Genomic DNA, 72,089 nt, shown 5'->3' with positions numbered 1-72,089 from the left:
CATTAGGAGTTTGCTATATAAATAAATAAAAAAAATTATGAACATTTTACCACTATTCATAAATACTACCTCATTCATATATTACACGGAATGACTAACTGGCATATTTGATATATGTATTAATTTTTGTGGTGAATTTTAGCGGATTGGTTAGCTCCACCTGCTAATATGGTACGCCAGCCAGAGCTGTGCGACCCCTGCCTCTTCCCACAGCAGTGCGCCTTTCCAAAACTTAAGCCATCTATTATCCCGCGGTCTCTCTGGTGATAAAACTATTTATCTTATCTCGCCAAAGTAAGTTCAATTACGAATTCCGTATTAAGTGGGACGTACTCATAGCGAATCTTCGCAGTCAGGGGCGCACAACCCACACGTCACTTCGGTCTATTACGATGCGCGAAACTGCTTCAATAGACGAGATTGGTCCATATGTATACCATTGGCATCGTCAAATTTATGTGGACCCACCAATCAATCAATGAACCACCTCAAATCGTTGTTGTTTGTCACTATTGTACGTACTGTTATATGTTATTGGAACCCCACTGTCGTGGGAATTGGAAGATACTGTTACGTACGCCGCGGATTGAGCGAATTGCACTTAGACCAACGGATATCTGTTATCGGATTAACTAAGTGCATGCACTTACTTCCAAGGATTATATCTGGACTCTAAGTGCATTTAGGCTAAACAATGACCGTTATTAGTTATTTCTCAGAATCGGTACGGGGAGACCCAATGTCGTGGAAATACATATCCGAATACGTGACTATACAACAGGTAAACAGATTAGGCGTCCTGAGAGATCTACCCTTTATAAGGCGGTACGTAGGCGATATCATGTCATTCTGGACTGAGCAGTGACAGAGCGTGTATCTCCTTAATCATCAATAAATGCTGTGAAACGACTGTTGGCCTTTTACTTGGATCCTCCACCCACCCCTACGCAACAATACCATTGGAAGCATATCTTATGAAAAATTTAAAATTGAATTATTTACAGTTTGCTTTTATTTTTTGGATGTGGCTATTTGTACATACAGTATCGACAAATTATTGGCTATTTGTACATACAGCATCGACGAATTATTGGCTATTTGTACTTACAGTACATAGTACATAAGAAGGTTATAAGAATTAGGATTTAAGATTAATAAATTATAAGATTAGAAATTTAAAGTCGGTTAAGAAATTTTTCCTTCGGCTGTTGCACATAACCTAAAAGCGCAACATTTGACAGCGAAAGTGGCGTTTGGTTTAAACTTCAACAAAAATGTTCAAAAACCGTATTCAAGACTAAGATTCGATTCAATCTCACTTATTTGATGCTTCTTTGCATTGCTGCCAGATTAATACAGTGAAATTTTAGATGAATTAGTGACTATTTGTAGGTACAGTAGTAATGAAACTTTTTCTTGACTTGATATTTTGGGAGTTTATATGCTTAGAAGTAAATTTATAAATCAAATATTACAATGACAAATCAAGTTTATTTGTTTCATAACAAACTTGCCGCCGTTATAATTGGTTTTCAAGGATTATCTCCAGGCTTAAGTGCTGTTGGCTAACAAAGGACACCCCCGAATGTACCAGCCACTTCCCGCTAGAATTCTCAGAACTGACAGCGCGAGACCGTGGGACTGCATATCTGGTACGTGTCTATAACAATAGGTAAACAAACGTATCGAGGAAGATGCACTGAGTGATTTGGCCTTTATAAGCAGGTACTTAGGCCATATCAAGACATTCTGGACGGAGCACGGGCAGTGCGTGTATTAATCACCAATAAATGCTGAGAAGCGACTTTGGTCTTTTATTTGGATCCTCCACCCACCCCTACGCAACAATATAAATCGTTGTATTTGGTGGGCTGCAGAACACGCAATAAACAATTATTTAATTAATTAATTAATCCATAAAGACATCTATGGATTTAGACTTGCACATAAATTTTACAAACTGTACATAAATCAAATTCAGATATTTGTAACATAGCGGGTAGGATTGTTTTTGCCAATTTGATGGAAGAACCGTTTCCACAATAAAATCAAATAAATTGGCAAACTCTGAAGGGAACCGATTGACTTGGAGTAACAAATATCCAAGTCTGACCAGCAGTATTAAATATTAGCACGGGATCAAACCTGGTAACCTCTGTGTGCTAAATATAAACGTAACTAAAGAGCCATACTGCTGGCTAGGTGATTACGTATATGTTGTGCAAAGAAAAATCATGTTTTTGGAGATGTCGAAAAATTCGTCCATTAGTTAAAACCACGCCCAGTTTGCTCTGGCCGATTCCAGAAACTTGTCACTGTGAAATTAATGATTCTTCATTTAAATATTCTGAGGTGGCTTTTATTTAAAAATTCAAGTTAAGATTTTTGCGACTTCTTCTCCGTCGTCGTGCTTATTTTTCCCATTCCTAGATTGCTTTATGCGTCCCGTTGCGACATAGCTGAAAAAAAAGGGGAAACTAAAGACAAAGCCTCCAATAAATTTCATCAATACGTAATGAAACACTTCTTGGAATTCCCTTTCCTTTCATCTCGGCCCGGTGTCTATTATATTTATGTATTGTCTTCTTTGTGTAAATTTGGAGCCTGCATTATACTCCTTCCCTGCCCATTCCCCCTCCGCCTCGTCTCCAATTTTTTCCACGGCTCCGGTTAATATTTATTTATACAAAGAACCTATTGCGAAAAAATAATTTTATTTTTCCAGAGGAAATGCTTTAAAGGCTTTCATCACCGCGAAAAAAATACAACCTTAGGGCTGATTTAAAAAAATCGTAACGACTCCCTTTGCATCACTCCGTGCGCCTCGCCAAATGTAATTAATTAAAAAGAATTATACACGTATACATTTATATATCTGCAATCATTTTAAATTACATAAATATTATCAAAAAATTATTACCAAATTCAATTCACTCTTCTGTGATCATCATTATAAATATTGATCATTTTTATTATATACTTACGTGTATGCACGTACATACATACATACATATGTTCATTATAATGCTATTACCTGGTTCATACCTATGTATGTATGTAATGTAGCAATGTAGCCTGATATTCATTTTTTATTCCAATAGAATGACTCAAATTTGTAGTAGTATGTATAACCACGCATTCGTCATCATCACCTACATTGCTGGATGAAAGCCTCTCCAACACGCTTCCACTCGTCTCTGATCCATCTCACCCCACACATTTTTCTAATTTCGTCTACCCATCTTGCCTGCAGTCCTCCCTTTACCCTTTTGCATTCTCTCGAGTACCATTCTAGCATTTCTTTTCTCCACCTTTCGTCCATTCTTCTAGCCACGTGGCCCACCCATTGCCATTTAAATATTTTTACTCTATCCACTATATATATCCACTGGTTATATCTACTATATAACCAGTAGCGTGGTCTAGTGGTGAACGTTGAATTATCTCGTACTTGATGTTACGAGTTCGATTCCCGCTAAGTCTCGCTATTGGCCAGACCTTGGTTTGTCAAGGTCGATCGTTTCTTATCAGAATTTGCCAATTTTTCTGATTTTCATTGAAAAGATTTCTCGAAAATTGGCGTTTCCTTCCCAATTTTCTGTTGCGAACCTTTAGTTATTGTTATATCTTAGGTTTCGCCATATTAAAATTAAATAAAAAAAAAAATACCAATTATTTACCACGATGAGGATAAATCTCTTATAAAAATTGTATTTTTTGTTGATAAAAATAAAATAGATGCGTAATTATTATGCTTATGTATGTACATGTAATACATACATACATTCATGCATACGTACATGATACTTTTAATTTGGTATTGTAATGTTTTACTGACCGAAATAAACAAATTATTCAACTTTTTATTCACATAATTGTAGTTTTCAAGAATTACTCATGAAATTGATGTTGAAATTCATTCAATACACAAAATATATAAAACGTTGAAATTAAACTGCATATTTATTGCATTGCTCAAAGTCTTTGTGATAAGCGAATCTTGACATCAGAATAAGAAGTCAACAACAAAAAAAATGAAAAATAAGTTACAAAGTCTAGAATCCGTACGTGAAATATATTTTATGAAAATAAGAGAATGCCGAGCGGGATTACGGTTTGCGAGTTGAAAATGAAATATATACTGAACGATGCGGAGAGAAAACTATTTTCTAAGGAAATCCGTGACTGGGAAATCGGATAGTAGTCGCTGTTTATTTTTTCATACACATTTTCATTCGCGTTGTTACGCCGACGTTATGTATGTATCTTTTATGCGCATATTTATATAAAAGTGCAACATAGCATATATGTATGTATGTAAGTGACACATATGTAAAAAATAACATACATGCATACGTATATGTACATATGTATCTTATTATTATATTTTCCATTGAAACAATAACACACTAAAAAGTCCATTAAATCAGACCAATTCAAATTGATTTAAATAAATATCATCTAAGCACTTTTTAAAATTGATGATCATATATTTTTTGTGGAAATTTCATTTTTTATGATAACTTGTGAGTAAATTCCACATATATATGTATGTATATATACATATACATATATATGTATATATAATATAATTCTATATCGTGTATTACCCTACAAGAAGCTGCACGCCAAATTTGAAATTTATATATACATATGAGAGTTAAAACTATAAATATTTATATATTAGAGATAACGAGAACCAATAGAGCAAATTTCATAAAATATAGAGTGAATTATAGGCGTTTAAACAATTAAAATCTTATATCGCCATATCAAGGCGAACAGGTTGGAAGATACGGAACGAACGCTTATTAAACGTCAGGGAGATTTACTTTCCGCGTGTTTAAAATGCGTTGTATACGATATTTTATCTCCAACGTAATGGCAGACGATACATTAACGTGTATTGATGACCAAAATGAGCAATATGGCAAAGTATGAAAACGATCGGATAAAAGATAAAAATTACCACTGACACGAAAGCCATGTGAAACGTAAAGGAGGTATGTAAAAATGATAAATGGTCAGAATAAATTAATAATTGGTCAGAACCAAAAATAATAAATGGTCAGAATGTGAAAATTAATAAATGGTCAGAACGACGAAATATATGGTCAGAATATTTAAAAATAACAAGTAGTCAGTCAGCAGAAAATAAAACTTTATAGACAATATTGCAATTAATTAGGGAGATGTTTTGTTGAAGAGGGTAGTAGATTGTGCGTGAGCGCGTGCGAACTGTCAATGTCGAGATGCGCGCGCATCGAATGACACTCGTTTGACGTTTGTTTGGCTGATGTCGTCTTGACCACTTGTACTAATCTTCAATGTTACACGCACTAGTAATGAGACTAGTGCTAACTGACAAAAATGAATCTGACCATCTGTCAACATAATTCTGACCATTTAATACAAATTATGACCAATACAGTTAAAATTCTGACCATTCAATATAAATTCTGACCATTTAATATTTATTCTAGTTCTAGTATTCTGAACGTTTAATATTAATTCTGACCAATGTTATATAAATTCTTACTAATGTAATATAAATTCTGACCAAAAACGGATTAAAATTCTGACCCGAAAAATACGAGCCTTAATAAAACTGTAAATTTTCCTAACAAAATAAATAAATGAAGTCAATAAGAGATAAAAATGACCACTGACACGAAAGCCATGTGAAACGTAAAGGAGTTATGTAAAAATGAATGTCTGTTTGTCTGTCTGTCTCGTATAGGCTCGTAAACCACTCAACCGGTTACGATGGAACTTTCAGGATTTGTTGCATGCATGTCCGGGAAGCTTGCTGTTAAAAATATCGCCCAAAAACGGGAACGGAAACGGGAAAAACGGGAAAGAGTGGCATTGGAACGCAATAATTTCAAATGTTTTCGCGTCGTGACCTGCGTTGTTAGGGTGAAATAAACAAACAATTGAATAATTTCAAATGTGCTCGCTGCCTGCATTTTTCCGACAAATGGGAACGGGAACGAGAAAGGGAACGGCAACCCTCCCGGTTGACGAGGAATACAGATAACAGGGAACAGTGAACGATCACAGCGAAACTCAAAGAATAATATCGCAGTCTGAAATTGAAACAGCCATAGATTTCTCTCCGAATATGGTCATTTTAAATACCCACCGTATTTTCACCGTTGCACCTACCAAGAACTTGCACCGGATGATGCATGGACCTATACCTGATACCTCCTGGCGTTTTGGCGCCCTGAGACTTGAATAAATTGTGACCGATTGCCATAGTCTGACCCACCCACCCACAGCCACAGTCGGTACATTTCGGAACGGCTTTCCGATGCATTATTCACGGCCCGCTGAAGTCGGCCCTATTTTCGAAACAAGTCTCGTTTGGACCCTGAAAATATCGCGTCGGGACGCATCAAACATTCACCCGTACAAATAGGACGGACGGGCTCAGACGAGGGACAGACGGGTGTGAGAAAGTGGGGTAGGTATTTCCTCCCGATCCTCCCCTCCCACGTTCCTCCCAAAACGTCGAAAAGGAATCCCTAATGCGAGGGAGAGTTGCGAATTCCGAGCACTCAGTACTTGAATGCTCGAGTCTCTGGCTTGTGAGCGATCGTTAACACTTGTCGCGCCTTTGAAGTTGCCCGTTCCTATGAAATCCGACGTGTGACCAACACGACACTTTTCGACCTTGTCGCTTTCCTCCAGTCAATTCATTGCAAGCTTTTACGTTTAAATGTCTATAAAATTGACGACCCGTTCTGAAACCCGAATCTCCCGTTCTGGTTTGTAAATGTATACGTAAATGAATAGATAATAGGCCATATATGTATTATATGTATGTAAATTTACTTCATTATTCTAGTCTAGTATTTGTGAAGATACCTTACTAGTGTTGTACCCGATGAAATATTAAAATTATTATATGTTTAAAAAAAATTATAAAATCCGAATTCATAATTCGAAATCGGAATCGGGAATCGGATAATAGTGAAAAAAAAATGTTCAAAACCTCATAAGTAAAAAGGTGTATGAGTTTAGGCTTTTCATCGATTCATTCATTATGTTCGGCTAGCGTTAGGACACACACACAGATTACCGTCTTTATATACATATATAATATGATGATATTATAAAGTTAAATAAGAAATAGTTAAAGAAACTATTTTACGTCCCTTCAATGTTTCAACACATTGCATGAATGCTACAGCATGCTCGCTTCTAATAAGTCCTTTAATACCTTTTTAATATTTAATTGTTTAATACGAAAACGAAATTGTAAAAACTACCTACCTACCTACATACATATGAACAATATAAAACACCAATAGAAAAATATAATTAATTAATTAAATACATTTTCAAAAGATGACGCTAAATACTCAGAGACTTTCCAAGAGGAAACATTGGTTGCAAACAGTATACATATATACATATGTAAATGTATTTTTCTTTCGATATTATATTCGTACATTTTTTTGGCAGTGTTTTAGCTGTGATGTATGTACATATGTATGTCGAATCGAAACGACTATTATAATATTATTGCATTAGGAATTCCTGTAATGCTACAACGGTCCAAACTTTAAATAAATAAATAAATAAACAAATAAATATGGCGAGCGTTATCGCAGATACACACCTGTACACACAAAATAGCGATATTATATAAACATGATACGATATATATTATTATATTAAACGCGACATCTATGGTGAAAAATTGTAAGCAATTTACAATGCAACTATGTACGATCAACATCCACAGAGATATCTATGGAGAAATTCGTGACATGTATACAAACCAGCGAAAAATCGAGATGCTGAATAATTCAACTCAGTTCCGATTCCCAATATCTGGTTCAATTCCGATTCCCAATTCCTATTTCAGTTCCGATTCCCGATCCTAGCTTCGTTTCCGATTTCCTATCCCTGTTCCAATTCCGATTCCCAATTGTTGTTTTAGTTCTGATTCCCGATTCCTGCTTCAATTCCGATTCCCGATCCCTGTTTCAGTTCCGATTCCGATTAATTATTATTGTATAATATGTATTGGAACTTTATTTTAAATTATGTATCAATTTGGGCATAACACTAGTATATGTATATTAAGTTTAATTAAACCAATAACGAAGTTTCCGTCATAAAAAAACTCAAGTTTAAGATACCATTTCTATTTTTTTATAAATCCATAATAATCCGATAGAGACTTAAACATAAATTTAAACAACAATAAATAAATAAAACTGTTGACAAAACGAGGACCATTCCAACGCACCTACACAGTACGTAAACTACGTACATTAATACAATACATTAAACATTTGATTTTTAAATGCTTTTTATTATTATTAAATTATGTTCACAATACATCTTATATCTATTTTAATAGCTACTGATATACTGATCATTTTATATTTTACAATTTTAATTTAATTTTGTTGTAGTCATAGTATTATATTATTCAAATGTTAACGTACAGCATAATAGGAAAAAGAGCTCAAGAACCTATTTACAATTCTTATATATACATTATACATAAATATGTCCGTATGTAGGTGAGATTAAATTTATTTTGATTTTCAAATATCACATCTCGGTTCGATTGGTTCAAAATTAAAACGAACAAGCGTACCAATCGTTTCCAATTATAAACAAGAACTGACGGAATCTGCGGGATTGGCACATAACGATTCACCTTCCGGGGGATTTGGGATAATTGGATGGCTGAAAGATTGATTGGCAGACAGACTATCCCAAAAGTTTCAAAATAGCAATACCCCGAACCTCGAAAATTATTTACTTGTGTGCGTACACATGTGATATTTATGTACTACATACATATATTTACTCGCACGCGCGCACAAATACACATTTATGATATTACATCTAAGATTGGATCCTATTCAATATTTTAAATTGTTTATCAAAGTCGTCTCGAGACACGTATGAAATATTCACAGCGTTCAAACTGTTACAACGTAACGTACATACATACATATTTTCACCGCATATGAAAACGCTTAATCTCTCAATCTAAATTAATTAACCTCTCCCTCATCGAAGTGGGGTATGCAAGTTCCCCAATGTTTACGTTTTTGTGGTTTTCAAAGCTATACACCCTCTATTTCTTGTATTCTTAGAATGAACTACAAGAAATTTATTTTAATAGATTTTTTATGATTTAGAAAAGGGGTACATCGTAAAAAATACATTTATACATTTCAACGTTCCAAAGTATGATTTAAAGGCGGTAGCGATTAGTAATGTTTTTTACTGTTCGCATGCATATTCTTGTTTATCGATGAATCAATACAAGAGAAAGAGACAGCTTTATTTTCGTAAACTATTGTTTTCGTCGCTTTTTGCGCGTGGCTATTGAGTCATGTAGTCGCCTGTTGGTCTTACCTATCTGCGTTTGCATGTTGATGCTTGTCGTTATTTTTTAATACAAAAATAGTCAAAAACATGCTATAGGACTAAAACTTTTTTATGTTGATGTATAAAATGATTATAAAGATATGTATTGAAAAAAGCTGTATTTTGATTAAAAAATACTGTTGCTCGAAAAAATACTCGACCCCGGTTCGGGACAGTCCTTCAAAGGTTGATCTATCTTTACCACATATGTACATAATTATAAATTGAGAGCGTGGATTTTTTCCGTTAAATCAAATGATTTACTTTTACAATTATTACTTGCTGAAAATCCAGGTACACTTGTATAAAAAAAATATATTTTTTTACAAACCTCCTTTATGTTTCTCTTTTTATTTATTTAGCTTGCGCTCCGTTCTTAAGCCCACAATATCTTGAGACTCGTTTTCTCAACTTTTCGTCTGCTTAAACAGGAGTGGTTTGTATATTATAAACAGAAATGTTTTTGTACATATGTATGTCACAGTGAAATTATATTTCAAGTGAAAATATATTTTCACTGACGTTTAAATCATAACCAGTTACATTTTCAGGGTTGGTTTTATTAATTAAATATTAGGTTTTTAGGGTTGGTATTATTTAAGGGTTAGGATAGGTTAGGTTAAGTAAGGGTTGGCCCTATTCATTTAAGATTGGGTTGTTAGGGTTAAATTTAGAGAGTTTAGCGTTAAAATTCATTGTTTGATACATTTTCACTGCTTGAATTGGTGAAAATATATTTTCACTAGTGAAAATATACTTTCATATGAAATATGCTTAATATATATTACATACATGTACAAATATGTAACATATTTGTACATGTAGGTAATATATTTAACATACGAAACATATTGTGATCAATCATAGATTTTTAAGCTATCACACCTTTAAAATATAAAAAAAAACGTTGAAAAATCAATTCTTACTATATTTGTTTAATAGTTAATGTTCATCTCATAAAATAAGTATTTCTCTTCGTAAAAAAATCTTATACACATATCTTACATATGTGCTTTGTGTATATGTTACAGTGAAACTGTCATTGTCAGTGACATTATAATTTCTCTAGTGAGATTATAATTTAACTGAATCAAGCAGTGAATGGGGATATAACAATAGAATTGCAAATTCACTTCTCAATGTCAGTGTAATTCTAATTATAATGAATGTACTACCAACCCAAACAACCTAATCTTAAATAAATAAAACCATCCCTAACTTAAGATAACCTAACCTAACCTTGAATATAAAAAAAACTAACTTAACTTAGCCTTAACTAACATTAAATAAATAAGTGTTGGCTGCTAAAATATTCACAACACAATATATGTACATATGTATATAATCAGTGTAGTGATCGGGGTGAAATATACCCAAGATTATATACTCTCTTTCAACATCCCAAAATATAATTAAATAATGAACCAACCGTTTCAGCTTTTTATAAACACCTTTTTGATACCAAATTTAAATTTGAATGAAATAGAGAGATATGTCTTGCTTTTAAAATCTGACATAGTGTCCATCGCTATCGCCGATGATTTATCCGTAAACATGATTTATGCAGATATCCGTAAATATGTATGTTTTAATTACAATTTTCGAATCAGAAGCAAAACTTTAGACCTTGCAATTAATTATCAAAATCGTCCTTTTGGTGGGATGCGTCCTATAATCGATAAGATCCTCACTTAACAAAAAAAAAAAACATCTTACTCTCTCAAATGACCGATTTAATTCAACAGTTAGCCGACAAACGCGTGTCGGTGATTCAAAATCAATTAATTTTCCGCACAATTACGTATACCCAAATCGGCCTCCTTACCCACCCAAACCCTTCCTCATCCTCTTCAACCCTATTCTTACCAACGACAGGTTTCGCCTTCGGCGCATAAATCTTCTCGATTCATCCCAATTTATCCACCGCGTCCAATTTGTTACGCTTTATCGTCATCTGCGCTCGTTATTTTCAACACTTAACAATTAGTCATACATTCACTTTGTTTGCCTTCGAAGCTGAGCCACACGTTCGACACAATAAATCTTTTCGTATACATATACATATGTATGTATACCTAACTACACAACACATATATAATTTATTATAAGACCAACTGTATCCAAACTTTTACGGTCGCGCACCCCGTATATTGAACATAGTCAAACTTTTTTGACGATCGGCAACATTGAGCGGCGAAAATCATATATGTGTGTACATATGTATGAAAAAAGAGTGAATATGTATTTTTCCGAAAAAGATCACAACCACGTGAATGATGTTATGAGTTACATAAATACACTTATTTTGTACATTGAAAAAGTAATCAACCGATATTTGCAAGTTGTGTATTCATATGTTTTGAAACTTTTTGCGCAACTATTATACATATTTTTTTATATTATACCAGGAAGGCCTGAAAGGTTAACTCCAATGCGCCTTCCTGGCCAACTACTTTCATATGTAAATCGAAACAATACCTGACTTATATGGTCAGATATTACAAACATCGTATAACTACGTTCATGTAACAATACGAATTTTTACATTCAATAAACAACCACAGAGACATATATGGTGAGTAATCAGGCGAAACCTGAGATATAACAATAACTCAAGGTTTGCAACGGAAAATTGGGAAGGAAAAGCCAATTTAACAATTTACATGGAAATTTATATTTTATAGACGATAAAAGTAATTGTCAATGTCATGTTACGGACAGCAAAACTTACAGTTATATTATTAAAGACCTTAAATTGAAATATATTGTAATAAGATTATATATCTACAAAGTTAAATAAGAAATAATTAAAAAAAATAAGGAAACTATTTTACGTCCTTTCAATATTACAACACATTGCACGAATGTGACAGCATGCTTGGTTCTCGTAAGTCTCACGCTATATCGGACCGACAATAATATTAAATTAAAATAAATAGTATATATATATATATATATATATATATATATATATATATATATATATATATATATATATATATATATATATATATGCACATATATATATATATATATATATATATATATATATATATATATATATATATATATATATATATATATATATATGTATATATATATATATATATATATATATATATATATATATATATATATGTATATATATATATATATATATATATATATATATATATATATATATATATATATTTATATATATATATATATATATATATATATATATATATATATATATATATATATATATATATATATATATATATATATATATATATATGTGTACTATGCGTGTGTGTGGGTACTTTCGAGTGAGGCTGTGTTCGCAACTGGGTCACATCCGTCCCCGTAAAAATGAAGCTCACAGGCGAAATCTTTAATAAACGCAAACGCAAGACGACGATATTAATAAAATAACAGTGGGAGACATATTAAGTAATAAACATGTTGATGTGGATGTGTGTATGGGTGTCTATTATGGCAAAATTTTATAAGGTCATTAAATTTTGATGCGCAAATGTAACACTCTCATGTGAAAAATAACGTGTAATTAACAATATGGAATAAAAAGTAAAAGGCTTGAGGGATTCCGAATTGGTAAATGTATACTTTGCATGCATATATATGTACATATACATAGTATGTACATACATACATATTTTATTATATTATGCTGCCATAATATATGATTAATCAAGACATTTTCCTGATCCACATCTACAGAAAACATACGCGTCCTGACTGTTGGATTTATTTTTGGTTAATATTTTGTTTAAATGTACATAAATATATATATGTATATATGCATATACATACAATGTAGGTATATAAAATTTCAGTTCAATAAATTAAGTGGTTGAAAAACTTCGAAACTATAAAGCATTTTGTCTTTGCAATAGGAAAAATTATATACAAAATTTGATATAATTTAATTATCCATACACACTTTGAGTACAAAGAAAATTTCAATAGTTTTGGAAAAAATCCAAAAATGAAAAAGTTCAAATTGACTAAAATTGAAAGCATTATTATTGAATAAAAATGATTTTAAAACTTTGCCGCACTGTGAAGGATAGCGAGTGACCAGGACTTATATTTTATTTTATTTCTCCAAATACACTGAATGCAGGGGCTTCATATTTTATGTATTCCTCGTCAAAGCCTCCATGATTCGGATTATATCATTGCGAAATAAAAACATTGATCAATATCAACAGGAATAATTATTTTCACGAGAAGCCCCTTGTAAACGTGCCTCACAAATGCGATAGATAAGGGAATTCAGTACGTGGCGCGCTCAACGGTTATGAGAAAGATATCCGCCTTAGAAAAACAGCTCTTCTTCAGCCGTTACTTATTTTATATTATTCGACGTTTAATGAATTATACATCAAATGATTTTTATACCTATCTAATTACAAATTTTGAATTATTTTAACCTAAAACATACATTTTTGAGTTGACGCTTGGTGTCCAGCACAGTGGCTAGAGGATATTTTTAGCATGGTAAGGCAAGCGTTAATGTTACATTAATTTATCAGCTTAATTAACCACATGGATTAATTTAAAGTTATCCACAAAATACACGAACACACTTCGGATTAAATAAATACATATATAAAACGTAAATGAAACCTTACACATAATGATGTTCTGCTAAATCTTTTGCATGAATTGTTTTTCAATAAATAAAATATCAAACTATCAAATCAAAATGTAAGCAGTAAAGCCACAGCGAAGTTGAAAAACGATTTAAATTTTTTATGTCAATAAAAAAAAAAAAAAATGCTTACAGGTAAATTTTCACCGTGAGATAAAATAAATCTCCCACCTACACTGCAATCTAAAAAGTTAAATATAATATTAAAAATTAACATAGTGTTATTATTAAATTAAATTGAACAGCAATTTAAAACAACGTGAAAAATCACCAGCTATATACAGTCTTCATAGCAATAGTTTAAGCGCCTTTGCCAATCATCTTCTTCAATACATTCTTGAATTGCACTCAATTTAACAAACACTGATATTTATTTTTAATTCATTACACTGTTCGACAAATGACGACTTTTTTTTGGTTCAGAGACGAGATATGACTTTTCTTATAGATCTATGCCCAGTAAACACGAATCTGGTAATAAAAAATGCTGATTGGCTCGAGATTCAGAGATATGTGTGTTTTTTAAATCGCGCGATTTTTCTATATCTTGGTGTTGTTCGGTCGATGTCTCAAAATCTGTCAATTTCACTTGGGATTTTTTCCCACTGTTATTACTATTTTATATTGAGTATTTTCTATTGAAACATGTTTATTTAGATAGTGTTCTGACCACACTATTTTTTGTTTTCGTTTAAAAGGGTTAATTGGAAGTGTGCTGGACTTTACATCGGTAAAATTGCGAGCAAAAAGCTCGTACAAGTGTTTACTCGTATTTACACGAATCTGAATTGAATTAATAGGGATAATATATTAAATTATCTTTATATGAGAATTAATTAAAATTCCACTTAGAAAAATCATATTTCTACTATTCTTGTGGATAATTAAAATGTTTGGAATTTTATTTAATTCTCATATAAAGATAATTTAATATATTATTTTTCGTGTCGAGCAGTGCTATTATTACTTCATACAAAAACAATTGAATCCGTTTTTCACTCACGAATAAAAATTTCATCACAGGTAAATTATTTACAATATTACGAAAATCTTTGTATCACAATACGTAACCGATACATAATCAATAGTAACCGATACAAATGACTTATCTGAACAAAATACGCGGATGCTGCATGCGAATTGCGGATTCTCAGAAGATAATATTAAATAAAACTATCGTCTACAATGTAATTGCGATTAATCTTTCCTGAAAATTTGCAGCTTCGATTCGCGAACGACATCTCTGCATTGATTGATATTTTTAAAAGGAATTGAATCGTTAAATACTAGCGTACAATTTTTGCCTATTGTACTAAATAAAAATAAAAAACTGAATTACATTTATTAATTTCAAGTGCATTTGAAATGATTTTCGATTTTCTTTCGTTTGATTATTATATTATTAAATTAATAAAAACATAATACTTCTCCAACAACAAGGTCTACATATATACAGTGAGACTCCTTTATTACATTCATTAAACTTTTTAAGCTATCGTTTTTTCTATTTTTTAAACCTTTAAAATTTCACTAGGCTATGTTGGAATCAATAAAATAACAACATTCAATCGTATTATTTTGAAAATTTAAAACCATCTATGTAACTTTCAAATTTTTCTTGCTTTTCTTGAGCAAGCAACGAGTCGTTGATTTTCGAAAATCTTAACAATTTTGACTCCGGATCTCTAGATACGGACCAAGACATCTTTAGCACACCTATGCTTATACAATCAATAGTCAAAATTACTATACATAGTTGATTCAATGCATATTTACGAGAACAAATCAGTGTGTGATATTTACGAGAACAAAACATGCTATCACATTCATGGAATGTGGTATATAATATTATTACAATATAATTCAATGCAAGGTCTTTAATAATATTGCTGTGAGTTTTTCTATCCATAACTAGCAGCGTGGTCAAGTGGTGAGTATTGAATTATTTCGTGCTTGATGTCACGGGTTTGATTCCCGCTAAGAGTCTCGTTGTTAGCCAGACCTTGGTTTGTCGAGGTCGATCGTTTTTGATTATTCAGAATTTTCCAATTTTTCTGATTTTCATTGAAACGGTTCCTGTAAAATTGGCTTTTCATTCCCAATTTTCCGTTGCAAGCCTTGTGTTATTGTTATATCTCAGGTTTCGCCAGATTTCTCACCATAGATGTCTCTGTGATTGTTTATCGAATGTAAAATTGGTATTGTTTCAAGAAAAAGTTTATTAATCGTATTTATACTATTGTTGCGTAGGGGTGGGTGGAGGATCCAAGTAAAAGGCCAACAGTCATCTCAAAGCATTTATTGATGATAAGGGAGATACACGCGCTGGCAGTGCTCAGTCCAGAATGACATGATATCGCCTACGTAGCGCCTTATAAAGGGTAGATCTCTCAGGACGTCTAATCTGTTTACCTGTTGTATAGTCACGTATTCGGATATGTATTTCCACGACATTGGGTCTCCCCGTAGCGATTCTGAGAAAGGACTAATAACGGTCATTGTTTAGCCTAAATGCACTTAGAGTCCAGATATAATCCTGGAAGTAAGTGCAAGCACTTAGTTAATCCGATAACAGATATCCATTGGTCTAAGTGCAAGAACTTAGTTAATCCGTTAACAGATAACCCTTGAACGGTCACGTAGTCTCTCGGATTCTATTCGCTTAATCCGCGGCGTCCGTAACACTATGTTTGTAATATCTGACCATAGATGTCGGGTATTGTTTCGGTTTGCATGTACATATATGTATGTTATAATTATGTATTTAGATGTCGCGTTAATTATGAGTTTTCAATGTCTTGTAATAAATTATCCATAGTGACGGCCTGGAGCTAATCTGTGGTGTCACTATGGTGAAATTGTAAAAAATAAATAACATGACGTTGACAATTACTTCTATCGTCTAAAAAATATAAATATCTATTAATATAAAATATATACGTATTCCACAAATAAATTAATAATTTCAACAACTTACGTATTTTATATTAAAATTTTATTAATGTAAATATTTCAAAATACGAAAAACGAACTCAAAACTAACAAAAATTGAAAGTCAAATTCTGCCAACCGCTATACGCACAAACAATGTTGTATTTCTTGACCAAAATGCAATGCAACTGAAACGTAATTGATCATCGCGGGTGGAGTGATAACATGTAAATTGTACGTAATTGTCATGCTAGATTGATTCGACATTAATAAAAATAACATTTGAGATTTGAAAGGTAATTCTGATCGCGTCTGCACTCTCAATTGAAAATAGAATTGCTTTTATTACACACATTAACATGAATCAAATGGATTGCCGCAATGAGAAGCATGGCTGATATGCGAATATGTATTTTGTTATACAGTGTGAATACATACATACATACATATGTATATATGTGTGTATATTTTTTATGTCAAACATCCACAGTTGTCAAGATTGACTCGTGAAAAAACGAGGGACCTTTGTGACAAAGTGCTGCAATCTACGATCCTTTCCACCGAATGTTGTCCATTTTACCGCAGCATCCTTCCTTTATTTACTCGTCCATTCTTCTTGTCGTTTCACTTGAATAATATCTTTGTATATACCTACCTACGTAAGCTCACGCACGGATGAAACGGGTTCATATATACAATATATAATATAAACACGCTTTTCGCGTCGCATTGCAGGTGGTCGTGAAACGGTTCAATTTTAACTTCATCACTATCTAATTGAAAATTCACCACTTTTATAAATAATCGATGAGACAATTTTGACTATAAAATTCATGTTGAAATGAGAATTTTTTTCAAATTAAAAATCCGGTTGTATTCCTGTATAGGCTAATATTTAATCGGTGTTATTTTATCGCGCGCTCATATTACCATTATTAACCTATGCTTCACCTGTATGGAATAACGCCTCGAATACTAATCTTTCCAAGCTCCAAGTAATACAAAATAAATCCCTAAAAATAATTTATAATACACCCATATATACTAACTTGAAAAAACTGCATGCCATATATAATATTCCGTTTGTTACAGACATTACTAACTAACTAACCAGTAGATTCTATGACAGAATCACTAATAACCATACTAACACACTTGGGAAGAGTCTCAGTGATTACAACAAAATGTCTATACCCTTCAGGTATAAACACAGATTACCTAAACACAATCTGCTTTAGGTCATCGACTTTAGAGAGTCTTTAATTAATATTATGTATTAGATGTATTATGAACATTTCTAAGGATTGTAAATAGGTTTTTAAGCTCTTTTTCCTATTATGTTGTAGATTAACATTAGAATTAGAATAATATAATACTATGATAACTAACCAAATTAAATTAAATTGTAAAATAGAAAATGATCAATAGATCAGTAGCTATTAAAATAGACATAAGATGTATTGTGAACATAATTTCGTAATAATAAAAGGCATTTAAAAATAAAAAAAAATCGGTGTTATTTCAATGTATTGTTAGTATAGCGTAGCTTCTACACAATTTGACATACATATGTACATATTTATTATATGTATAACATTGATTGATTTTTTTGAATAAATTTGTACCTATGTAAGGATACCTATAATGTTATATAATATATATAATAGGTGTGTATAGGTAGAAGTAATAAAAAGTATGTAATTTAAAGTATAAATCTCCTTGTGGTTTTGAGAATAGAACTCCGTGTCAGTAATTATATTTATATATTTTTATTTTCATGCTCAAGTGATTCCTTTTGTTTACAGATAATCTTGTTTTACATGAATATGAAAGAGACTCGACAGAACTCAAAATTCAAAGCGAAATTTAACGAGCTCGGGTTTTTCAAAAGACTATCCCGTCAGCTTTGATAACTATTCTTTTTTTTCTAGCTTTTACAATGGTTAGACATACATGAGATAAGAATTTTCTATACATATAAAAATATCATTAAAAAAAACCTTCTAAATCGTTTATTTCTGTAAGCTTTCAAGTTCAATAATAGCGGAAAAATTTAAACTGAAACCACTCTAAACCGAACTTTCTCAAGTTTTCTTAGCCAGTCACTATTTTTAGAATTAAAAAAATGTAGAATCTCCTCAATATGAAAACTATATGTAATTTTTTTAATACATAAATATAAGAACACATTGAAAGACTTAAACATGCACTATATAATATTAGCATACAGAATTTTAAACAATCATTTTTATTACACTTTATTGAAATTATAAATACATTTACCGACCGCATTAATACGTTTAGGTAAAAAAATGCGAAATAAGCTGATTACATCACGGAAAAAATGTGTAAAAAAACCAGATTACCAAATTATAAATATTTTAAGGCATTGAAAAATCACAATCGATATGAAGAACATTCGACTATTAATTCCAATAATCACTATTGACATATCAATACATACATACATATGTATGTATGTATTGATATGTTAATATGTACTAGAGTTATAGACTTCAATAATCGAATTCAATTGATCAAATTAGTAACGATTGATTCGTCTGCACTCCGGTAATTTTTTATTGTTGTTGTTGTTGTTGATAAAATTTATGAATTACATCTTTAAATATATCGGCGTATTAATTAATTATCGGTGTAGTAATTTCATCTTTAAATATATAATGGACAAAAGGGCATTTAAGAAAATAAAAAAATCTAAAGAACAGAGCAGTGAAATTAAGGGCTATCCTTTTAATTAAATAACGTAAATACCAACTGAAAATAAATTTAAGTAGAATATATCAAAACCATTATTCTGACATATGTATGTATATTATTTACACTCGATATCGTAGTTTTTGTTTTAATTTTGTTTTTTTTTTAAGAATTTCATCATCTAAAGCTCCACATAGATAGGTAAATAATAAATATATTATACATATATAACAGTTTAGTGCCGGTGGAAAAGTTTTCTGAATAACTTTCCCTCAGGATGCTGCTTCTCAATACATGGTGCTGTTTTCCGTACATCGCAGAGAATATGAAACCTATTCAGCAACGAGGAACTATTATATTCCTACGGGCTACACATGTACGTATTATATGTATTTGTGTATATTCAAGTTGGATTTTCCGCCGTTTGCCCCGGATGCGGATGCTGGCAATGCGGTGCCCTTATTCAAATAAAATACGTACAATCTGGACACAAAAGGGGTGCAGGGGCGGTTCTAAACTTTCACCCTAGTTGCAAGAATGCACTGAAAGGAATACTATCGAATTGCTGCCACTTCCGGTGTGAGAGCTTTCGTAGTGTTTGATTATGCACACAGCAGGGGCCAGCAACCGTGCGCCGTATATCAAATTTTCACCCGCATGCGGAAAAGCTCGCGAAAATTATATGCTATATACATATGTACATATGTGTGTGTGTGTGTGTGTGTGAACATTGTGAAATTTTGCGCATTATTAATTTTTAATTAAATTTTGCGCGTCTGTGCGAGGTAGCGCGTCGCGAAATTATTAAGTAGAGAAAAATAATTGTTACAATATTTTTGAACAAAGTTGACTAATATGGACTTAATTTAGTCTTGTTGAGCCTACTCTCTTGAATAATTTCTTCGTCATTTTATTTTTTATTAATAAACCAATTTAAGTTATGTTATACAAAATGACAATTGAGCATGTGGATATTTGATTGCTTGTTTGTGTAAGGAAGAAGAAAACATTTTTCAAGTGAGATTATTTGCTGCCTTCCGAAGTTAAGCTTTTCATTATTCTACTATAGAATTTTTTGAGTGGCTCTTTGAAATGTTCAATAAGAGCATATTTTTATCCTCTCCTTCAGCTTTTATATAGGTATGTAGGAAGAAATCGTAAGCTGAATAAATCTCGAATAAACGTGGAGAACAAACTAGCTGACGATTTCTTAAAATTATGAGAATTTTATCACCCTCAATTTCGTCATTTCCCAGAAATGTTGAACCATAATCAAACCGATTTATGTAAAATGTACACATTCACCCCCCAGTCGACCCGCGATGCCCAATTACATTTCGTTTCAGTTTCGCATTGCATTTTGGTCAAGAAATACAACATTGATCGTGTGTATAGCGGTTGGTAGTATTTGGCTTTTTTTTGTAATTTTTGAGTTCGTGTTTCTTCTTTTTTTTAAATATTAATATAAATAAAATTTAAATGCAAAATATGTACGTAAGTTGTTGATATTATTTATGTATTTATGGAATACGTATATATTTTATATTAATGGAAATTTATATTTTTTAGACGATAAAAGTAATTGTCAATGTCATGTTATGGACAGCAAAACTTTCATTAATATTATTAAAGACCTTGTATTGAATTATACTGTAATAATATTAATTAGTTATATAAAAAATAATTTAATACAAATAAATTAATTATTTTACATCCTGACAATGTTACAACACATTGCACGAATGCCACAGCATGCTTTGTTTTCGTAAGTCTCATGCTACAATATATACAATAAATATCTTCTTCCATCAGATCGACCATAGTTTCTAAATCATAGCCATGTTCTTTTCTTATTCAAGAAAAATAATCCAACTTTATATAGTAGATATGAGCTATTATAAGTGGCATAAGTCCAAATTTCATCATTTCGAGAAATATTTCGCAAAACATTAAATATAATATTTTGCGTTTAAAAATTATAAAAAAAAAATACTGGTGACTTCTGCATTCGATTCGGTATGTTTATTCTACTATTCCAAGATTTTCGACGTATCGTATTAATAAAAGTGATAACAATTTGTGAATTTGTTTGAATGTGCAAGCTGGTCCACTATGCACTCATTTCTACAAATTGTGATTTTGTATTATTTAATGTTAATACAAACCAAACTACAGTGATTGTTGCGAATTTGTTTTTTGATGTTTAACATTGTTGTTAATTGATGATTGTGATTTTGAATTTTTATTATATTGTAACGGGTCTACGTGACGAGCCAGAATGTTAAATGACAGAAAACACAAATATCGGAAGGCAAAGATCGAAAATCGAAAGATCTTAATTCGAAAGATCAAAAAAAAGGGTGCATGGTAAACGGTAAATACTCACTTAATTTGCGCGAGCAGGGTACAACAGGAACAAGAGGAACAGGCTTTTCCTCCCGTATTCTGCGCGCACACATTAATACGGGAGGCAAAGCTAAGTATGAACCGTTTACCATGCACCATTTTTTTATCTTTCGACTTGAGATCTTTCAATTTTCGATCTTTGTCTTTTTTTTTAATTTAACATTCTGGCTCGTCACGGAGACCGATTGCAACATATGTTAATAGGAGCCACCGTTATCATTAGTTTTCGAGAATAATCTCCAGGCTTAAGTGCTTTCGGATAACAATGGAGACCTCCGAATGGACTTAGTGGTCGGTAATGGCATTCGGTCACTTCCCTCTAGAGTTCTCAGAACTGACAGCGTGAAAGCGTGGGACTGCATGCCTAGACCGTGGGACTGTATATCTAGTACGTGACTATAACAATAGGGTTGAGGAAGATGCAGTGAGCGACCTGCCCTTGATAATCAGGTACTTCTGGACGGAGCAGTGGCAGTGCGTGGATCTCCTTAATCACCCAATAAATGCTGTTTTATACGACTTTAGCCTTTTATTTGGATTATCCACCCACCTCTACGCAACAATATTATTATTTTTGTGTTTTTTCTAATTATCTTACTTAATTTAGTATTTATTTGCTTAATTTGAATATATTTATTATTATTAGTTTATTGTGTATTTAAAATAGTTTATCTTATAATAATTTTTTTTTGTTATCGATTTTGTAATTAATAAAAGGCAACAAATTAAACGGTCAGAATTTAAATCATTTTTGGGTCAGAATAAAAATTTTGGTCAGATTTTTAATAACAGCACGGTCATAATTATATCATTCAGGGTCAGAATAAATAATCAATGGTAAATAAAAATTGTAAATGGTCAGAATAAAAATGATAAATGGTCAGAATAAATTAATAATTGGTCAGAACCAAAAATAATAAATGGTCAGAATGTGAAAATTAATAAATGGTCAGAATGACGAAATATATGGTCAGAATATTTGAAAATAACAAGTAGTCAGTTAGCAGAAAATAAAACTTTATAGACAATATTGCAATTAATTAGGGAGATTTTTTGTTGAAGAGGGTTGTAGATAGTGCGTGAGCGCGTGCGAACTGTCAATGTCGAAATGCCCGCGCATCGAATGACACTCGTTTGACGTTTGTTTGACTGTTGTCGTCTTGGCCACTTGTACTAATCCTCAACGTTACACGCACTAGTAATGAGACTAGTGCCAACTGACAAAAATGAATCTGACCATCTGTCAACATAATTCTGACCATTTAATACAAATTATGACCAATACAGTTTAAATTCTGACCATTCAATATAAATTCTGACCAATTATTATAAATTCTGACCATTTAATATTTATTCTAGTTCTAGTATTCTGACCGTTTAATATTAATTCTGACCAATGTTATATAAATTCTTACCAATGTAATATAAATTCTGACCAAAAACGGATTAAAATTCTGACCCGAAAAATACGAGCCGTAATAAAACTGTAAATTTTCCTAACAAAATAAATAAATGAAGTCAAAGAGAAATAATGTTTTTAGAACTGAAAATTGGACAAATATAACGGCTCATATATCGGTTTATCGATTGGTATATAAAACAATACGTATAGAGAGTGTCGTCTGGATATCTCTCATCCACTGATATCGGTGTATGAAATTTTCTTTTCGGCTGATTAATCCGGCGATACTCGCTCATTAGCTCGGTCCGAAACGTGCCGGGACACTTAATGAAACGCCACATCTATCGCGCAGACTTCCCGGAAAATTTATTGGAAAATTAATCTCGGAATAGAGGGAAGAAAGGGAGAGGACGGAGAAATCGTCCTCGGGAAACTTTCGCTTTTCGCCTTGTTCTTCTCAGGCATTCTCGCCGCGAATCGCACACGCGGCAAATGTGATTTGTCCCATCTGCGTTTCTTTCGCTTGGATAAATTGCCATCGTAATTATTGTTGTCGATGACGAACGTGAAATTTGAAACGAAACTTTAACATCGATCCGAAATTTAATATGAAAACCGATGATTCTGCTCAGTATACGTATGTATAGATATGTATGTATATGAGAACACCGCTTTCGAATCAATTGCTTCTACATTCGATTCGAGACGTCTGGAATTCGAATATTCTTCATTGATCGTCTCGAGTAAGATACTGCGTACACAATATCATAATTCAAATCAAACGTATCATATCGCTATTGAGACAGCTCTATTTAGATTTATTTTACTCTATGTACATTATGTCTGGATATTCCACTTCAGACAGTAAGCTCAACATTTCATATACATATAATACATATATTGTATATGTAGTATGCATCATCTTACGTTTTCTTTGTTTTGTATATTGGTTTTCACTTTTAACGTTGAATTTAAAATCGTTTTAACTTTGAAATTTTATTTTTCAATTCGATATATATATCGTTGAATATTACTTCAAAGTTGTGCAAAAAATGTATAACATTTTGTATGTAGAATATAAAGGTCTTTTAAATTTTAGCAAAAATTCTATTATTAACTAGTGGTTTTGGAAAGAGAATTGATACATACATGAACGAGATCGGAAATGAAATCGCAACCGAAGTCGCTACCGAAGTCGCTACCGAAGTCGCTACCGAAGTCGCTACCGAAGTCACTACCGAAGTCGCTACCGAAGTCGCTACCGAAGTCGCTACCGAAGTCGCTACCGAAGTCGCTACCGAAGTCGCTATCGAAGTCGGAACCAAAGTCAAAACTGAAGTCGGAACCAAAGTCGAAACTGAAGTTGGAACCGGAATTGGAATCGAAATCGAAACCGGAATAGAAATTTGAATCGAAATCAGAACCGGAACTGAAATTGGAACCAAAATAGGAATAGGAATCGGAATCGGAATCGGAACTGGAACGAAAATAGGAATTTGGAATCGGAATCGCTATCGGAAACGGAACTGAAATAATAATCGGAATCAAATTCGAAATTTTTCAGTCATTAATTTTAAAATTAGTTTTTTTTAATCTACATACTTATCTCTACATATGTATATAGGCTCAATGCACTCTTCGTGATGAAATAAATAAACTTTTATAAAACAAAAGTTCGAGTATTTTCATTTTGTAATAAATCTGTTTGAAAATTGGTAAAACTTTGATCTAATAGTAAATACACATATTACATATGTACATACATATATGAAACAATCGTTTTATTGATTTATTCAGTTGTCATGAAATTGGAAGTACGTTCATAATAGTCAACCTAACACGCTTTGATATTATATGTATATGTAAATGAACTTCCTGATTTTTAAAAAGCTACATATGTATGTATGTTTGTGTATGTATACCGCTCGGAAAAGCCTTTGGCGCAATTTTTTCGCTTATTAATTTGGAAAAAATAAAATAAATGAAATATAATGATTTCTGTGGAATTTATTTTTGGAGATAAACATTTTGCATGCGTGGCGCTGGCGTCTCGCGGAAAACTAATTTTTCGCGAAATGCTGGTTCAGAATGGTATGATTTGTCAAAGGGAACAAAAACAAACATTTTATTGTAAAGTCTACATACGTTGCGGCATTTTAACCCTCCCTACAACCTCATCCAGCGTCACCACTCCCCCCCCCCCTATTTCCCTTCGCCATTCCTTAAATATATTTTTCAATACGACAAAATTATTATTCCAGGCGTGACCGCGACACACATTCCGGGTTAGAGGGGGGGTTCCTTCTCGCATGTCCGATTCAGCCCTCGCAGCTGTTCTTCAACCGTTCCGGGAAAGGGAACCGCCGCGTGGTCACCCTACTCTGACTGAAATAGGGGGAGGTAGAAGGTTTGTGGGGTAGGAAATACACACACATACTTTCCTGTAGCGAAGTTACGTGACACAATCGTGACAATAAAGACTTACTTGGTCACTGAGACTCGTACTAAAGACAATATAATGCCTACATATGTATATATGTATATATATATATATATATATATATATATATATATATATATATATATATATACATATACATATGTATATATGCACATTTGGATATAATCCTCCTTAATGATTATAGTTTAAGTTAAAAATTATTTAACATTGATCTGTAATAATTATTATAGATCAATGTTATTGAATAACTGAACTGATGGTTTGGTTTTTATTACTAACCTCTTTTACGTTTCACTAACGATTATTGTTCAGGTTAGACGGATGTAGAGAGATCGAATTTTTTATTAAAAGTTTGTTTTGAAGTCATTATAAATTTTATAAATCAAATTTAGCATGTTAAATAGTAATGTATTTGGATTTGATTTTATTTTAACACTATGGTATATGAGCAGATTTTTGTTGTTTTCAAACTGACCTTGAGATTTATCTGAATAATTTGCATAATACATACATACATACATATTTAAATTATTTTTATGTGCATATGCATCTGTAAAACGAGAATTAAGAATTTTCATCGATAAACCTAGTGGAAAACTTTTGTCATATCAAAGAAACGTTGAATAAAAATTTAATTGATTTTTAACAATATCCTGTGCTACCAACCAATCGATTTTTCTATATCTCTTTTTCGAGAATAGTTTTGATTTTTTTACTATTTTTAACAAAAAATAAATATGTAATACTAACTTTTGAAGTTTATTTAGGTTGATTATGATACGTCTTGACTGTTAAACGAGAATTCAGTCACCGTTTCGGTAGAAATTCACCCGTACAAAGCGCAAAGCTCTCGCAATGGGTATTTGTATGGGGGAAGCTAATTTTCAAAATATCGTCATTTTTTCATGTGCCCGTGTTTATTTTAAAGAAAAATTGTTGAGTCCTTCCTTTGGTATACATCTTTAATTTGAACACAAAAAATTCCCAAAAAATTAACGAATTTTATTAAATATATGGAAGCAAAAATTACCTCCTGTATTTTGACGCAAAATTTTAAGTCAAAACAGGTAGTTTTTGGCCTCCTTACATTTCATGAAATTTTTTGATTTTTTTCAAAGTTTTCTGTGTTCAGATTAAAGGCATATACTTTAGGAAAGGCGACATGAAAAAAATTACGATTTTCATGTAATACTATTACACCTGCTGGAGTATTTCATAAATAAATGTATATGAATGAATTGTTGATATCCATAAAGTTTTTTGAACGATATAAAAACAACTTCATTTGAAATTAAATTGATTGGTTGTGTTTGACAAAATTACATCCTTATATTACGTCAGATCTCTTTTGAACGTTCTTTGAAACACACATTAGAATGCTCGAGCTCAGGTAACCCAATTTCCAGAATAGTTCACAATATCGGCGATAACTTATTCCCAAGTGATTTGGTCCACGTCGGATCTTTGGCCGATGTATTGCCAAGGATTTCCAAGAAATTTTGATGAAAATATTTTTCAAATCAACGTCTATTTCCGGTGTGAACGACGATGTTTCCTCTTTGCGCTGAAACGTATCTCGGAGTGACGGCCGTGAGACGCAACACGTAGTCCGGTGAATTTATTTATATGTATAAATAAATTGAAACGTCTTTCATCCGTCACTCCACGAACGGACAGACGGACAGACATTTTCCCTTCTGAGAAAAGGGGTTGTGGGTGAAAAGAAAATTGCAGGGGAGGGGGAAATCAGTGGGAGTATCAACGCAAAATAATTGTATCGGCAAATTAATTTAATCCACGATACACATGTACGTCGACAATGTTATAGCATCGTTGCGCAATGTTAATCAATAAGTTTCAACTGTCGCCATATAGTGCCTCTATATAAATATGTAGTAACTGCTTAGTTAATCTAGAGCGGTGAATCCCAAACATTTTCGCGTTATTCGCAATTTGTGAACGTGATTAGTTTCCTTGAGAAGGTTGAAAGTTTGTCGGATTGTTGGAAAATGTTGGACTGCCTTCTTGCTGGGACACATTCAATGAATTGTAACTTTTTAAAAGTATATTTTGCAAGTGGTTATAATCTTGACAGGATTTTTAAATCTGATATATCTTTTGCCGTACATTTTTATATTTAGAATTAATTACACTGTTCGACACGAAAAATGTTTTGGAGACGAGATATGACTTTTCTTATAGATCTATGCCCAGTAAACACGAATCTGGTAATAAAAAGTGTTGATTGGCTCGAGGTTCGGAGATATATGTGTTTTTTAAATCGCGCGATTTTTCTATATCTTGGTGTTGTTCGGGCGATTTCTCAAAATCTGTTATTTTTCTTTTCAAAATGAATATTGGAATCTACAGTCGGGTATTTTATCTTTCATTTGTAGTACTTTTCAGCTTTTAAATCTCTCTAAATAGTCGTCCAGTTCAAATCAAAAGTCAAAATTACCTATTTTCACTTGGGATTTTTTCCAACTGTTAATACTATATTATATTGAGTATTTTCTATTGAAACATGTTTATTAGGATAGTGTTCTGACTACACTATTTTTTGTTTTCGTTTCTTTTAAAGGAACTGGAAGTGTGCTGAACTTTAAATCGGTAAAATTGCAAGCAAAAAGGTCGTACTAGTGTTTACTCGTATTTACACGAATCTGAATTGAATTAATAGGTATAATATATTAAATTATCTTTATATGAGAATTAAATAAAATTCCACTTAGAAAAATCATATTTCGACTATTCTTGTGTATAATTAAAATGTTTGGAATTTTATTTAATTCTCATATAAAGATAATTTAATATATTATTTTTCGTGTCGAGCAGTGCTATTATTACTTCATACAAAAACAATTGAATCCGTTTTTCACTCACGAATAAAAATTTCATCACAGGTAAATTATTTACAATATTACGAAAATCTTTGTATCACAATACGTAACCGATACATAATCAATAGTAACCGATACAAATGACTTATCTGAACAAAATACGCGGATGCTGCATGCGGATTGCGGATTCTCAGAAGATAATATTAAATAAAACTATCGTCTACAATGTAATTGCGATTAATCTTTCCTGAAAATTCGTTTATTTTATCGAGGTAAGTGGAATTTTATTTAATTCTCATATAGTACTACCAATGAAAGATAAAATACCCGACTGTAGATTCCAATACTCATTTTGAACAGAAAATTAACAGATTTTGAGAAATCGACCGAACAACACCAAGATATAGAAAAAACGCGTGATTTAAAAAACACATATATCTCCGAATCTCGAGCCAATCAACATTTTTTTATTACCAGATTCGTGTTCACTAGGCATAGTTCTATAAGAAAAGTCATATCCCGTCGCTGAAACATTTTAAAAGTCGTCATTTGTCGAACAGTGATATTTATAACTAATCCCTGGGACTATTATGTATATGTAGTCACGTTCCAGGGGTTGGTTGTATTTTTAAAAATATTAGGGTGATAAATGTACAAATATCCCAATTAGGGGTCCCAAATCTGAGTATTCGAATACTTTTTATTCCGTATTTTTTATTATTTTCAATCTAGAGCACATTTGAATCTATTCATTATGCCAGATAAGGCTTATCATGACCATTCTGAAACTCCATTTAAATAATTTAATATTTTCTATTAGATAATCGGCATTCGAATATATTCGAATATTTGGTAGATTTAATCCCAACAAATATTTCTTTATTTTTGGTTAATTTATAAATTTATATTTCCGTTACAAGTTATAGTGAAAAAAATTTTTCATTAGCCACATTTTTTTATATCTCTAGTTTATTCAAAGGGTAATTTTGAACTCGATTTTGTAAGTCGGTGTATTGACTGGCTGGATTTGATGTTCTGACTATACTGTACGGTTTATCGATATGGTTTATCGAATGTACAATTGGCCGACGAACACTTGACCGAACGAACGCCGATGGACTTTTGACCGAACGGTCATTAGATTGACAGACGTTTGGCCAAACTGACATTTGGCCGATTGTGTATCAAAATTACTCAAAACTCACTGAACACATATATTATTCCGAAATCAACTGAACCGCATTAAAATTTAATATTTTCAATCAATATAAACAGTTAAAAATATCATTTGGCCAAGCGTCCTTTCGGTGAATATTCCGTCAACTATTTTGTAAATTTGCTTTATAAACATCAGAATTAATATCAGTTTCGTTTATTAAGGCTATTTACAAGACACGCAATTCTGCGAACTCAATGTAAGTCACCAGGCAAAGTAATTATTTATTTAATATACTTGGTGGAGGCGGCAAAGCCGATAGAGTTTGATTTATTTGTGTAAATTAAATGAGAAAAAAAGTACATTCAAAATGACAATATTAAATAAAAATAAGAGAGAAAAAAAGTTAACAAGAAACATAAATAAGATATTGGGAAAGAAGAATTAAAGAAACCCTTTAAGTTTAAGAAATGCCTCAAGCTTATTCTTAAAAATATTAAGGCTAACAGAAATTATAATTTCATTGGGAAGACTATTCCAAACTGAAACCACTCTTTTTGAAAAGAAGGAATCTCTGATCAATTTATTACATTTTTCATTTTGGAGTCTAAGCGAGTGACCTCTGAGGTAAGTGCTTTCGTTGAATCTAATAAGATTGGACATAAGACATGTATAATGATTATTTAGTATTTTAAGGACTTCAATTAAGTCGCTTCTTATTCTTCTCGTCTCCAGAGTAGTGAGATTCATTCTTTTCAATCTTAAGTTCAGAAGGAATCTTTGTAATTCTCCTTTGTACCCTTTCGATACATATAACATATTTTTTGAAATAAGGATTTCATATGCTAAAAGCTTATTCTAGTTTAGGTCTGATAAAAATTTTGTATATTTTTGATAATAAAGTTAAGTTCAGAAAATTGAATACATGTTTTATTACATATAAAAATGATTAACATTTATTCACAATATGGTTATTATGAGAGGACCATTTTAGGTCGCAAGTGGTGATGATACCAAGGTCTAATTGATTTTAATTATTACTTATAAATACTTGGAAATAGACATTCTTCGCCAAAAATAAACCAACTTGGGACGCATCACAAAAGTACTTGACAAACTTGATATAAATCACCTACATTGTAAAGTGGTATCATACAAACTAGACAAGAAGGACGAGAGGGGGACTTCTTAAAGATCCTCTACAGTCGTCTCTTCTCAAAATCAATATTGTTCCTCGACATTCGCGGCACTGTTGATCCACTAAATTTGTGCATATTACGTTCGAGTGACGACACACGATACCTTATTATACGCCCGTGAGCTCACACTCCCGTGAATTTTCATTTCGAGGTGTCTTACCTCACACCGACCCATCATCTCGGCTCTCCTCCTCCCGTTCATATTTAATTTGCCCCCCGCAGCCTCCTATTCACGGGAAGATGGAAGAAACGCTTATAAATTTCGGCCGTATCTGGAGACACGTGTATATTTCTGAGAAGGGGGGGGGGACAGGTGGGTTGGAAAAATGTCGTCGTAGTCTCAGCCTAGGCCCTCATCAATTATTGTAATATCATATTGTGTAAGTAGTACGATGTTGATTCACTCATTAGCTGGATTATCGGGCATTATCTAGCCGGTCCACTCAGCTTCCGAAATTACATGGTGGACAGGTCAGCGACATTTCCAATCGAATGTATTTTCCTTTATTCCGTGTCTTCGAAATAAACACCTAATCCTCCAAATGTTTATTTTTTCATTAAAAACCTTTTTTTTTGTTATTATTTATTTAAGTATAAATTTGGACCATTGTGACATTACAGAATTCCCTAATTTTTTTTATTTATATATTATCTTAGCTATCAAGCTTATTTAAGGGAGGTATTCCAGTCTAGAGGCATGAATTGTATGTAGGTATTTTTTCAGGTGCAATAAAAAAAAACAAAAAATATTTTTAGTAGCCATTATTTTACCAAATATTTATTAATTTTTGAAGAATAAATAAAAATAAAGTAAAAAATCAAAGGAAAAAATCACCCTCGCTGAGGTGTCTCTTCGCACCTCGCAAGAATGCATCCATGGTCTTAGCAGGCCTGATGCACTCAGGGAGGGCATTATAAATGAGCACACCCCTGTGAAAAACACCCCCAGCTGTCTTATTTTTTCTTACTCTACTTACAACTATTTTGTCCTTATTTCTAGTCTAAAAACCATGTTTATCTCTATTCCTTATTATATAATCATCAAAGTACTTAGGAAATAACTTATGATCTAACTTATAAACAAAAGACAATGTACTAATATTTAGACTAATATATAATACTCATCCATCCCAATTCATCTAACATACTTCCAATACTCTTAAATCTACTCACATTCAAAATACCTCTCATAGCTTTATTCTGTATGCACCACAATGTTCGAAAAAATACAAAGAGATGACAAAAATATAGATACATATATACACAGACAAAAAATACTTGTAAACATAATCATAAAAATCATAGCATTATAATAATATTTCGACAGTAGGACATTGTATACGCGAAATGCTATTGGTCGAAATGAGGTGGAAGGGAAAGTATGTGAGATTAAAAGTAAGTTTCTTCCTACAGCTATCAACTACAAGTTGAGAAGTTTACTTTAGATGATGTACTACCAAAAGATTTTTATACATCCGTATATTGCAAAAATACAAATGATTCGTCAAATTTCAGAAGAAAAAAAATGTTCCGGTTCCATGGCGCAAAACTATTTGATCAATTCTGTTCATAAAAAAAATATTTTGTTGAATATAAAAATGTGTTGAGAAATGATTACAAATAAATAACCGTGATAAATTTCAAGTGTATTATTCATTGTTTAACAGTGTTTCGAGTCCTTGAAAGACTCACTATCTACCACCTACTAGTTTTTCATACTATGGCAAGGCGAGTCGCGGGAGTATATAAAAATGCAGGAGATCGCGCCGTGACTACTGACGAAGACACATGCTCATTAGTATGGGGATGGCTGGACGAGTCACTAGAGTACATAAAAATGCAGGAGATCTCACCGTGACCACTGATGAAGTCACATGTCAGGACGGCGCGCCGTCCGCGTACAACATTTTTTACCTTTCATGAAGAAGAAACAAACCCATTTTCAGTTCATTAAATTTAGTGATTTTTTTTTTATTTTTACTATTTTTATTATATACAAAAATATCAAGAAGATTAGAATAATTTAAAAGGTCAAAATAAAATAATGAAATATTGTTTTAAAAAAAAATACTACTTCCACTTTATGAATTCTGACCAAAAACTCAGCAGCTCTAAGTTAGTACATATAAAATAAAAATATAAATTTTCAGCCTAATAAGTTTAGGGGTGTAGACAGAATCGAGGCAACAACATTTTTGACCTTTCTAAGAGGAAAAAATCCCATTTCCGGTTTATTAAATTAATTGGTTTTTTTATTTTCATTAAATTGATACGAGAATTATAATGGAATTTTTTCGTGAAGAACACACATGTATAAGGGGTCGAAAAAAATAGTGGAAGAAAAATCGAACAAAAGTAAACTGCCACTTCCGGTTAAGGGATGCTTACCAAATTTTATAAATAGCTTGCTATTACGCTCAAACTTCTAGATATGAAATTTTAGCTCAACAAACCAAAAGGTTTCTGAGAAAAACATGAAAACCTCGATTCTCTAGAGTAAAAGTACTACTTCCGGTTCAGGTAAAAATATTTAAAAAATATTAGGTTATAGAATTTATAATTTATATTACATACATGTAAAAAAAATTAAGTTCCATTTAGTTAGCGGTTTGGAAGATGATTGAATTCAAAAACTTAAAAAAAAAAGAGGACACCTATAAGGGGAGGTACCATTTCCGGTCATTTTAAAAATGTACGTCGGGTCGATAAGAATTTCAGTAAGCGATATTAAGTTTCAGTTCGATAGGACCAACGGTGTTCAAAAAATTCCCCAAAATACACAGACACACACACATTTTTTATAGATCATGAAAACCTGATCAGTAATCGATTCTGAGTTCGAATCAGTCAAAATCTCGAGTTCGAATTTTCGCATGATCACAAAACTTCATCTATTGTTACTACGTACATAGATAAAGTAAAAATACATTTATACATGTTTACGTTCCAAAGTATGATTTAAAGGCGGTAGCGATAAGTCATGTTTTTGACTATTCGCTTGCATATTCTTGTTGATCGATGAATCAATGCGAGAGAAAGAGACAACTATATATTCGTAAGGTATTGTTTTCGTCGCTTTTGGCACGTGGTTATTGAGTCATTCAGTCGCCTGTTGGCCTTACCTATGTGAGTTTGCATGTTGATGTTTTTCGTTATTTTTTAATACAAAAATAATCAAAAACATGCTATAGGACTAAAACTTTTTTATTCAAGGGCATTGAATAAACAAGGACATTGAACGTTTACTACTTTTTAGTACTACTGGAAAGTTCCCTTACGGTTTTGCCCTGAATAAATAGGACGGGAAATTTTATTCATTCGTCCTCCCATGAGAGGTCTCGATAGCTTTCCGTAATGAACGTATCTATAATATTATATAATAATAAAATAAATATTAGCCATGGTTTTCCAACCCTTCCTATACTTGTACGTAATCCCTCGAGTGCGACCACTGACCACATATTAAAGATTGTTGTTAAACTCACATTCTCACGTACACATCGTATCGTATTTTACATAGGTACATACAGTGGCGGACTGGGACTGAAATCAGTGCATGCCAGGAGTCAAAGGGGGCCCCTCCAGGGTTAAAAAAATTTGTCCCCCCCCCCCCCATATAACAAAAATTTCTTCTTTCCACCACGTCAGGGACGTCATTTCAGCTTTTTCTGGGGGGGCAGGCAAAGATTGGTCAATTTTTCAAAAAATCTTTTTTATATCGGAATAAAAATGGAAAATATTCTTTGCATACACCTTATTGAGTTATAAAATATGAAAAAAATAAGCTTATTTTTGAAAAAGTAATTATATAAAAATATTATGTAAAGAGAAAAAAGCGCCGCAGGCGAAAATTTTTTTCCACAAATCTTCACATGGTCAACATTAATCGACCATCAAACTGAGTCATCAAAAAACTATCAATTAACTTAATTTCTACCAACTGTCTATTCACTTTATGTATGTACATGTACGTAATAACAATAGATAAAGTTTTGTTTTGTTTCTCTTCAAAGCACATAGCAGCGATTATTTTATTAGTTACCCAAAAGTAACATAAGAAATAAACGTAGCATTCATAGATCCGTAGTATCTCATTAATCATTAAATTCATAATATTTTCTAAATTCACACTATTCATTAGTTTAGAGGGGCGAGTTTCCAGTCGACCAATAGTCCGCCAACCGATTCAAACATACTAATTACCTGACTAATTTCGATATTTCCGTACATTCAAATCGTACTTATTTGATTTCTGATTAGTGATTCTGATTTGATTAGTCCATAGTGTGTTTTCCAATTATCCTAAAATCCCATCATCTATCTGTTCATGTGAGTGTCTTTATTTTAATTTACTATTTAATTTAAATACCCTTTTATATATATTTCTGATTCTTTAAATTAATTACAAACCATTTAATATAATAACTGGCCAAATATACTAACCAGTGGATACAAACTATTAATAATACTTACTGACCATTTTGATATACTATCGGAAACTACTTTAATCTACTGACCGAAAAGGGTAATTAGTAACCGACCATATAAATAAGGACCTTTATTTTATTGGAAGTTAATTACCTTGTAGTACATAGTTCTATCAATTTTATACGTTCAGTTTCAAAAGGCAACGAATTAAACGGCCAGCATTTATATTATTTTAGGGTCAGAATAAAAATCAAATTTCGGTCAGAATAAATAATCAATGATTAGAATAAAAATGGTATATGGTCAGAATAAAAATGATAAATGGTAAGAATAAAAATGATAAATGGTCAAAATAAAAATGATAAATGTTCAGAAAAAAGTAATAATTGGTCAGAACCAAAAATAATAAATGGTCAGAATGTGAAAATTAATAAATGGTCAGAATTTCGAAATATACTGCAAAATATTTAAAAATAACAAATAGTCAGTCAGCAGAAAATAAAACTTTATAGATAATATTGCAATCAATTAGGTAGATGTTTTGTTGAAGAGTGATGTAGATAGTGCGTGAGCGCGTACGAACTGTCAATGTCGAGATACGCGCGTATCCGAATGATACTCGTTTGACGTTTGTTTGGCTGTTGTCGCCTTGACCATTTGTACTAATCTCCAACGTTGCACGCACTAGTAATGATACTAGTGCCAACTGACAAAAATGAATCTGACCATCTGTCAACATAATTCTGACCATTTAATACAAATTATGACCAATCCAGTTTAAATTCTGACCATTCAATATATATTCTGACCAATTATTATAAATTCTGACCATTTAATATTTATTCTAGTTTTAGTATTCTGACCGTTTAATATTTATTCTGACCAATGTAATATAAATTCTTACCAATGCAATACAAATTCTGACCAAACACGGATTAAAATTCTGACCCGAAAAATATGAGCCGTTTCAAAATTAGTAATTCTAACTTTCAATGAAAATAGATGTATGTTTTTTTGATTTTTAAGTGCTTTTTATTATTACGAAATTTTGTTCACAATACATCTTATATCTATTTTAATAGCTACTGATCTACTGATCATTTTCTATTTTACAATTTTAATTTAATTTGGTTAGTAATCATAGTACTATATTATTCTAATGTTAATGTACAGCATAGTATGAAAAAGAGCTCAAAAACCTATTTTCAATTCTTATAAATGCTCATAATACATAATTTATTAAAGACTCTCTAAAGTCGATGACATAAAGCAGATTGTGTTTAGGTAAGACATATTAAAAATAGATGTATGTAAATTTGCAGAACTCAAGTAAAACTTGTCAACATTTGGAATTCTACATATTTATTTAGCATCTTCATATAAATACATATGAAAGTTTGAGCCAAGTTCTCACTGAAGAATTTTCACACATCTCGACATACATATTATATGTATATATATACATATATCACGAAAGCTTCATAGATACGATACTCGTATAATACCTACATAGAATACAAAAGGAACTGTTTTATTAGACGGTAGCTCGCTGAAAATAAGGTTCAACCCCTTATTCACTGAGGGAGTATCTTGTTTTGTTTTAGGTTTTTTTACCTGCATTATCGATTTGATTTATGTCTCTCCAGTGCTTCGCATACTTACATATTACGTGTTCACCTTTTTTTTATGAGTTTGAGGGCAGCTAAGGCCTTCGATATGCCTCAATTTATCATTTTCTTAGCATTACTACGACCTACAACGGAAATAAAATCAAGAGTACATGTACTACATACATACATATATCATAACAGAAGAATGTATTAAGAATTGTATATAAGTTTTTGAGCTATTTTTCCTCTTGTGCCTCAAACAAGAAAAAATGTGCAAAATAGATAATAGCTATAGAACAGTCCGAAAAGCATAATTTATGAACAATACAATACTGTTTTGATACAAGGACACATACAAATCACAAAAAAGAGAGCAGTAGACGTGTTACTCACAATCTCCAGATTGACTTAAAATTTAATGGCTTTTTGCGAAATAATCCGCTTACCAAATATATATATATATATATATATATATATATATATATTATATATATATATATATATATATATATATATATATATATATATATATATATATAGGGGGGGGGGCACAAATTTTGGATTTTCACCCGGGCGCCAACTACCCTTAGAGTGACCCTGGCTATAGGTTTATTAACCTTCGTACATTGTCAACTCCATTTGTTTTTAATTGTACACGTTTTTGTTAATGAATAATTTCAACTGTAGATTGTTCCGATTAACTGAGTAAGGTTGATTTCAGGATCCCAGTTAGGTATTCTAGACACGTTGTACTCTTTTCACTTAATCCTTTCAAAACCAATTAATTCCCTAAAATTTTCCTATCTACGGCGTGCTTATCGTATGCTTAACGGGGAGCTGAATGACGTTGATCTATTCGGTATTTTCTTACATCAATTCAGTACTGCCATCAGGATAATCTTGATTGATTGATCCATTTCTATTTCTATTTCTATTTCTATTATATATTCTTTATCCAATTATATTATATCACTTTATGTTTATCCAATTATATGACATATATCACTTTATGTTTAATTATGCATTGTCCTATTTAGTCATATTTTAGTTTTTATTCTTTTCTTTTTCATTTGTTTGTCTATATGTATGTACTAGATATATTATGTATTTTGTAAAAATCTATAATTGAGCTCAGATGTTATTTTTACTTTATCTATGTACGTAGTAACAATAGATGAAGTTTTGTGATCATGCGAAAATTCATGAAGATCAACCTTATCAAAAGCTTTAGCAAAATGGGTGTAGATCACATCAACTTGATGCCCTGCATCTAGCGATTTAGTAATGAAGTTTGAGAAAGACAAAAGATTAGTAGTCGTAGGCGTGCTGAACGAAAACCATGCTGTTGGTCTATGATAAACCGATTGCAATGATTATAAAGTAATCTCTGCAAAATTATTTCGAATAATTTGGCTGGAGCCGAAACAATGGCTACTGGTCTGTAATTATTAATAAAAGATTTATCGTCATTTTTGTGAATTGTGAATTTTTTGAATTGTGAATTGAATAATTATGTTTTGAATAATTTTACTCACTTTCAGCTTGTTGTGAATTTATGTATCCTTGAATGTCTAAATTGACTGGACTATAATATAAATAAGAGGTTAGTAAAAAGTAAAATTACAAAAACATCAAGATTTAAAAAAAAGAAAGACAATGAAGGTGAAGAAGCAAATCAACCGCAGATTATTTTCTTCACCTTTGTCCTAAAGATACTAATCGAATCATTTTTTTGATGATGGCTGCACCCCATAAGGCTACGTCCCCTGCGCCCCTTGTGGCGCCCCCTGCGGAGACTGAACTTAATGTGCACGAACGGGCTACAAGAGGAACAGCCTGTTCCTCTTGTATCCCGTAATGCAACGGTTTCCAAACTTTATGCTACTGCGCCTCCCTAAAAAAAAAATTTTTTTTCCGCGCCTCCCTACCTTTTATTTTTTAATAGATATAATAATATAGACACGTTTTAAATAATAAACCTTTATTTAAAAAAAATACTGAACACTACAATAGACAGAATAATAAATAGGTTTTGCTAGGTTTTAACTAGGGTTGCCATACGTCCCGTATATACGGGACATGTCCCGTATTTCACTACTCGGTCCCGTATTACAATTTTTTCCGTTTTCTCCCTAAACTTTTCTCCAAATACAGACTGTCGATTTCTTTAACACTGCATTGATAAGTGGTCACAATCATTCAAAAAATGTAATGCTTTCGATTGGATGACTCTCAAGCAAGTTCCTGAATGGGGGGAAATAGAACGAACCGTTGAATACTTGCAAGTAAGGAACATCGATGTTGGAAACAATGAGCTTCTTTTCAACCAGTTCGTATATTTAAAAGATTATTTAAATAAAAATAATATCAACGAAAAGTGGGAGACAACGCTGAAATTGAGTATGGAAGAGAAATAGCTGAAGTTTTTTAGAGATACCAAGCATATTGAACAGAAGTCATGTTTAATAAAACTATGTGAGTATATATTTGCCATTCCAGCCCACAATGCCAATGTGGAGAGAATATTTTCCCTGATGTCGACACAATGGTCGGACGAAAGAAATAAGCTGGCAGTTGAGACAGTTGAGGCAATTTTGGTTTGCCAGTATAATTTTAAAATGACTTGCGCCCAATTTTATCATCATGTAAAAGAGGAAAACGATTTAATTAAAAAAGTTAAATCATCGTTAAAATACGATTGGTCTAAAAAAGACTAATTTTTTAAAATAAACTATTACCTACCTACTTTTCCATATTTTATTTCTGTAGCACTTAAATGTCCCGTATCAATGCTTGACAATTATGGCAACCCTAGCTATAACATAAATTTATACGAACGTGTATATTTATTTTTATATTAAATTACTAATTAAACTACATCTAAAACATCAAAATTTAATGCGAAGGATGTTGTTGTTTATCAAATCTTGGGGGCAATATGGAGAGTACCACTCGTAACTCCTTTTCGACTATTAAACTGGCTTGATATTTGGTTTTCATTGCAGCTAGTGCCGAAAAGCCCGTTTCGCATAAATAAGACGTTACAAACGGTAGAAGTACTTACATTGCTTTGCAATACAAAGATTCATACTCTCCACTAAGATTCATCCAAAATTTAATTATGGTTTCATTTTGAAACTTTTGTTTTAGTGAGCTATCGCATGATAATTCTATCAATTTTTCTTTTTCGGTGGTTGTCAGCTCGAATTCGTCTTCTTCATTGTAGTTAAATGGAATCTGTATCCACAAAAACTTTGAGAAATCAAGGTCTTTGAAATAATTGGAAAAATGCAGCACTAAACCATCCAAGTGGTCGATAAAAAGATTCTTACTTGCTTCAATATTGGCTGTGGCCCAGAAATCTTTTGAAATTGAAAACATATCCAACTCATTCTTTTGTAAATTTGATTTCCATAACTTCAACTTTTTAATGAAAGCTTTTACTTTGTCTTTTTGAACAAGTGGATGTATTTGTGATCCCTGCATTGATTTATTTAAACCGCACAATTTTCCAAAAATTTCAACCAAATAGGCAAGTTTAACAATAAAATTATCGTTCGTCCACAAATGTATCTCTTCGTGTTGGTTTTCTTCGAGAAAGGTTACTATTTCTTCTTTGAGTTCAAACACCCTTTGAATCAATTTTGCACGGGATAGCCAGCGAACTTCACAATAATACAAAAGTGAGGTATAATTAGCTTCCATAGGACATTGCTCTCAAAGGACTGTTCTTAATGTAGTTTATAATTTTTATAACTTTTGTAAAAATGCTGTTCAGTTCCTCGCTCATATTTTTTGACACTAGAGCTGCTCTGTGAAGCATACAGTGCGTCCAGATAGCATGTGGTACATTATTTTTGACCAATGCTTGAAGACCTGCTTTGTGGTCATTGAGTGAGCTCCGTCGGTACACAAACCAACGCAATTATTCCACTTTATGTCGTTTTCTTCAAAAAAAACTGTCTATTATATTGAAAATTTCGATGGATGTGCTCTTCCCAAGAATGGGTTTGCAAAATAATATATCTTTTAATATATTATTATCCGCGACATATCGAACATATGCAATTAAATGGGCATCTTTAGCTAAAACAGAGCGTTTGCAAAGGCGCAATTTTTAAAATCTTCCTCTCCGGATATTTACTTTATCTATGTACGTAGTAACAATAGATGAAGTTTTGTGATCATGCGAAAATTCGAACTCGAGATTTTGACTGATTCGAACTCAGAATCGATCACTGATCACGTTTTCATGATCTAGAAAAAATGTGTGTGTGTGTGTGTGTGTGTCTGTGTGTGTGTCTGTGTGGGTGTGTATTTTGGGGATATTTTTAACACCGTTAGTCCTATCGAACTGAAACTTAGTATCGGTTACTGAAATTCTTATCGACACGACGTAAATTTTTTTCAAATTTTTAAGTTGACCGGAAATGGTACCTCGCCTTATAGGTGTCCTCTTTTTTTAAGTTTTTCAATTCAATTATCTCCCAAACCACTAGCTGAATCGGACTGAATTTTTTTTAAATATAATAAAAATCATAATTTTTATAACCTCATATTTTTTAAATAGTTCTATCTGAACCGGAAGTAGTACTTTTACTCTAGAGAATCGAAGTTTTTTATGTTTTTTTCAGAAACCTTTTGGTTTATTGAACTGAAATTTCATATCTAGAAGTTTAAGTTTAATACCAAGTTAATTATAAAATTTAGTTAGCATCCGTCAACCGGAAGTAGCAGTTTACTCTTGTTCGATTTTTCTTCCACTATTTTTTTCGACCCCTTAAACATGTGTGTTCGTCACAAAAAAATTCAAGTATAATTCTTGTATCAATTTGATGAAAATAAGCTGAAAAACCGCTGCCGTAATGTATATAGAGCTTTCAATGGATATGACTTCAGCAATCAAAGCGACACATTTCACATAACATTTTACATAACATTTACATAAAAAATAACGTTTTGGTAAGCGAATTTTTTTTTATGAAAACTTTTAAGTTTTCTTGTTTAATTATGAACATATGCTGTTTTTCTCGGTAGCTACAATTAAAGGCACGTGTTATTAAAGGCACGTGTATAAAGGTGGGTAGAATTCGTTCACTCTTTTTAAATTTCAGTAGCTTCAAGCAACTCGATTGAGCACGTTGGCACTCGTTCGACATCATTGACTAGTGTAAATATTTTGGTGTTTTGTCATCGTGTGTGTACTGTGTTTTATGAAATATATTTATTAATGGTGTTACCCTATTGGTTTCCATGGGTTTCCGGAAACCCAAGATTTGTATAATTTTTGTCAAATTATACAAATCTTGAAAATTGTTTTCGATGTTTTCAAGTTCACAAAGGTCGCAGTCGATTACATAACAGGTAAAGAGAAAAACCTTTTATCGGACACTCAGAATCATCCTTCTTTCTAGTAAAAGTCGTAAATTTTGTTGCGTCATTTAACACCCAAAAAAAGCCGAAGATTCCATTTTTTTTAAACACGTGCAAAATTCTTTGTCTTTCAGTTTGGCACATTCTCCGATTCGAAACGGGCGTATTTTTATTACATACCTCCTTTATTTCGGTTTTACTCGAATGAATTGTTAGACTCTATTTTCATTTACAAATTAAGATTTTTAGTTTTAGATTTAAATTAATGTAAAATTTAAGACAACAAAATATTGTAATCTTCATTGTGTTGTTTTTATTATATCAATGTGTTATGGTTCGGTGATTATTGATCACAAACGCTCGCCCAGAAGTCACTAAAATCTCTATAACGGAACATCCGGCAGTCGAAAAGTCCATGATACTAACGATAACTATCATATTAACGAAAACTTGAGTGCCAAATATTCCGTATTCGCGATTTTCATGGCAAAAATGATATTTTGGGCGATCGCAATGTGACTAATAATCCAATTACCTTGTGTTATATGTATATGTTAATTGCATGATTTTATATGTATTGTCATGTTCCAATGAAAGATTAATAAATTTTAGTTTACTCATTCCACCGCTACCAGCAAAATTATCATTGCAGCGTTTCAATGAAAGATTTATTTATTTTTTAAACTACTTGGTTAACTAACCAAGTATTATTTATTAATATTAAAATGTTACACTTATCTTATTTTATAGATATATTCGAAAAACAATAGATTATGGAACGACGATGATTTAATATGAAATACGTAGAACTATTTCACTATTAACTATTAACCTTTGTTCATTTTGTTCTGCTGCTGTGCTGACCGACATTTACGAGGTCGATGTTGATGACTAACGACTGTCATCTCTCGGAGTCGATGTTGATGACTAACGACTGTCATCTGCGGAGTCGATGTTGATGACTATTGACTGTCATCTCTCGCAGTCGATGTTGATGACTAACTTTACGGAGTCGATGGTGATGACTGACTTGAATTCTATCAGTATGAGTTAATATACTTTTCTTTAAGACAATGAAGTATTGAAGACACGTGTCGTACATTTTCGGTTAATTGGGTGTGCTACAAATCAATGGTTCTATTTGTTAATTTACGTGTGTCACACATACATGGGTTAGTTGTGAAATTAGGTGTGTCTTATTCCTACTGGTTAGTCAACTAAAAAGATAAGCGAGGTATGTAACACTGGGTTGGACAAAGTCCGGCACTCCTGTCATTGATAAGGAAGGTACATAACAGTATGTATCTCCGATTTCCGTAGTCTTAATATCATTGGACAATCTTCATGTTGTTATGGTCGCTCCCCACCTAATATTTAATATAAATGTATAAACAGAGGGCTACCGACGGTGCACGGCATTCATTCAATAATTAGTATCAGTTAAACATTCAATAGGTGATGTGCCAATCACCATACACCAGCCGGCAGTCCCTCTTCTATTTCTTGTAATAAAGGAAAGTAAAACCGACAAGAAAGGAGTCATTATTACTCAATTACAAAATTTTCCAATCATACTTAATTTGAGTTTCTCACACGTTGCTCTCAGTTCAAAATTTTATTTTGTTTTCAGTTTTTATATTTTAATTAAGTAACCACCACATTTTACATTTTATTACTATTAAAAAATAATTGATTTAAAAATATTATAATTTAATACTTCTTCTTCTTCTTCATGTGCCATGTCCTCCTAGAACGTCGGCAACTAGATGTCCCATTCTTATTTTGTCCATTGCTGCTCGGAATAGTGCTCGGGTGCTGAGGCCGTACCACTGCCGAAGATTCTTTAGCCACGATGTTTTCCGCCTGCCCTGATTGCGTTGGCCTACGATTTTCCCCTGGATTATTAGGCGCAGGAGATTGTATTTTTCGTTCCGCATCACATGTCCGAAGTACTCCAATTTACGTCTTTTCACACTTTTGAGCACTTCGACATGCTTTCCCATCAGGGCAAGCACCTCGGCATTGGTACGACGCGCCATCCATGAGATTCTCAGCGTCCTTCTGTATGTCCACTTCTCAAATGCCTCTAGTTTCTTGCATGTGGCATCCATCAGGGTCCACGCCTCTGTCCCATACAGTCTCAGTCGGAGTACTATACTGAGATCACGTGTGATTAGGACTTTTTTCAATTTCAAGAATGTAGCTCTTGCTTGCTCCACTCTAACGCGAATTTCCTTTCCACTTTCACACGTTTCACCCAGATAGCACCCAAGATATCTAAAACCATCCAATCTCTCCACCACGCTGTTATTGATCTGTAAATGAGAGCTGAACCCCGCCCTAGAGCTATGCACAACAACTGCATCCAGTGTTGCCTGTAAGTCGTTGAAGTTCGTGGTCAGTAGTACTGTATCATCCGCGTACCGAATGTTATTAATTACTGTGCCATTTATTGTAATTCCGGAATCTATCTCTTCCAAGGCTTCAGCAATAATATTTTCTGAATATAAATTAAACACGCATTAAAACAAGCGGTGATAGCACACATCCTTGCCGAACTCCCTTCATTATTCTTACGCTCTCTGTTGTATCACGTTCGACGCGTACTACGGCCGTCTGATTCCAGTTGAGATTACCATTTAGCCGAATATCTCTTTTGTCTAACCCAGGGGTCGGCAACCTTTTGAGTCGGAAGAGCCAAAAATTACAATTTACAAAATTTCAAAGTTTTTAAAGAGCTACAAAATTTTTTCTTGCCAACAATAAATAGTACTCGCATAAATAAAGTTTTTTGATTAAAAAAACTAATCTATTTATTAATAAGAAAAAATATCTATTTATTCATACTTTTAAAACCAGTAGCGTACAAAATATCGAAATAAAAATTAAATTTAAAAATTGAAATTAAATATCAAAATTAAAACTATTATTGTTATATTAAAATTAAATTCAAATATCAAAATAAAATTATAATCAATATATTAAAATTAAAATAAAATATTGAAAGTTAAAACAGAACATGCCCAATTTAAATAAATTTTCGAGATTGACCTAAAATTAGATCATCAACAATCACATACAGGTAATCCTCGACTTTTGTTTGTCGAAGATGTTTTGACTTACGAAGATACGCACTAAGATTGAAAAAAAAATCAAAGAATTATTATTTTTACTTCCCCGTAATGCGCAGTTACTGAGAATATCTCATGTATAAGTATGGGTGACCGAGCGATGGTCCCAATCCGGTACGTTGTCGGTTTATCAAACGATTTTTTTTTAGTCTTCAATTGTTTCTCTCATCGAAATAAATCAATTAATTAAATAATTTCAGAGGTAAATTTTATCGGATAATGTCTTCAATTGTTTCTATCGTCGGAATAAATCAAATAATTAAATCCATCTCAGAGGTAAAATTTATCGGATAATGTGTGATTATTAATTTTATTTCGACGAAAGAAAAAAAATCCTTTGACAAATCACCGACAGTTTTTTTGTTTAATGTCTCATCGGCGGCGGAAACACAGTAGTATATCGTGACGACTTTTAATAAGAAATAACAACAAGGTTTTTTTCGCTCGTAATCAGAGAAATTATAATATTTCTCTGGTTGTAATGCGTATCGTCGTAATTCAAAACATTGTTGTAATTCAAAACATCAACGATGATCTAATTTTAGCTCAATCTCGCTCGTTAGCTTAATTTTGATATTTAATTTCAATTTTTTTATTTAATTTTTATTTCGATATTTTGTACGCTACTGGTTTTAAAAGTTGGCCCAAAATCGTCGTTGGTTTGGTGCGTAGGGACCATTAGATTAGTCATGTTTAAGCGGTTTATATTACAAATACCGAGCGAAGCCGGGTAAAGCCACTAGTGATATAATAAAAACAACAGAACTTTAAAATGAAAGCACAATATGTCAATAGGTAAATAATAATTAACAATGGAAAAATAACATGCAATACAACTTACAGATAATTCTGCTGCCCAATCGACATTACACTAACACAATTATTGAAGATTCTACGAATGGATATCCGACAACTGAAGATCCGTCAACTGATGCTACTACGACAGAAGAACCAACAACTTAAGCTGCTACGATTGAAGCTCCTACAAGTGAAGCTCCTACAACTGAAGCTCCTACAACTGAAGCTCATACAACTGAAGCTCCTACAACTGAAGATCATTAAACAATCATTCTTAAATTGTTGATATAAATTAACATTAAAAATTTTAACAATTTTTTCAACTTTTCCCAACGTCACAGATAGAATTTGCTCAAATTTAAATTTGGCGCATTTTACAGGAGTTGTTACAGTATAAAGAATTAATTATAAAAAGTAATGGCCACTAGAAATTATGTACTATCAATTATAATTGAAATGCATATAGCTTGTGGGTATAAAGGGGAAAAGAAAACCTAAAACAAAATTTCAGAACACTGCAATTGTACTGATTGTTATTGTAAAAATGATTATTGAACAGTGTGAGAGGTCCACGGCGAAAGAATTCCATGAGGCCTTTAACAGTATCAGACCTTAACTAAAGAGGACAAAGACCCTTTATATAGATAGTACATAATTTCTAGTGGCCATTACTTTTTATCATTAATTCTTTACACTGTAACAACTCCTGTGAAATGCGCAAAATTTAAATTTGAGCAAATTCTATCTGTGACGGTGGGAAAAGTTGAAAAAGTTGTTAAAATTTATAATATTAATTTATATCATGTAAAAATTATTTACTGTGTATGAACACACAGTCAGTTCTATTGTATTTTTGTGTAAAAGAAATAATAAAAGCCCAAAAAACTATTAATAGTGACTTATTGTTTAAATTTAAGGTACATTTTTGCCCATATTCAAAGACTTCAAAGAGTGTTTGTCTGTAATAGTTCCCTGTCCAAAAAATGTTTGTATTTTAAGTTAAACCAATGAGTGAGAGGTGACTACGAGCTTGTTAAAATACAAAGTGTTCTATGGCTCAGATCTTCTAAGGCTCAAAGTGTTCTATGGCTCAGGTCACGCAGGGCTGTTTTGGTCCTTCGGACAAATGCATCTCCGGACTCCGGAGAGATATATGCAGTTAGATTAACCGTTTCACACCCGGTGATTTCTTAGTCGCTCACATTTTTATACATTTGGTCTGGTCGGTGTAGCCTAGAGCTATGTTCTGGGACATGTGTAATGAAATTAAATATTTATAATAAAATACTGATTCTTCACAAAGTATAAAATTCTGACTGTTAAAATATTGATCAAAATGTATAAAAATAGCATTAATTTATGTACAAGTCATATGAGATGATCGAAACATATGTATGTAGTCATATTATACATAATAATATGTAAATTAAACTAAATTAAACATCCTCATTCAGCTGTCACTTTGACACTTGGTTATAATATTACACGCTGTCCAGTTCACGCATTCGGCAAAGAATTTGCCGAATCCGTGAACTGGGCAACGTGCTTGCATTTTTCACGCATTCGGCAATTCTCTTGCCGAATGCGTGTAATAGACAATTTCACGGATTCGGTGTAACATATATATAAAATTATTTTTATCTCAATCGGAAGTAGTACTTTTACCCTATAAGATCGAGGTATTTTTATGTTTTTCTCGAAAACTTTTCGGCGTATTGAACTGATATTTCATATCTAGAATTATAAACCTAATGCCAAGTTATATGTATATAAAATTGCGTGAACACCCGTTAACCGAAAGTGACAGTTTACTCCTGTTGGCAGTTTACCGGATTTTTCTTCCACCATTTTAATCGACCCTTTAAATATGTGTGCTCTTCACGATTTCATGTATAATTCCTTGTATCAATGTGATGAAAATATAATAAAAAACAATTATTAAATTTAATTAACCAAAAGTTGGATTTTTTCCTCTTAAAAAAGTCAAAAATGTTTTTTTACCACACCCCCGAACATATCAAGTTGAAAATTTGTATTTGTTTTCTTTGATAAGGTATGTATGTATTAAATTTGATAAGGTTTTGGTCAGAAAGCAATTTTATTAAATAACTAAAACTTTTTTTGGACCGAATTCGTTACATATGAAGTTTAAATCCATCTCATTCGTTGTTTTGTGAGATAATGGACGTCTGCAAATAAAATAAAAATACTAGAAATAAAATCATTTGTGATTCAACCGATTCAATAAAATATTAATTTAAAACCTTTCTTGAAAACAAAAAAATATACGAACTTTCGGAAAAATAAACGTTACACATCTGTTTTTGAGACAAAATAAAGTAAATGGGACCTTTCTAACGATTCGCTCCATAGGATGAACAATTTATAAGAATTTTACCCCAGGCATACCACTTAAAAAACCAAAATATACTTGCTTCGAAATAATAAAATCTTTTTTTTTCAATGCACATAGCAGCGATTATTTTATTAGTTACCCAAAAGTAAAATACATAAGAAATAAACGTAGCATTCATAGATCCATAGTATCTCATTAATCATTAAATTCATAATATTTTCTAAATTCACACTGCCCAAATGACGTCCCTGAAAACAATGCATAATATTTTCAATTAATGTTAATCGAAAATCGGGATTTTGGGGAGGGGCTCCTATCCTATATTTCTATATACATGGATGTGTCTAGATTAGGAATAGATTTTATATTCGGAAACTGTTTAAAATTGTGTATTTAAATATTACTATATCGTCGAAGTACATATAATCAAATGTTATTTTGAAAGTATGAAGTAAATTTTAAACGCTGGTTGATGATGAATCGTCCTATCAAAATTGTTTTAAGTAATTCAGTTTATATTATTCTCGGAAATTTGTTTATTCCTATTTTTATTTCAGTAGGTAGTTGTTATATAGGTATTAAATAGGAGATAATTAAATCGAAAAACTAAAAGAAAAAAAAAATGGTGATTTTATTTTTTATTTTTACTTAAAATCACTATATTTATTATACACAATAAATAGCACGACGCTTAAAATAATTTAAAAGGTCAAAATAAAAAAATGACAACATTTTTGACCTTTCTAAGAGGAGAAAATCCTACTTTCGGTTTATTAAATTTAGTGATTTTTTTTATTTTCATCACATTAATACAAAAATTATACTTGAATTTTTTCGTGAAGATCACACACGTTTAAGGGTTCGAAAAAAGTAGTGGAAGAAAAATCGAACGAGAGAAAACTGTCACTTCCGGTTGAGGGATGCTTACTAAATTTTATACATAACTTGGTATTATGCTTAAACTTCTAGATATGAAATTTAAGTTCAATAAACCAAAAGGTTTCTGAGAAAAACATAAAAAACCTCGATTAACTAGAGTAAAAGTACTACTTCCGGTTCAGATAAAAATATTTAAAAAATACAAGGTTATAAAAATTATTATTTCTATTACATGTAAAAAAATTTAATCCGATAATGTTAACGGTTTGGGAGATAATCGAATTCAAAAAAAGAGGACACCTATAAGGGGAGGTACCATTTCTGGCCAACTTAAAAATTTGAAAAAAATTTATGTCGTGTCGATAAGAATTTCAGTAACCGATACTAAGTTTCGGTTTGATAGGACTAACGGTGTTCAAAAAATCCCGAAAATACACGGACACACAGACACACACACACACTCACATTTTTTCTAGATCATGAAAACGTGATCAGTAATCGATTCTGAGTTCGAATCAGTCAAAATCCGAGTTAGAATTTTCGCATGATCACAAAACTTCATCTATTGTTACTACTTACATAGATAAAGTAAAAATAGTACATTAGTACAACTTCGGGTCAAACTAAAATTTTGAAAAAAAAAATGTATGTAGAGTCTGTTCAAGAAACGAGCGACCTGGGTGACAGTATTAGTGTATATATGTACATGCAGTGGTCATTAGTTTCGCTTCGGCGTTCGACGTATGAGGACGTATCTTCGCTTTTTTCATATACGGTGGTTACAAAGTTCCCTACACATAAGTAATATAAAAAAAAATGTTAGTTATTTTTTTCAACAATGTAAAAGTATAGGTATAATACAGTCGTGCATGATGTAGTGGTGCGGCATATGCGCTCCGGTATTTCCCTCTGCCAAAACCAGATAATAATCCAAAAAAAACCGTCAATTCCGTTTCAAAATTCCAGAAAAATTACTTATTTCAATAATTGACAAAATTACTACTTTTAAGCTTACCACTACATCACCGATTAAATTACACCGATTAACCACTACGCTCGATTGTATATCGTATCTTTATTTATGTGTATTTATGTGTTTATGTGTATATGCATGTATAATGTTTGTATGTTTATGGATGTATGTAATGTATGTGTATGTGTATATGTATATGTATATGTGTATGTATGTATATGTGAATATATATATATATATATATATATATATATATATATATATATATATATATATATGTGTAGGTGTGTATGTATGTATATGTATATATGTGTATTTTTATATTTATGTATGTATATATCTGTATTTGTGTATACGTGTAAGAATTTGTGTATATATGGATGGTGTACATATATGTTTATATAATTGTCTTTGGCCAGGAAGGTGCATTGGGTTTACCTGTTAGGCCTTCTTGGTGTAAATTAAATAAAAAAATAAAAATAAAATAAATAAATAAAATAATAAATCTAAATAAAAAATATTTTGTATTTTTTTTTGTATTTGTTTTTGTACTTTTTTATATTACGTAATATAGATATAAATAAATTTAGATAACACAAAAGTTCCATTTGTTTCATTTTTGAGAAAAACTTTAAAAAATTAATGTATATATATATATATATATATATATATATATATATATATATATATATATACGTAACGCATACTTTGCAGTCAACCGGTAGTTACGAACACTGTCAACCAGGTCGCTCGTTTCTTGAACAGACTCTACGTCATAACGATAAGCATTTTATTAACCAGATTTCAGTGTGATAGGATTATAAGTGTTCGAATCATGATATAATATAATATTTAATGACATTAATGATACAATATATTTTTTTAATTCACACAAATTTTATGAAATGTTTACGATCAATGTGTTCTAAGTGATAAATCTATATTTGTTTTATAAAATGCACATTTAAATTGTCTTCATTCTAAAAATAGCGATTGCGGAAAATTTTAGCAACGCTATATCGCATTTGCATTTTTATGAACAACCACACCGAGTATGATTCACCGCATCATATTTGACATATTTCACTATTTTGGAAAAGTTGTCAATCACTTGAAAATGTAGTTGAACTTTGGTCGAATTATTGACCCCACATATTCCCGATGGACAGTAGCCTGTAGAATTATCGCACACGTGCAATGATGTCCAGGCAGGATAGACCAATTCTGAAGTTGACAAGCTACCATCTGAAATAAAAATATGTAAGAAAATTCCAAAGGAAATTTTTTAATTTTTCAAATGAATTATTTGTTACTTAGTAGTTCTTCGGATTTGAAGGATCGTTCTTGTGGAAAGTTGCATTCGAAGCATGTGACGTCTTTCATCATACGGAAGATGGCCTGGTCTGAAGAAATTTTCGTTAGTGAAATTCGCTCTGTCGTTCTACGTTCTGTTGTTATTGATAACGATGGTGAAACACAACATTTGGCAGAATAAATTGTGTTATATAATTTTAGTAACAACGAAAGCTTTATTGAAATGAACATTTTTACAAGGTTTTTCTTAGTTTCGCTAGTTTTCAATGTAAAACTACACTGATACACTGTTGGTGAATGCGCAGTCACTGCTTGCTAAAACCAGACTGATTCTCAGAATTAACGAGTTTATTCGCATTATTTCGACTTTACCTACAAGGAAAAGTGAGTTTATTAAAGACGGGAAGTTCATGATGTCATTTTTGCGACGGATATTTACCATGTGTGTAGTTTTTCTTGTCATTTGCATGTAAACACAAGAACAGGGTTTGTTAAATCGGGGTTCACTGAATTATGACTATTTTTACTTTATCTATGTACGTAGTAACAATAGATGAAGTTTCGTGATCTTGCGAAAATTAGAACTCGAGATTTTGACTGATTCCAACTCAGAATCGATTACTGATCACGTTTTCATGATCTAGAAGAAACGTGTGTGTCTGTGTATTTTGGGGATTTTTTAAACACCGTTAGTTCTATCGAACTGAAACTTAGTATCGGTGACTGAAATTTTTATCGACACGACACGTAAATTTTTTTCAAATTTTTAAATTGACCGGAAATGGTACCTCCCCTAATTTTTTATTTTTTTTTTAAGTTTTTGAATCCAATTATCTCCCAAGCCGCTAACTGAATTGGACTGATTTTTTTACACGTAATATAAATTATAAATTTTATAACGTAATATTTAAATATTTTTATCTTAACCGGAAGTAGTACTTTTTCTCTGGAGTCTAGAGAGTCGAGGTTTTTCATGTTTTTCTCAGAAACCTTTTAGTTTATCGAACTGAACTTTCATATCTAAAAGTTTAAGCTTAATACTAAGTTACGTATATGATTTTGTAAGCATCCGTCAACCGGAAGTGGCAGTTTACTCTTGTTTAATTTTTCTTCCACTATTTTTTTTGACCCCTTAAACATGTATGCTCTTCACGAAAAAATTCAAGTATAATTCTTGTATTAATTTGATGAAAATAAAAAAAAACACTAAATTTTACAAACCGGAAATGGGATTTTTTACTATTAGAAATGTCAAAAATGTTGTGGCCACTATCCTGTTCACACCCCTGAACGTATCAAGCTGAAGATTTATATTTGTATTCTTTGTGTATTAACTTAGAGCTGATAAGGTTTTGGTCAGAATTCGTAAACCGGAAGTAGTATTTTTTTTTTTATTTCATTATTTTATTTTGACCTTTTAAATTATTTTAATATTTATTATGTATAATACTGATAGTGATTTTAAGTAATAAATAAAATTTAACAAAATCCGACAACCCGAAGAAGAACTTTTGTCTTGTGCAGGTTTCCATACATTTGCGCTCAATTTGTATCGAAAATCCTGTCATAGCAATTAGTATTTCATAATGCTGCCGGTATGTGTGAATGTGTCTGTACGGCTCAATTTAGAATTTTGTTTTGTGAACTTCTTACATTCCTCAAATACATAGATAAAGTCATGGGTTGGTCACATCCGAATTTTTTTATATTTATCCTTTATTTTTATGAATTTATGCATCTGACGCCTGTTGATTTTTTCAATCTATATCTATATATATAAAAATCAATGTTTGTCTGTCTGTCTGTCTATCTCGAATAAGGTCCTAAGCCACTGAACCGATTACGATGGAACTTTCCGGATTTGTTGTATGCATGTTCGGGAAGATTATTGTGAAAAGAAAAACGGGATAAAACCTCTTAATAATAATATTCGTAATTATGATTTTATCGACGCGAAAGTATGAAACGCCAGTGTGAAGTTAAGGAAATGTTTACATTGGTACCGACCTGCGCGCACGCATGCCAACGTACAAATACATTACGTACCACTCATAACAATCCTACATACATATGTTTATAAATCAATGTTTGTCACGTATGCGTTCCTATACTTAACTTTAATTTACTTTGATTATTAAATATTAATTTGAAACTGAAACATTCACTTATCGAAACGCATCGAGAAACGGGAACAGGAACGGAAATTGCATGCGTTATTGTGGCATTGCAACGCATGGCGGGTTCAGCTAGTACATCTAAAACAGAGGAGCCTATTCGAGACAGACAGATAGACAAACATATAAAAATCAATGTTTGTCTGTCTGTCTATCTGTCTGTCTGTCTGTCTGTCTCAAATAGGATCCTAAACCACTGAACTGATTACGATGGAACTTTCAGGATTTGTTGTATGCATGTCCGGGAAGATTACTGTGAAAAAAAACGGGATAAAACCTCTTAATAATAATATTAGTAATTACGATTTTATCGACGCGAAAGTATGAAGCGCCAGTGTTTAGTTAAGGAAATGTGTACGTTGGTAATCAACTTGCGCGCACGCATGCCAACGTACAAATACATTACGGACCACTCATAACAATCCCACATAAATATGTATATAAATCAATGTTTGTCTGTCTGTCTCGTATGCGTTCCTATACTTTAGTATAATTTAAAAATGAACAAATAAACAAATAAAACATTTCAAATGTGTTCTGACAAATGGAAACAGGAACGAGAACGGGAACGGGAATTTCATGCGTTATTGTGGCATTGCAACGCATGCCGGGTTCAGCTAGTAAATAAATAAACTGTACCTATGAATGTATTGGACACGGACTAGCTGCCGTTAGTCCTCACACCTGCACTGCACTGCATTGATATTCATTTAATAAATAAATAAATAATAAAAAAAAACGTACGATTGAATTAGGCCAGATTGGAACGATACTTGTGGCCGATGGGTCTCGTTCAATCTCGGTCCGCTGCAGATAAATAAGCAGGGATTTTTAACCGGCGATCCGCGGCCCGGCCGAGGGCTCCGTTTCCGCGGCCAGGATGTATGGCCTAATAAATCGGGCCAGGGGGTGGGCTTGGAGGTAGAGAAGGAGGACCCGTGTCCTGCCAGCGCCCTCGTTAGATAACCGTCCGGCGGGATTAACTGCCTCCGGACCACCCAACGGTTTCGGGGTTGGGGGGAGGGGGACAAAGGGACCCCTACTGGTACGCGAGCTGCGAGAGATTTAACGCAACTATCTTGATCGCATCTATCCGACTGGAAAATTACTTAGCCCGCCCAGGCGCCTTCGTACACCCGCCTATTGAAAACCCCTGAACGTTCTCCCTTCCTTCCTTCCTTGCCCTGTTTTCAACTCTAGCCTCTTCCTCGATAAAGATTCGATCGGACCGACGAGGTCGACCATCGTCTAAATCCATAAATATCGAACGCGAGAAACAATGCGATCGATGGCTTGCGATTGGAGACTGCCATCTATAATACAATATACTAGTGTGGTACGCAATGAAATATCATCGCATGGGTGTTGGCATATTAAGTTATTAAATTAAAATAGCTCGGTCGTTAAGAGGGCTGGACACCAGCGCCTTGTCCATACAAACGTATTACACTTCTCCCTTCCCCAATTATAGCACTAGAGAAACTATTTTTTAATATGCTATGGATATCTACCATTGGGTTGCATCTATCGTTTTATTTTTTGATTAATTAGGAGCGGCCAAACATCAATAAAATCGCCTCTTTTTTACACCCACGAAAAGAGTCCAGCGTGCTTATTTAAGAGGGCTGGACACCAGCGCCTTGTCCATACAAACGTATTAGACTTCTCCCTTCCCCAATTATGGCACTAGATAAATTATTTTTAAATATGCTATGGATATCCACCATTGGGTTGCATCTATCGTTTTATTTTTTGATTAGTTATTTTTTATAGGAGATAGGAGCCGCCAAACATCTATAAAATCGCCTCTTTTTTACACCCACGAAAAGAGTCCGGCGTGCTTATTTAAGAGGGCTGGACACCAGCGTCTTGTCCATACAAACGTATTACACTTCTCCTTTCCCCAATTATGGCACTAGAGAAATTATTTTTTAATATGCTATGGATATCCACCATAAGGTTGCATCTATCGTTTTATTTTTTGATTAGTTATTTTTTATAGGAGCTAGGAGCCGCCAAACATCTATAAAATCGCCTCTTTTTTACACCCACGAAAATAGTCCAGCATGCTTATTTAAGAGGACTGGACACCAGCGCCTTGTCCATACAAACGTATTACACTTCTACCTTCCCCAATTATGGCACTAGAGAAATTATTTTTTAATATGCTATGGATATCCACCATAAGGTTGCATCTATCGTTTTATTTTTTGATTAGTTATTTTTTATAGGAGCTAGGAGCCGCCAAACATCAATAAAATCACCTCTTTTTTACACCCACGAAAAGAGTCCAGCGTGCTTATTTAAGAGGGCTGGACACCAGCGCCTTGTCCATACAAACGTATTACGCTTTTCCCTTCCCCAATTATGGCACTAGAGAAATTATTTTTTAATATGCTATGGATATCCACCATAAGGTTGCATCTATCGTTTTATTTTTTGATTAGTTATTTTTTATAGGAGCTAGGAGCCGCCAAACATCTATAAAATCGCATCTTTTTTACACCCACGAAAATAGTCCAGCGTGCTTATTTAAGAGGGCTGGACACCAGCGCCTTGTCCATACAAACGTATTAGACTTCTCCCTTCCCCAATTATAGCACTAGAGAAACTATTTTTTAATATGCTATGGATATCCACCATTGGGTTGCATCTATCGGTTTTTTTTTTGATTAGTTAGAAGCGGCCAAACATCAATAAAATCGCCTCTTTTTTACACCCACGAAAAGAGTACAGCGTGCTTATTTAAGAGGGCTGGACACCAGCGCCTTGTCCATACAAACGTATTACACTTCTCCCTTCCCCAATTATGGCACTAGAGAAATTATTTTTTAATATGCTATGGATATCCACCATTGGGTTGCATCTATCGTTTTATTTTTTTGATTAGTTAGGAACGGCCAAACATCAATAAAATCGCCTCTTTTTTACACCCACGAAAAGAGTCCAGCGTGCTTATTTAACGGTCGATTTAAAAGAAAATACGCACATAGTTGCACAGAAAATATCTTTCTCATACCGATGTCTAATTTTTTTTTTAAATTGGTCCAGTTTCGGAGGAGAAAATAGGACAATACGAAACCTCGATTTTGTCAATTTAAAATACGTTTTATATGGTTAATGTATTAATGTGCACGCGCAGAATACGGGAGGAAAAGCATGTTCCTCTTGTTCCTGATGTATCCTGCTCGCGCAAATTAAGTGAGTATGTACGTGAGTATGTACCGTTTACCATGCACCATTTTTTTTTTTTGATCTTTTGACTTAAGATCTTTCGATTTTCGATCTTTGCATTCCGATATTTGCGTTTTCTGTCGTTTAACATTCTGTCTCGTCATGTAGACCCATTTTTTACATATGTATATACCAGGAAGGCCTTACAGGTAACTCCAATGCGCCTTCCTGGCCAATTACAAACATTTCAACATTTTTTTTTATTATATGTACAAGTCGCTGAATTACGAAACACTGAAAAACTCGCAAATTAACGAAAAATCTATGAATTGTAAATAAATTTTACTGTACATAATTAATCAATTTCAAATAGTGGTGACATGGTAGGTAGGAAGGATATTTAGCCAATTTTACCGGGAACTGTTTCAACAATGAAATCAGAGAAAATTGGCAAACTCTGATGGGAAACGATCGACCTGGAGTCACAAATATCCAAGACTGGCCAGCAGCACTACATATATACTCTAATAAATTCTTTTCAATCGATGTGTATCCATATTGCCCTCCAAATGTATCCATGATGAATACATGTGTTGAGTTCGATACACGGATAAAGTTTACACTGTGCTCGTATATAATGTAAATATTATATGTATTTAAATATGTATGTATGTAGATAGAAGGTATATGTAGGGCGACAGTCGTCTAAATTGCGCAATTAATATTAATGGCCATAATTCAGCGATCAATAGTCGACGTTTTGTGTGCTCGGAATTAGATTGGCGACAGCGAGTCACATTTACGAACCGTATTTCGAACCGCAAAACGAACGCAGCCTCTCAAACATTCCAACTAATTAGCACCCATCTGACTAATTGGCGGTGAATTATGCAAGTTGTCGTTATGATGCGGGCTTAATTTTTTCCATGAAACTAGCGATGCATCCAATCGAGGTATTATTATTTTGAAAATATATTTTTTTATTATTTATTTTGTGTATGTAGAATGTTGAATGTGGAAAGTAATGATGTTTGTTCAAATTATAGTCTTTTTTTTGTTTTTTATGAAAAGTTTACATTTATTTAGTTATTTTATTTTATTTAAATTGACAGACATAGAGATACTATGTATCTATATATATATTTATATATATATATATATATATATATATATATATATATATATATATATATAAATATATATATATATATATATATATATATATATATATATATATATATATATATATATATATATATATATTTGTATATATATATATTGCTGTCGGTTCCCTCATCACTGAGGATCGTGACTATGATGTGCGGTCAACCAGCTGCCTCCATTCAGCTCTAAATTCAGCCAAGCGAAGACTTGCTACCGTGGAAGCGCCCGTCGCTGCAGATACGCTACCAACCACAACCAACCGCTCCAGGCTCTCCTCACCTCTTCGTGCAATGTGGCCGAAGAACTGCAATATACGTTTCAGGCATATTGTTGACAGTCTATCCTTAAATTGTATTAGTGAGAAAAGAAAATTCGCCACAATAAAATATGCCTATACGAAAAAAAATATGTCAATTATTATAGTTTTTCTATGTGAAATATATCACCCGATTTCTCGCATAAAATATTATTCCTCGATACCATTTAAATTTTATACACGCAAACGTGTACATATGTATGTGTGTTGATGTATTTTGCGAATTATTTAAATATTTTTAATTGGTGGAAAAATCGTAACGAATTTTCATTTGATTACAATTCAGTGAGTAGTGTTTATTGAGAATTGTAAATTTATCTTTGAGCTTCTTTTTCTATTATGACCTAAAAACTAAAATTAAAATAAGATAATATAAAAACTAAAAGAAAAAAATGTATATATACATAGATATGTGGATTGCTTAATTTTTCTCATAACTATTTTACTATAAATGATATTATCACTAATTTAATTATGTTAAACTTCAACATTATATTTATTTATTTTTACATTTTCGACATAATGAAATTACAGAATCTGAAGTTCCAAATCGTCAATCTTGATAAACTAAAAAGATACAATAATAAGAATGATAATAAAATATGAGAAAATAATTAAAAATATATATTAATAAAAAATATAGTTTATTTATATAAAATATGAAACATAAAATACACCAAAAGAACACGTTTGTTTACATTCTCTAACTAATCAATCCCTCAGCAAAATCGGCATATTTTACGAATTGGTACGTGCCATAGAAGAAGAGTCGGGTAGATATTGATTCATTCGTCTATTACTGCTTCCTAAATCATTTTTTTTAAATTATATTAATGACATGATCATTTATATTCAATATTTAATTAATTCTGGCTGTGATAATTATTAAATAAATGCGCAGGTATAAAAAAATAATCAAATTAAATTTAAACACATTTTTACATGTGAGAACGATAATTTGGCAGCCACTGCAACTATTTTCAAGAGGATTCCTACATATTTATAATGTACTTATGTATGTGCTTTGTATTATATGTATATGTACTAGTGTTGTGCCCGTTGATATTTCAACGGTTGGTTTCGGAAAAAGAAGAAGTCACAACCGAAGTCGGAATCATAATCGGAAATAGGACTCGGAAATCGGAACTGAAATTTCAATTGGGAATCGGAACTGGAACCGGAATCAGAATCAGAATCGAAATCCATGTAACAAATCTTGATAATTCCGAAATTTGTTTTTTTTTTAATCTCCATACTTGTCGATGCACTTGACACATACCCACATACATATTTACATCCCGTCTGTTAAAATTTTTATTTTTATTTTGATGTGTTATGTTTTTATGCGTCCTAGCGACAGTTTGGAAATACCTGTTATGTCACTATGAACCAATATGATATATTATAAAATATATCGATAAGAATCTTCTACCCAACAGTTTGATCATAAAGAATTAAGTAAATACGATTTACTAATGCAACCTCTGATACTGTATAAAAACTAAACTTCCAAAACAATGCTGAAATATACTTAAAACCAATAAAAATAAATCAAATTTACAAATAAGTTGATGACATATTTTACATATGTACATATGTATGTCATGCCTCATAACCCTCTCCATTTGTACTTACCTCCTTTACGTTTCACATGGCTTTCGTGTTAGTGGTCATTTTTATCTCTTATCCGATCGTTTTCATACTTTGCCATATTGCTATTTTTGGTTATCAATATACGTTAATGTATCGTCTGCCATTACGTTGAAGATAAAATATCGTATACAATGCGTATTAAATATCCAGAATCTCGGATACGGTGACGTCTATGACGGTACGTAAGGCTACCATAATCAATCTTCAACCTTTTCGCCTTGATATGCCCATTTCAGATTTTAATTGTTTAAACGCCTATAATTCACTCTATATTTTATAAAATTTGCTCTATAGGTTCTCGTTATCTCTAATATTTAAACATTTATAGTTTGAACTCTCATATGTATATATAAATTTCAAATTTGGCATCTAGCTTCATGTAATGTAATACACGATATATATTGATTTTTGGCCAAATATGTCAAATCTGACATTTCACGGCTAAAAGTATATCTCTTCACGGAGTTTTATCTGCGAGATAAGTATTCAATAAGAAGTTATGTTGTATCTAATTGTTAATATGATTTACAATAAGCTTACATACATTTAGTTTTTTACAATAAGCTTATTCTCAATATAGACTCTTTTAAAATTCTAAAACTCGCTGTTTTCGATATACACGATTTTCATATGTTATCAAATAGCATGTAAAGAACCGCATAGATAAGTCGAGAGAGAGAAAGAGTCCCACGTTGGATTTTTGTACCGCTTTTGTCTTTTACTATTGCGTCTCACTTTACGAACCAGTCTCGAAACTAATGCTAACTCGAGTCTTCTCTGGGCTTTGTTAGCTTTCGTTCAGGTATAAAAGTTTTCGAGTTTCGACCCAAAGTTTCAACAGCCCTACCCCATTCTTTTCACTCACACATGCCCACGAATGTATCAAACTATCGAAAAAGAAAATACGTCATAGATTCAACTGTCTAAATGTATATAAATACATCTAAATATATATAAATACATCTAAATATATATATATATAAATACACCCAAATGTATATAAGCCAGCAGCATAGCTCGGTCGTTAAGCTTCTGCCTAACACCGAGAGGCGCCGGGTTCAATCCCATGTACTGGCCTATATTGAAAATAATTTTCTGAGTATATCTGTAGTGCTGCTGGTCAGACCTAGATATTTGTGACTCCAGGTCGATTGTTTCCTATCAGACTTTGCCAATGTCTCTGATTTCATTGTTGAGAGGGTTCCCGGTTGAATTGGCTAAAAACCTTCCTACTACTATGTTACCACTATTTGAGTATGATTAATGTACAATAAAATATACATATGTACAATTCATAGAGCTCTCCTTAATTACGAGTCTTCAGTGTCTTGTAATTCATTGGCTTGTGTATTAAAATGCTGCATTGTTTGTAATTGGCCAGGAAGGCGCATTGGGGTTTACCTGTAAGGCCTTCCTGTTATAAAATGTAAAAAAAATAAAACAATAAATTCACCTAAATGTATGTATATAAATACACCTAAATGTATATAAATACACCTAAATGTATATAAATACACCTAAATGTATATAAATACACCTAAATGTATATAAATACATCTATGTAAATGTATACTACACAACTTCTTCATAAACTGACAGGAATTTTGTATGGGAGTTCGTCAGCACTAAGCCCTTTTAGGTTCTAAGTCAAGGTGCCTCCAGATATGTAGTTTAGCAAATTTAATGGTCCTTAGTTGAAAACTATGCTTGTAAATTACGGTCACACGTATATTGTACATATTTGTGTAAAAGAGCCGCTATATTTGAATGTGGCAAAAGTTCACTTTTATTCATTTATCTTCGAGAAATATGTATATGTACATACTTCGATAAACATTAAATGTAATGTTTTGCGCTTAACCATACTTAAAAATACTCGTGACCTGTAATTCGTTTATTCTGCTTTCAGAGATTCTGGACATATCGAATTAAAAAAAAAGTGATAACATTTTTGAATTGAGTTAAACAGAAATAGCGTTTTTGCGACTAAAAATTGGATTATCATATATTTAGATAACAAATTGAATAAATCTTTATCATGCTATTATATTTTGAGTACTATACGATTACGATTTCGTAAAAGTCTTCTTGAAAGCTTTGAATTTTCAGAAGCAGTGTGCGTCATGGCAGATAAAGGGTATTAAATTTTTGTTTGATTTTTTTAGCGTATCTTTTTGATTTTCTTTCTTTTTTTTTTTTGAAGAAGAAACGTGGTGTGGAAATTTTCCATCATATTTTGTCAGGGATGGCAGGTGAGGTTTTTCCTCAATTTTGTCGCGTTTTAACGCAGCCATGCTTTTGAACTCGTTCAATCTGGCGCACTCAATTATTTTTTGATAACATTTTTGTACGTTCGCGTTCCAAAAAAAAACTATATTAGAAAAAAAACCGACCGTACGTACAACGTGTGCAGCGTCACAAGCTTAGGTACATTTTTCATGCAGACACATTTTTAAAATGGAAAATTTAAAAATGTACCGAAAAATACAGGCTCCATCAATACACAACACTGGATTGAAGAGGGTGAGTGGAAACGAAAGTGGGGGTTGGTTTAATCTCAATTGATAATTATTTAGAAAGTAGGGGGAGGGTGTAGGTGGTGAAATTTAGCGTTTCGTATATAGGGAAGGGGGTGTCTTTAAATCTTGTTTGGACAGAAACCCCATTAACCTAGTAGTAGATTTACCGCTACTTATGGCTCCTTAACGCTTCTTTAGTACCGAAGCTTCTCAATCTTTTACGCTCTTGCTTACTTCTCCACCTCTCTGACCACTTAAATTTTTAGTTTCCATTCTAGTAGCAAACATTGAAACTTTTTACAATCCACTGGTGAGACCGACTCAACAATCCAACATCTATCTTTTTCTAAACTTGTCTATTCAAATATTTACAATTTTTTTTTTTAAATCTGAAAATTAGAACCGGTAAAATCAACTACTTGCAAAATAAAAAAAACAATCGATTGAAAAATATGCCACCAATGAATCGGACGATTCAAATAAAATTTGGTTGATTGAATTCGGAAAAATTATAGATTTGTCCAGAAAAAAATAACTGCAGTTTTGATAGATATTTGTTTTTATTTTTTCGATTCCGAACTGTATGAACGATTTTAGCGGGTTAGCAATACATTTTATTATTCATTGCCCGTTTCGTTCACTGTCGATGCAGTCAAACGATACACTTTTTTTTTTGCTGAATTTTTCTATTGTATTTATAACTTATAGTAATTACGGCAAATTCCTCAAATGGAAATTAGTAGCTCTAACAAGAACAGTAATTTGTGCATGAACTTTTAAACACTGTAAACTGATTCAAATCATCATTATTCCATTTGAATCAGAGCTGAAATCACTATATATTAAGGATTGCAATATTGAAAGTCCCGATACCGATAGCATCGATATTTGGTATTAAAAAAAGAAATACCGATACGATTCGGATGAATATAAATCCAGATCAATTTTCCGATTTCATGTCAAAATGTTAAGACAAAATTGAAACTGCCTAAATATCCAACCTACTCACTAACGTCATTATTCAGTCCCACTTTATATATTTTGTTACCACTCTAGAGGGGCATTGGAAACCACTGGAGATAAAAACCTTTCTCAAAACACTACAAATTTTTGACATCGTAAAATGTGTACATAACGTACATAAATCGCCGAATGAGATGAAATGGCTGAACTACTTCGTAGAACAGAGATAGAGAGTAGACACCTGGGTCTATAGATAAACAAAAATAAAACGAAAATCTTATTCGTTGACAGATTTGAGATTCTCATAAAGTTGAATGCTCTAAAAGACTATGGTATAAGTCGATGACTTTAACTACCTAGAAAATGAAAGTCGAAAAAATTATGTAAACAAGTCATCGTACTTTTTAAAATGAATTTAGATTGTGTTGTTGTATACTTGTGGATTGCTGTTGCAAGTTACAACTTGTAACACACCCGAACTATAATTCGGAACTTATCGAATCTTGCCTTATTGAACTCGCCTGAAAGATCCAACTCAATTTTAATAATTACCATTTTAATAATTGCATCTGTGCACATCGAAAGGTTACCCGTCATCTGATGTGCAATCTATCATTCGAGAAGACGACAATTGCATTTAAAGCAGCCGTCCGTTAGTCTGTCGTTCAATTTGTCTGGCGATTTTAGAGCGGATGCACCGCATCCGCTCATTTCGATTGCATTTTAACTGTTTGAATTTCAGCATGTACGAAAGACGAGATATTCATGGGGTTGCGCAGATGACATTTCGATGTACATTGATGATTGGCAATTCTTAAAATTGAGTTGGATCTTTCTGGCAAGTTTAAAATGGCAAAAACCGAGACAAAAGTATGAAATGAGCGCCCGCTTGGTTTACAATCGTTTGCAGCGCAGGGATTAATAATACATATATCAGATTCTTTATAAATAATCAATAATCAATAATAAAAAATCAGTAATCAATGATAATAATTTAAAATATACAAAACTCCGAAATCAATTGTATTTTAATCTCTTTTTTCTTTTCCTTTTCTCGATATTACAAATTCCATCATGGATAGTATAAAAATATTTAAAATATAATAATAATAATATAACAATCATATATACTTCTATTAAAATTTACTTTCAATACCACAGAAAGCAAACGCTAACTGGTGACTAAAAGTCTTTTAAATTGATATTTATTCTATTTACAACAATAAATTGAAATTAAATATTGTATATAAATTGAAATTCAATATTAGTCCGGTCGAATTAGACCAAAAAAACTTTTACAACTTTTGTAATCGTTATACCTCAGAAACGGTGGCTCTTAAGAAGAAAAGTATTGCTACACTTTTTATAGATAATTTTATGATCTACAATTTTTGTTCAAAGTAATTTTATGATAAAACTAACCGTTTTGCTGAAAATCGCTAAAAACCCATATTTTTGACCTTTGACATCAAGTAAATTTTATTCCAGGTACCAGAACGATGAGGAGTTTTGACATGTCATTTATAATTATGTTTTAAACGATTTTACTGACTTTCAGCTTGTTGTGAATTTATGTATCTTTGAATGTCTAAATTGACCGGACTATATACTCTACCGCACTCAATTTATTCTTATTTATTACTTAACTTTATTATTAATTATTAATTATTTATTACTATTTTTAAACAATTTTTATCCATGGCGGGGGCTATTTGCACGGGGGGCTAATGTCCAGTGGTTTTTGGCCAGGGGTATGTGTCCAGGGGGTACATGTTCGGACATCCTGGTAGGAGTGAATCGTCAGTCGTATATCCAAGATGACACCAATGACCACGACGCTCAGCATTGAGCAAACGAGCGAAAAGAAAGAATAAATTATTGAGACATCCCCTTCGTGCCCGGACAGGATGCGACCTTATCATCAACCGGCTCTCTTCCTCCCCCCCATCCCCCCGCTTCCTTATCATCAACCCCAGTTTCCCTTTCAAATGTCGAGAGTCGCGTATGCACGAGCGCGTGAATCGTGAGTGGAAACGCACGCGGATGAGCGGTCTCGAAATTAAACGCGCCGCGCTGTGTACCAACCTATCGTCGTATGCTCGGCTCGTGCGTGGAGCGCGTGCCAATTAGACGCCGTTTCGCATAATGGAATTAAGGAACAACGACGACGATGCCTAAAAGCCGAAAAGGATGTAATTTAGCCGTGAGTCCGAACCGGCGGACCGGAACGTGTTACACTTCCGGCTATTAACCTTCCGGACGAGGCGCAATGGAGGAATCAGAGTTCGCAGGTGGAAGGAAACCACTTTGTCACATCACCGAATTTCATTTTCAAATAATCAAACTTGTGTTTATCACTTGAATGAGATTTGCTTAAAATGTACATATATCAAAAGTAGCGGAAGTCCAATTTTCACTTCCAAAACACAATATCTATATGACGGGTGACCGTGAAAAAGTCAAAAATATTCGTTTATCATGCATACATATGAAAAACAGTTAGTATATATATCAGTGGCTTGCGGTAAAACTCTCTTGCCCCCCGTCGTACATCCTCACTTAATTTGCGCGAGCAGGATACAATAGGAACAAGAGGAACAGGCTTTTCCTCCCGTTTGCCGCGCGCGCACATTAAACAAGGCTGTATGACAAAAAGAGAGATAATTTCACCGTATGCCACTGATATATACTAGTGTAGGGCCCATTGATTTCAGCGGGTGGTTTCCAAAAGAAATTGAAAATCGAATAAAAATAAAGTTAAAGATATGGAATTGACTGGTTTCGGAAAGACAAAGGCACAAAAAAATGAAAATTATGAAAAAAATGAAAAATATGAAAATAATGAAAAATATGAAAAAAATGAAAAATATGAAAAAAATGAAAAAAAAAATGAAAAAACTGAAAATAATGAAAAAAATAGAAATAATGAAAAAAATGAAAAAAATGAAAAAACTGAAAATAATAAAAATATGAAAAAAATGAAAAATATGAAAAAAAAAAAATCTGTTCCCCATACTGTTTGATGGTTGATCATAAGAAATCGGAAATCGAAAAAGATTGTCGACGAAAGCCGAAGATACGCGAATGATTGGTTCCCCATACTTCTAAAGGATAATCGAATATTAAGTAATTTTAGAGCGTTTTTTCTGTCGAGGCTGTAGTCTAATGGCTAGCGACCTGTTCTGGGCGAGGGGGCCTTAGTTCGATTCGATTCCGTGATTTGGAATTAATTTTATTTTTCAAATATCACTAAAATATAAATTAATTTCAATAATTTCAATTAAAAATATATATTTAATTGTTTTATATGAAAAGAAAAAAAAATGGTTCAAAACCTCGCTAAATGAAATTATTAAAATTACGTATTTTTATATGGCGAGAAGGAATATTTCAAGTAATATTTAAAAAAAAAAGGCGAAATGAAAAATTGGATTTGGCGTGATGTCCGAGACCATTAGCTCAATTTAGACCCATATTCAGGCTATTTGGGGTGATCGGTTCGAGTCGCGACAAAGTCGTCTCGTCGAAAAATTAATTAATCGATTTTTATCGATTCGTTCATTATGTTCGGCGAGCTAGGACACACACACACACACACACACACAGATTACCGTTTTTATTTATATGATTATATTATATATACATAGTACCGTTTACCATGCACCCTTTTTCTTTGATCTTTCGACTTAAGATCTTTCGATTTTCGATCTTTGCCTTCCGATATTTGCTTTTTCGACCTTTACACTTTCGGTCCCGTGGGGTAGACCCCTATATAACTTAATTCACAAATTATTTTCACCTATTTTAATTCAAAATTTCCAGACGTCGCACTGTGCTGAGTTTAGAACAGAAGAGGGAAACAAGTGCTTTTTATTAAAATCACCGCACCTTTATTATTCGTGGCACAATTTCATTTCAATAGATTACTCTATAATATACAACTATCAAAATATCATTATTCGCACTGGTGTCGATTTGACAACCTTTACAATAACGTAAAAATGCAGTGTGTCAAACGCGGCCCCTTCATAGGCTCGCGCACTCTGATTGCGGATGGTCATTGTGCAGTGAAAAATTGTAACAATAATAAAATTGAAGTATGTCGGAGATACTGGAGGGCTAGTTTTTTAAATCTACGTAATTTTTCTTGGTATTTTTAGCATCAGTGTATATCTTTGGGATCAGTTTTATTTCCTTTAAAAAGAAACTTTTTTATGGATAATTTAACTTTGCCTTGAGTTTTAACTATGTTTAATCATTTTTTACCTCAACAAACCACTTGTATCATATTGATCAGTTATCTGAGTGATAGATAAAACTTTATTTGGTGTCGTAATTTGTCGCCTTTTAAAGATATTTTTGATTTACTTCAAAAAATGGCGAAAACGGATTGACTTACAGTTTATACATAAAAAATTAGAAAAAATATATCCGTAGCCTATACATTGCAATATGTGAAAGAAACTGATGATATAATAAAAAAAAAGTATTTCAAAACGGTTAAGAACAAATATCTCATTTGCAATCTACAACAGTTCGCATTGGAAACTGTGAAGTATTTGTTTACCATAAACTCATTGAAACATTGGTTGACGGGAAAATTTGTAATGCCCTTAGACAAAATAAAAACACTGAAGTGTGTTACATACATATGTATATATGTATATAAGGTAAAACCCACCGATATCAATGACGTTCAAAATTAAAGAGCGAACATGCAATTTTGAAGATATTCTTTTGGCTTGTCTACCTTACACGCTTATATCAAATATTTTGAATGCCTTCTGCATATTTCATACAGATTAAATATTAAATAAATCCGTGGTGAGGCACTTAAAAAAGAAATTTTATTAAAAAAAAACTTAATCAATATTTCTAAAAGACTTAATCAATATTTCTTAATAACTTCAGACCCGCTTATATCCTTTGTACGTCCACTACCATTAAAACATAGATAAAGTAAAAATTCGGATGTAATATTTGATGAATAGAAGAAGCTCACAAAACAAAATTTGATATTGAACCGCACAAGCACATTCACATATAAGAATTTCAATAACCAATACCAAGTTTCAGTTCGATAGGTCTAACGGTGTTCAAAAAATCGCCAAAATACACAGACACACACACATTTTTTCTAGATCATGAAAACGTGATCAGTGGTTGATTCTGAGTTCGAATGTTGTTGCTTCAGTCAAAATCTCGAGTTCGAATGATCACAAAACTTCATCTATTGTTACTCCGTACATACATAGATAAAGTAAAAAAAATTGAGTGGCCTAGTAAAACCGAAATAAAAATACGTCCATTTTGAATCGAAGAAAATGCCAAACCGAGAATACAGAAACTTTTCGAGTTTGAAAAACATGTCGACTTTCTGCTTCCTTTGGGTATTTCCAGTTCTAGACATTAAAGTTTTTGACTTTTTACTCGAAGGGATATCGAGTGCTGCCTGTGCAGTTCACATTGAACGGTTAATTTTGCTAGTGCATACCTAGTAATAGCTAGCAGTTAATTTTTCTAGTGAACACAAACGGCACGAGCGTCCTCATCCTCAGAGAGCTGACAGTTTCAGAAAAAACACCGGAACACTAGATGAAAAGCGAGTGGGAGGAAGGTCTGCCACAAGATGGTCAGATAAAATCAAAGTACTGACAATTCGTTCCTTCGCTCCTATACAGTGCTATTAACTTGTAGGTGGATCGTCGACCGGATCCAAAATGATAATAAATGACCACGTGGCTCAGCATTGAAAAATACAAGAAAGTGAAAAAGTTCCTTTACTAAATAGGGTAGTAGAAAGAGGCATATGGAAAGCGAGCTATCATCGCTCCGATCTGACACAAGATTCCGATGTAAATTTTAATAATTTCCTTAGTGATAAAACTCCTCTAGCTTCATTTCGGAGACATTTAGTTACTTCCATGTTAGATAACCGTTTGACGGTTAGATATCAAAGCAACCTAAAGAGTGGAAGTGGTTTAAAATCAGATCACTATTTTTTGACGGGCAGGAATGACACTGAACTAATAGAGTGAGGCTAATAAAAGGCTTGTAAAAATCATCAGGTGTAAATAAATGACTATTTTTTGTACTGATACATCTTATGTGACAATAATGACATATTTTTGATTTTTAAATGCTTTTTATTACACGTTCACAATACATCTTATATCTGCTTTAATAGCTACTGATCATTTTCTATTTTACAATTTTAATTTAATTTTGTTAGTATTCATAGTATGAATTATAATGTACAGCATAATAGGAAAAAGAGCTCAAAAACCTATTTAAAATAATACATCTAATATGTACATAATATTAATTAAAGACTCTCTTAAGTCGACGATCTAAAGCAGATTGTGTTTAGGTAATCTGTGTGTTATACCTGAAGGGTATAGACATTTTGTTGTAATCACCGAGACTCTTCACAAGTGTGTTATTAGTGATTCTGTCATAGAATCTACTGGTCAGTTTGTTAGTAATATATGTAACTAATAATGACATATGAATTTTTCTCAAGCAAGGCTTACAGCTAAAAACTTACCTAAAGAACAAAAGAACAAAAAGAAACTAAGGGAGTGGGAAACGTTCCTACTCTCTTCAACGTATCCAGTGTACTTATAAAACGTGGTATTTTATTGTTGACTTTTGTCAATTAATGAAGTAATAATAAACAAAGCATAAAAACTCTGAAAACAGATGATATTTCGACCGACAGCAACAAATTGCAAATTTTGGAAATTTCAGCAAATCATCTAGTTGAGTTTGAACGTTAAAAGTCTCGACTAAATTGAATAATTTCTGTTTTATTATCATTTCACATAATTACTTTTTAAAAATGTATTATTCATTGTTTTTTGAATGTATGGGGAATAACGATGATGTGCCATTTAAAAGTTTTCTTTTTTGCCAATCGTAAATTCAACTTAATATTTAAAACGCGGAGAAAGAAATTGAAAATCTAATTTTACTTTATAAGATAGATAGAATATTGCAAATTTCGAATAAATACGAGAAGTGAGAGAAATTGAAAGAAATTTGTTTAATTTGCATTTTAAATAAGGTCGATACGTACGAAATACGTCGATTTGGGGTGATACTTTATTGCTCATCTTAGCGAGGATATAAAATTGTACATGAATACTTTAATGTGAAGCATTTTAATACACTTCTACATATGAATGTTGTTTAATTAATTTCCAATTTTTTTTTAAATTTGGATCAATACATTTATTGAAATATAAAATTTTATATATAATTTTCAATTCAAAACAATCAAATTGTATTTACTGTTTCATTTCATGCTAACTTAGTTAGTAAATAATTTTCAGACGTTGTCAAGATGTCCCATACAAAAACTAACATATTTCGTCCACTAAATTATATATAGGCAAATAAATGCCAATAACAAATTATAGAAAAATTATATTTTATTACTTTTATTTCACCTTTTTTCCGCCCAGGCAACTCTGGAAAATTTAACACACATATATTAATTTATATACATATGAGCCGTTATATTTTAAAATGGCAAAAGTCCAATTTTCAGTTCCAAAAACATTTTTTGTTTGACTTTTTTTTTAATTTATACCAGGAAGGTCTAACAGGTAACCCAAATGTGCCTTCCTGGCCAGAAAAATTGTAAGGTACATTTGATACAAGTATTATTAGTATTATACAAAGTAAATACGTATCAATTTAAATCCACAAAGACATCGATAGTCAAATTTGTAAATTTGCAGCATTTTATACAATTCAGCGAAATTCGAGATTGCTGGAAACTCAAGATTTGCGAGAAAATGAGTAGGGTTGTCGATTTTTTGGAACCGTTTCAGTGAAAATCAGATAAATTGGCAAACACTGATTGACCAAGTGACACAAAGTTAAGGTTTGGCCAGCAGAAATCAGTGGGATTTGAACCCGTGACCACTTTGTTCAAAGCATTATATGCTAACCACAAGTCTATCCTGCTGGTTATTTCAAAATTATTATGACGTTTCAATTAGATATGTCCAGAAGCTCGGAAAAACAGAATAAACGTATTATAGGCCACCAGTATTTTTAAATATTGATAAACGTAAAA

Source organism: Arctopsyche grandis, chromosome 2, assembly GCF_051622035.1.
Source record: "Arctopsyche grandis isolate Sample6627 chromosome 2, ASM5162203v2, whole genome shotgun sequence".
NCBI lineage: Eukaryota > Metazoa > Arthropoda > Insecta > Trichoptera > Hydropsychidae > Arctopsyche > Arctopsyche grandis.
Note: the sequence above shows the minus strand (reverse complement) of the source record.